The sequence below is a fragment of the Mytilus trossulus genome, chromosome 5, assembly GCF_036588685.1.
Source record: "Mytilus trossulus isolate FHL-02 chromosome 5, PNRI_Mtr1.1.1.hap1, whole genome shotgun sequence".
NCBI classification, from domain to species: domain Eukaryota; kingdom Metazoa; phylum Mollusca; class Bivalvia; order Mytilida; family Mytilidae; genus Mytilus; species Mytilus trossulus.
Window position 1 is genome coordinate 72,230,445 of NC_086377.1, and position 72,089 is coordinate 72,302,533.

General features: G+C 30.2%; 2 protein-coding genes across 2 annotated transcripts; both read left to right on the forward strand.

Annotated features, from left to right (window-relative positions):
* The first annotated feature begins 39,285 nt into the window (after window positions 1-39,285).
* LOC134719142 (uncharacterized) lies at window positions 39,286-41,336 on the forward strand. The gene is made up of 2 exons (XM_063582120.1): window positions 39,286-40,940; window positions 41,254-41,336. Exon 1 carries the CDS (start codon window positions 39,322-39,324, stop codon window positions 40,552-40,554), a length of 1,233 nt encoding a protein of 410 aa, XP_063438190.1. The 5' UTR covers window positions 39,286-39,321; the 3' UTR covers window positions 40,555-40,940; window positions 41,254-41,336.
* Window positions 41,337-55,878: 14,542 nt separating this feature from the next.
* Window positions 55,879-58,614, forward strand: LOC134718272 (uncharacterized). The gene is made up of 2 exons (XM_063580766.1): window positions 55,879-56,120; window positions 57,744-58,614. The coding sequence occupies exons 1-2, from the start codon at window positions 56,024-56,026 to the stop codon at window positions 58,424-58,426; spliced, it is 780 nt and encodes a 259-aa protein (XP_063436836.1). The 5' UTR covers window positions 55,879-56,023; the 3' UTR covers window positions 58,427-58,614.
* Window positions 58,615-72,089: the final 13,475 nt, after the last annotated feature.

Consider the following 72,089-nt stretch of genomic DNA (forward strand, 5'->3'; position numbering starts at 1 on the left):
GGTTATTTCAATTTTACTTCTAATACATTTGTCAATACATATTAGAGAATTACCTTGATCAAATGACCGATTTAAAGTATCATCGAATACAATTATCCCAAATAATGTCAAATTAACAGTAAAATGTTGAAAAATTACCAATAAAGGTCAAATCTAAAGAAATATCAAAAAGTAGAAAAATTTACTGAAAAAATAATACTGAGAAAATGGTGTAATTTTTTGAATAAAGCGTGGTTGTTTCAATTTTACTTCTAATACATTTGTCAATACATATACGAAAATTATCTTGATCACATGACCGATTTAAAGTAACATCGAATACAATTATTCAAAAAGATGTCAAATTAACAGTAAAATGTTGAAAAATTACCCATAAAGGTCAAATCTGAATGAATATCAAAAAGTAGAAAAAATTACTGAAAAAATGTTACTGAGAAATGGTGTAATTTTGAAATATAGAGGTGGTTGTTTCAATTTTACTTGTAATACATTTGTCAATTCATCAAAGAAAATTGTCATCAAATGACCGATTTAAGGTAACATCGTATACAATTATCACAAAAAATGTCCAATTTACAGTAAAATGTTGAAAAATTATCCATAAAGGTCAAATCTTAATGAATATCAAAAAGTCGATAAATTTACTGAAAAAATGATACTGAGAAAATGGTGTAATTTTTAATTAAAGCTGTAGTTATTCTTATAAATTTGTCAATAGATATTAGAAAATTATCTTGATCAAATGACCGATTTAAAGTAACATCGTATACAATTATCAAAAAAAATGTAAATTTTACAGTAAAATGTTAAAAAAATACCAATAAAGGTCAAATCTAAATGAATATCAAAAAGTAGAAAAATTTACTAAAACAAATGTTACTGAGAAAATGATGTAATTTTAAATTTTCGAGCTGGTTGTTTCAATTTTACTTGTAATACATTCGTCAATACATTACAGAAAATTGTCTTCAAATGACCGATTTGAGTTAACATCGCATACAATTATCCACAAAAATGTCAAATTTACAGTAAAATGTTAAAAAAAATATTCAAGATCACATCGGAATGAATATTTATAAAGTAGAACAATTTACTGAAAAATGTTACTGAGAAAACTTTGCAATTTTTAAATAAACCTGTGGTTGTTTCAATTTTTTTTTTTAAACATTTGTCAATAGATATTAGAAAAATTGTCTTGATCAAATGAACGATGTAAAGAAACACCGTATACAATTATCCCAAAAAATGTCAAATTAACAGTAAAATGTTGAAAAAATACCAATAAGGTAAAATCTAAATGAATACTAGTATAAAAAAGTAGAAGAATTTACTGAAAAAATATTACTGAGAAAATGGTGTAATTTTAAAATATAAAGCTGGTTGTTTCAATTTTACTTTTAATACATTTGTCAATACATATTAGAGAATTATCTTGATCAAATGACCGACTTAAAGTATCATCGAATACAATTATCCACAAAAATGTCAAATAAACAGTAAAATGTTGAAAAAATACCAATAAAGATCAAATCTAAATGCATATAAAACAGTAGAAGAATTTACTGAAAAAATATTACTGAGAAAATGGTGTAATTTTATAATATAAAGGTGGTTGTTTCATTTTTATTTGTAATACATTTGTCAATTCATCAAAGAAAATTGTCTTCAAATGATCGGTTTAACTTAACATCGTATACAATTATCCCAAAAAAAGTCAAATTAACAGTAAAATATTAAAAAATTACCAATAAAGGTCAAATCTAAATGAATATTGAAAAGTAGAAAAAAATACTGAGAAAAATAAAGCTGTGGTTATTTCAATTTTACTTCTAATACATTTGTTAATACATATTAGAGAATTATCTGGATCAAATGACCAATTTAAAGTAACCTCGTATACAATTATCCCAAATAATGTCAAATTAACAGTAAAATGTTGAAAAATTACCAATAAAGGTCAAATCTAAAGAAATATCAAAAAGTAGAAAAATTTACTGAAAAAATAATACTGAGAAAATGGTGTAATTTTTTTAATAAAGCTGTGGTTGTTTCAAGTTTACTTCTTATACATTTGTCAATACATATACGAAAATTATCTTGATCACATGACCGATTTAAAGTAACATCGAATACAATTATCCAAAAAGATGTCAAATTAACAGTAAAATGTTGAAAAATTACCAATAAAGGTCAAATCTGAATGAATATCAAAAAGTAAAAAAAAATACTGAAAAAATGTTACTGAGAAATGGTGTAATTTTAAAATATAGAGGTGGTTGTTTCAATTTTACTTGTAATAAATTTGTCAATTCATCAAAGACAATTGTCTTCAAATGACCGATTTAAGGTAACATCGTATACAATTATCACAAAAAATGTCAAATTTACACTAAAATGTTGAAAAATTATCCATAACGGTCAAATCTTAATGAATATCAAAAAGTCGATAAATTTACTGAAAAAATGGTGTAATTTTTAATTAAAGCTGTAGTTGTTTTAATACATTTGTCAATAGATATTAGAAAATTATCTGGATCAAATGACCAATTTAAAGTAACCTCGTATACAATTATCCAAAAAAATGTCAAATAAACAGTAAAATGTTGAAAAATTACCAATAAAGGTCAAATCTAAAGGAATATCAAAAAGTAGAAAAATTTACTGAAAAAATGTTACTGAGAAATGGTGTAATTTTGAAATATAGAGGTGGTTGTTTCAATTTTACTTGTAATACATTTGTCAATTCATCAAAGAAAATTGTCATCAAATGACCGATTTAAGGTAACATCGTATACAATTATCACAAAAAATGTCCAATTTACAGTAAAATGTTGAAAAATTATCCATAAAGGTCAAATCTTAATGAATATCAAAAAGTCGATAAATTTACTGAAAAAATGATACTGAGAAAATGGTGTAATTTTTAATTAAAGCTGTAGTTATTCTTATAAATTTGTCAATAGATATTAGAAAATTATCTTGATCAAATGACCGATTTAAAGTAACATCGTATACAATTATCAAAAAAAATGTAAATTTTACAGTAAAATGTTAAAAAAATACCAATAAAGGTCAAATCTAAATGAATATCAAAAAGTAGAAAAATTTACTAAAACAAATGTTACTGAGAAAATGATGTAATTTTAAATTTTCGAGCTGGTTGTTTCAATTTTACTTGTAATACATTCGTCAATACATTAAAGAAAATTGTCTTCAAATGACCGATTTGAGTTAACATCGCATACAATTATCCACAAAAATGTCAAATTTACAGTAAAATGTTAAAAAAAATATTCAAGATCACATCGGAATGAATATTTATAAAGTAGAACAATTTACTGAAAAATGTTACTGAGAAAACTTTGCAATTTTTAAATAAACCTGTGGTTGTTTCAATTTTGTTTTTTAAACATTTGTCAATAGATATTAGAAAAATTGTCTTGATCAAATGAACGATGTAAAGAAACACCGTATACAATTATCCCAAAAAATGTCAAATTAACAGTAAAATGTTGAAAAAATACCAATAAGGTAAAATCTAAATGAATACTAGTATAAAAAAGTAGAAGAATTTACTGAAAAAATATTACTGAGAAAATGGTGTAATTTTAAAATATAAAGCTGGTTGTTTCAATTTTACTTTTAATACATTTGTCAATACATATTAGAGAATTATCTTGATCAAATGACCGACTTAAAGTATCATCGAATACAATTATCCACAAAAATGTCAAATAAACAGTAAAATGTTGAAAAAATACCAATAAAGATCAAATCTAAATGCATATAAAACAGTAGAAGAATTTACTGAAAAAATATTACTGAGAAAATGGTGTAATTTTATAATATAAAGGTGGTTGTTTCATTTTTATTTGTAATACATTTGTCAATTCATCAAAGAAAATTGTCTTCAAATGATCGGTTTAACTTAACATCGTATACAATTATCCCAAAAAAAGTCAAATTAACAGTAAAATATTGAAAAATTACCAATAAAGGTCAAATCTAAATGAATATTGAAAAGTAGAAAAAAATACTGAGAAAAATAAAGCTGTGGTTATTTCAATTTTACTTCTAATACATTTGTTAATACATATTAGAGAATTATCTGGATCAAATGACCAATTTAAAGTAACCTCGTATACAATTATCCCAAATAATGTCAAATTAACAGTAAAATGTTGAAAAATTACCAATAAAGGTCAAATCTAAAGAAATATCAAAAAGTAGAAAAATTTACTGAAAAAATAATACTGAGAAAATGGTGTAATTTTTTTAATAAAGCTGTGGTTGTTTCAATTTTACTTCTAATACATTTGTCAATACATATACGAAAATTATCTTGATCACATGACCGATTTAAAGTAACATCGAATACAATTATCCAAAAAGATGTCAAATTAACAGTAAAATGTTGAAAAATTACCAATAAAGGTCAAATCTGAATGAATATCAAAAAGTAAAAAAAAATACTGAAAAAATGTTACTGAGAAATGGTGTAATTTTAAAATATAGAGGTGGTTGTTTCAATTTTACTTGTAATAAATTTGTCAATTCATCAAAGACAATTGTCTTCAAATGACCGATTTAAGGTAACATCGTATACAATTATCACAAAAAATGTCAAATTTACACTAAAATGTTGAAAAATTATCCATAACGGTCAAATCTTAATGAATATCAAAAAGTCGATAAATTTACTGAAAAAATGGTGTAATTTTTAATTAAAGCTGTAGTTGTTTTAATACATTTGTCAATAGATATTAGAAAATTATCTGGATCAAATGACCAATTTAAAGTAACCTCGTATACAATTATCCAAAAAAATGTCAAATAAACAGTAAAATGTTGAAAAATTACCAATAAAGGTCAAATCTAAAGGAATATCAAAAAGTAGAAAAATTTACTGAAAAAATAATACTGAGAAAATGGTGTAATTTTTTAAATAAAGCTGTGGTTGTTTCAATTTTACTTCTAATACATTTGTCAATACATATAAGAAAATTATCTTGATCAAATGACCGATTTAAAGTATCATCGAATACAATTATCCAAAAAGATGTCAAATTAACAGTAAAATGTTGAAAAATTACCAATAAAGGTCAAATCTGAATGAATATCAAAAAGTAGAAAAAATTACTGAAAAAATGTTACTGAGAAAATGGTGTAATTTTAAAATATAGAAGTGGTTGTTTCAATTTTACTTGTAATACATTTGTCAATTCATCAAAGAAAATTGTCTTCAAATGACCGATTTAAGGTAACATCGTATACAATTATCACAAAAAATGTCCAATTTACAGTAAAATGTTGAAAAATTATCAATAAAAGTCAAATCTTAATGAATATCAAAAAGTCGAAAAATGTACTGAAAAATTGATACTGAGAAAATGGTGTAATTTTTAAATAAAGCTGTAGTTGTTTTAATACATTTGTCAATACATATTAGAAAATTATCTGGATCAAATGACCAATTTAAAGTAAACTCGTATACAATTATCCAAAAAAATGTCAAATAAACAGTAAAATGTTGAAAAATTACCAATAAAGGTAAAATGTTAATGAATATCAAAAAGTAGAAAAATTACCGAAAAAATGTTACTGAAAAAATGGTGTAATTTTAAGATAAACAGGTGGTTGTTTCAATTTTACTTAAAATACATTTGTCAATACATATTAGAAACTTTTCTTGATCAAATGACCGTGTTAAAGTAACATCGTATACAATTATCAAAAAAAATGTCAATTTTACAGTAAAATGTTTAAAAATTACCAATAAAGGTCAAATCTAAATGAATATCAAAAAGTAGAAAAATTTACTAAAAAAAATGTTACTGAGAAAATGATGTAATTTTAAATTTTCGAGGTGGTTGTTTCAATTTTACTTGTAATACATTCGTCAATACATTAAAGAAAATTGTCTTCAAATGACCGATTTGAGTTAACATCGTATACAAATATCCCAAAAAATGTCAAATTTACAGTAAAATGTTAAAAAAAATATCATTCAAGATCACATGTGAATGAATATCTATAAAGTAGAAAAATTTACTGAAAAATGTTACTGAGAAAACTTTGCAATTTTTAAATAAACCTGTGGCTGTTTCAATTTTGTTTCTTAAACATTTGTCAATAGATATTAGAAAAATTGTCTTGATCAAATGACCAATGTAAAGAAACACCGTATACAATTATCCGAAAAAAAGTCAAATTAACAGTAAAATGTTGAAAAATTACCATTAAAGGTCAAATCTAACTCAATATCAAAAAGTAGAAAAATTAACTGAAAAAATAATACTAAGAGAATGGTGTATTTTTTAAATAAAGCTGTGGTTGCTTCAATTTTACATTTAATACATTTGTCAATACATATTATAGAATTATCTTGATCAAATGACCGATTTAAAGTATCATCGAATACAATTATCCCAAAAAATGTCAAATTAACAGTAGAATGTTTTAAAAATTACCAATAAAGGTCAAATCTGAATGAATATCAAAAAGTAGAAAAATTTACTGAAAAAAAATACTGAGCAAATGGTGTAATTTTTAAATAAAGCTGTGGTTGTTTCAATTTTACTTCTTTTACCTTTGTCAATACATTTTAGAAACTTGTCTTGATCAAATGACCGATTTAAAGTAACATCGTATACAATTATCCAAAAAAATGTCAAATTAACAGTAAAATGTTAAAAAAATACCAATAAAGGTAAAATCTAAATGAATATAAAAAAGTAGAAGAATTTACTGAAAAAATATTACTGAGAAAATGGTGTAATTTTAAAATATAAAGGTGGTTGTTTCAATTTTATTTGTAATACATTTGTCAATTCATCAAAGAAAATTGTCTTCAAATGACCGATTTAACTTAACATCGTATACAATTATCCAAAAAAAAGTCAAATTAACAGTAAAATATTGAAAAATTACCAATAACGGTCAAATCTAAATGAATATTAAAAAGTAGAAAAAAAATACTGAGAAAATGGTGTATTTTTAAAAAAAAGCTGTGGTTATTTCAATTTTACTTCTAATACATTTGTCAATACATATTAGAGAATTATCTTGATCAAATGACCGATTTACAGTATCATCGAATACAATTATCCCAAATAATGTCAAATTAACAGTAAAATGTTGAAAAATTACCAATAAAGGTCAAATCTAAAGAAATATCAAAAAGTAGAAAAATTTACTGAAAAAATAATACTGAGAAAATGGTGTAATTTTTTGAATAAAGCTGTGGTTGTTTCAATTTTACTTCTAATACATTTGTCAATACATATACGAAAATTATCTTGATCACATGACCGATTTAAAGTAACATCGAATACAATTGTCCAAAAAGATGTCAAATTAACAGTAAAATGTTGAAAAATTACCCATAAAGGTCAAATCTGAATGAATATCAAAAAGTAGAAAAAATTACTGAAAAAATGTTACTGAGAAATGGTGTAATTTTAAAATATAAAGGTGGTTGTTCCAATTTTATTTGTAATACATTTGTCAATTCATCAAAGAAAATTGTTTTCAAATGACCGATTTAACTTAACATCGTATACAATTATCCAAAAAAAAGTCAATTTTACAGTAAAATGTTGAAAAATTACCAATAAAGGTAAAATCTAAATGAATATCAAAAAGTAGAAAAATTAACTGAAAAAATAATACTAAGAAAATAGTGTATTTTTTAAATAAAGCTGTGGTTGTTTCAATTTTACTTCTAATACATTTGTCAATACATATTAGAGAATTATTTTGATCAAATGACCGATTTAAAGTATCATCGAATACAATTATCCAATTAAATGTCAAATTTACAGTAGAATGTTTTAAAAATTACCAATAAAGGTCAAATCTGAATGAATATCACAAAGTAGAAAAATTTACTGAAAAAAAATACTGAGCAAATGGTGTAATTTTTAAATAAAGCTGTGGTTGTTTCAATTTTACTTCTTTTACCTTTGTCAATACATTTTAGAAACTTGTCTTGATCAAATGACCGATTTAAAGTAACATCGTATACAATTATCCACAAAAATGTCAAATTAACAGTAAAATGTTGAAAAAATACCAATAAAGGTAAAATCTAAATGAATATAAAAAAGTAGAAGAATTTACTGAAAAAATATTACTGAGAAAATGGTGTAATTTTAAAATATAAAGGTGGTTGTTTCAATTTTATTTGTAATACATTTGTCAATTCATCAAAGAAAATTGTCTTCAAATGACCGATTTAACTTAACATCGTATACAATTATCCAAAAAAAAGTCAATTTTACAGTAACATGTTGAAAATTACCAATAAAGGTAAAATCTAAATGAATATCAAAAAGTAGAAAAATTAACTGAAAAAATAATACTAAGAAAATGGTGTATTTTTTAAATAAGCTGTGGTTGTTTCAATTTTACTTCTAATACATTTGTCAATACATATTAGAGAATTATCTTGATCAAATGACCGATTTAAAGTATCATCGAATACAATTATCCAATGAAATGTCAAATTTACAGTAGAATGTTTTAAAAATTACCAATAAAGGTCAAATCTGAATGAATATCAAAAAGTAGAAAAATTTACTGAAAAAAAATACTGAGCAAATGGTGTAATTTTTAAATAAAGCTGTGGTTGTTTCAATTTTACTTCTTTTACCTTTGTCAATACATTTTAGAAACTTGTCTTGATCAAATGACCGATTTAAAGTAACATCGTATACAATTATCCAAAAAAATGTCAAATTAACAGTAAAATGTTGAAAAAATACCAATAAAGGTAAAATCTAAATGAATATAAAAAAGTAGAAGAATTTACTGAAAAAATATTACTGAGAAAATGGTGTAATTTTAAAATATAAAGGTGGTTGTTTCAATTTTATTTGTAATACATTTGTCAATTCATCAAAGAAAATTGTCTTCAAATGACCGATTTAACTTAACATCGTATACAATTATCCAAAAAAAAGTCAAATTAACAGTAAAATATTGAAAAATTACCAATAACGGTCAAATCTAAATGAATATTAAAAAGTAGAAAAAAAATACTGAGAAAATGGTGTATTTTTAAAAAAAAGCTGTGGTTATTTCAATTTTACTTCTAATACATTTGTCAATACATATTAGAGAATTATCTTGATCAAATGACCGATTTACAGTATCATCGAATACAATTATCCCAAATAATGTCAAATTAACAGTAAAATGTTGAAAAATTACCAATAAAGGTCAAATCTAAAGAAATATCAAAAAGTAGAAAAATTTACTGAAAAAATAATACTGAGAAAATGGTGTAATTTTTTGAATAAAGCTGTGGTTGTTTCAATTTTACTTCAAATACATTTGTCAATACATATACGAAAATTATCTTGATCAAATGACCGATTTAAAGTAACATCGAATACAATTATCCAAAAAGATGTCAAATTAACAGTAAAATGTTGAAAAATTATCAAGAAAGGTCAAATCTGAATGAATATCAAAAAGTAAAAAAAATTACTGAAAAAATGTTACTGAGAAAATGGTGTAATTTTAAAATATAGAGGTGGTTGTTTCAATTTTACTTGTAATACATTTGTCAATTCATCAAAGAAAATTGTCTTCAAATGACCGATTTAAGGTAACATCGTATACAATTATCACAAAAAATGTCAAATTTACAGTAAAATGTTGAAAAATTGCCAATAAAGGTCAAAGCTGAATGAATATCCAAAAAGTAGCAAAATTAACTCAAAAATGTTACTGAAAAAACGTTGCAATTTTTAAATAAACCTGTGGCTGTTTCAATTTTGTTCCTTAAACATTTGTCAATAGATATTAGAAAATTGTCTTGATCAAATGACCAATTTAAAGTAACACCGTATACAATTATCCAAAAAAATGTCAAATTAACAGTACAATGTGGAAAAATACCAATAAAGGTCAAATGTTAATGAATATAAAAAAGTAGAAAAATTAACTGAAAAAATGTTACTGAAAAAAGGTGTAATTTTAAGATAAACAGGTGGTTGTTTCAATTTTACTTATAATACATTTGTCAATACATATTAGAAACTTGTCTTGCTCAAATGACCGATTTAAAGTAACATCGTATACAATTATCGAAAAAAATGTCAATTTTACAGTTAAATGTTAAAAAATTACCAAAAAAGGTCAAATCTGTATGAAGATCCAAAAAGTAGTAAAATTAACTAAAAAAAAGTTATTGAAAAAACGTTGCAATTTTTTAATAAACCTGTGGTTTCAATTTTACTTCTTATACATTTGTCAATAGATATTAGAAACTTGTCTTGATCTAATGACCGATTTAAAGTAACACCGTATACAATTATCCAAAAAAATGTCAAATTAACAGTACAATGTGGAAAAATACCAATAAAGGTCAAATCTGAATGAATATCAAAAAGTCGAAAAATTTACTGAAAAAAATGATACTGAGAAAATGGTGTAATTTTTAAATAAAGCTGTATTTGTTTCAATTTTACTTCTTATACATTTGTCAATACATATTAGAAAATTATTTGGATCAAATGACCGATTTAAAGTTACTTCGTATACAAATTATCAAAAAAAATGTCAAATTAACAGTAGAATGTTTTAAAAATTACCAATAAAGGTCAAATCTGAATGAATAACAAAAAGTAGAAAAATTTACTGAAAAAAAAATACTGAGGTAATGACGTAATTTTTAAATAAAGCTGTGGTTGTTTCAATTTTACTTTTGATAGATTTGTCAATACATATAAGAACTTGTCTTGATCAAATGCCCAATTTAAAGTAACATCGTATACTATTATCCAAAAAAATGTCAATTTTGCAGTAAAATGTTAAAAAATTACCAATAAAGGACAAAGCTGAATGAATATCCAAAAAGTAGAAAAATTAACTCAAAAAATGTTACTGAGAAAACGTTGGAATTTTTACATAAAGCTGTGGTTGTTTCAATTTTGTTTCTTAAACATTTGTCAATAGATATTAAAAAATTGTCTTGATCAAATGACCGATTTAAAGTAACACCTTATACAATTATCCCAAATAATGTCAAATAAACAGTAAAATGTTGAAAAATTACCAATAAAGGTCAAACCTAAAGGAATATCAAAAAGTAGAAAAATTTACTGAAAAAATAATACTGAGAAAATGGTGTAATTTTTTAAATAAAGCTGTGGTTGTTTCAATTTTACTTCTAATACATTTGTCAATACATATAAGAAACTCGTCTTGATCAAATGACCGATTTAAGGTAACATCATATACAATTATCCCAAAAAAAGTCAAATTAACAGTAAAATGTTGAAAAATTACCAATTAAGGTCAAATCTGAATGAATATCCAAAAAGTAGTAAAATTACTGAAAATTTTACTGAGAAAACGTTGAAATTTAAAAAAAAAACCTGTTGTTGTTTCAATTTTATTTCTAAAACATTTGACAATAAATATTAGAAAATTGTCTTGATCAAATGACCGATTTAAAGTAACACCGTATACAATTATCCCAAAAAAATGTCAAATCAACAGTAAAATGTTGAAAAATTACCAATAAAGGTCAAATCTGAATGAATATCAAAAAGTAGAAAAAATTACTGAAAAAATAGTACTGAGAAAATGGTGTTAATTTAAAATAAAGCTGTGCTTGTTTCAATTTTACTTCTAATACAGTTGTTAATACATATTAGAAAATTATCGTGATGAAATGACCGATTTAAAGTAACATAGTATACAATTATCCAAAATAATGTCAAATAACAGTAAATTGTTAAAAAATTACCAATAAAGGTCAAATATGAATGAATATCAAAAAGATGAAAAATTTACTGAAAAAATAATACTTAGAAAATGGTGTAATTTTAAAATAAACCTGTGGTTGTTTCATTTTTACTTCTGATATTTGTCAAAACATATTAGAAAATTATCTTGATTAAATGACCGATTTAAGGTAACATCGTTTACAATTATCCAAAATAATGTCAAATTTACAGTAGAATGTTTTAAAAATTACCAATAAAGGTCAAATCTGAATGAAAATCAAAAGGTAGAAAAAATTACTGAAAAAATAGCACTGAGAAAATGGTGCTATTTTTAAATAAAGCTGTGGTTGTTTCAATTTTACTTCTAATACATTTGTCAATACATATTAGAAAATTATCTTGATGAAATGACCGATTTAAAGTAACATAGTATACAATTATCCAAAATAATGTCAAATTTATAGTAAAATGTTGAAAAATTACCATTGAAGGTCAAATCTGAATGAAAATCAAAAGGTAGAAAAAATTACTGAAAAACAGTACTGAGAAAATGGTGTTATTTTTAAATAAAGCTGTGGTTGTTTCAATTTTACTTCTAATACATTTGTCAATACATATTAGAAAATTATCTTGATGAAATGACCGATTTAAAGTAACAATGTATACAATTATCCAAAAAAATGTCAAATTCACAGTAAATTGTTAAAAAATTACCAATAAAGGTCAAATATGAATGAATATCAAAAAGATGAAAAATTTACTGAAAAAATAATACTTAGAAAATGGTGTTAATTTAAAATAAAGCTGTGCTTGTTTCAATTTTACTTCTAATACATGTGTCAAAACATATTAGAAAATTTTCTTGATCAAATGACTGATTTAAGGTAACATCATATACAATTATCCAAAAAAAGGTCAAATCAACAGTAAAATGTTGAAAAATTACCAATAAAGGTCAAATCTGAATGAATATCAAAAAGTAGAAACAATTACTAAAAAAATAGTACTGAGAAAATGGTGTTAATTTAAAATAAAGCTGTGCTTGTTTCAATTTTACTTCTAATACAGTTGTTAATACATATTAAAAAATTATCGTGATGAAATGACCAATTTAAAGTAACATTGTATACAATTATCCAAAAAAATGTCAAATAACAGTAAATTGTTAAAAAATTACCAATAAAGGTCAAATATGAATGAATATCAAAAAGATAAAAAAATTTACTGAAAAAATAATGCTTAGAAAATGGTGTAATTTTAAAATAAACCTGTGGTTGTTACATTTTTACTTCTGATACATTTGTCAAAACATATTAAAAAATTATCTTGATTAAATGACCGATTTAAGGTAACATCGTTTACAATTATCCAAAATAATATCAAATTTACAGTAGAATGTTTTAAAAATTACCAATAAAGGTCAAATCTGAATGAAAATCAAAAGGTAGAAAAAATTACTGAAAAAATAGTACTGAGAAAATGGTGCTATTTTTAAATAAAGCTGTGGTTGTTTCAATTTTACTTCTAATACATTTGTCAATACATATTAGAAAATTATCTTGATGAAATGACCGATTTAAAGTAACATCGTATACAATTATCCAAAATAATGTCAAATTTATAGTAAAATGTTGAAAAATTACCATTAAAGGTCAAATCTGAATGAAAATCAAAAGGTAGAAAAAATTACTGAAAAACAGTACTGAGAAAATGGTGTTATTTTTAAATAAAGCTGTGGTTGTTTCAATTTTACTTCTAATACATTTGTCAATACATATTAGAAAATTATCTTGATGAAATGACCGATTTAAAGTAACAATGTATACAATTATCCATAAAAATGTCAAATTCACAGTAAATTGTTAAAAAATTACCAATAAAGGTCAAATATGAATGAATATCAAAAAGATGAAAAATTTACTGAAAAAATAATACTAAGAAAGCCGGTGTTAATTTAAAATAAAGCTGTGCTTGTTTCAATTTTACTTCTAATACATGTGTTAAAACATATTAGAAAATTATCTTGATCAAATGACTGATTTAAGGTAACATCATATACAATTATCAAATAAAAAGTCAAATCAATAGTAAAATGTTGAAAAATTACCAATAAAGGTCAAATCTGATTGAATATCAAAAAGTAGAAAAAATTACTGAAAAAATAGTACTGAGAAAAGGGTGTTAATTTAAAATAAAGCTGTGCTTGTTTCAATTTTACTTCTAATACAGTTGTTAACACATATTAAAAAATTATCTTGATGAAATGACCGATTTAAAGTAACATTGTATACAATTATTCAAAAAAATGTCAAATAACAGTAAATTGTTGAAAAATTACCAAGAAGGTCAAATCAGAATAAATTTCAAAAAGTAGATTTTTTTTTTGAAAAATAGAACTGAGAAAATGGTCTAAGTTATAAATAAAGCTATGGTTGTTTAAATTTTACTTCTAATACATTTGTCAATACATATAAGAAATTCATCTTGATTAAATGACCGATTTAAGGTAACATCGTTTACAATTATCCAAAATAATGTCAAATTTACAGTAGAATGTTTTAAAAATTACCAATAGAGGTCGAATCTGAATGAAAATCAAAAGGTAGAAAAAATTACTGAAAAAATAGTACTGAGAAAATGGTGTTAATTTAAAATAAAGCTGTGGTTGTTTCAATTTTACTTCTAATACAGCTGTTTATACATATTAGAAAATTATCTTGATGAAATCACCGATTTAAAGTAACATCGTATACAATTTTCCAAAAAAATGTCAAATTAATAGTAAAATGTTGAAAAAATTACCATTAAAGGTCAAATCTGAATGAATATCAAAAAGTAGAAAAATTTAATAAATATTAGAAAATTGTCATGATCAAATGACCAATTTAAAGTAACATCGTATACAAATATCCAAAAAAATGTCAAATTTACAGTAAAATGTTGAAAAATTACCAATAAAGGTCAAATCTGAATGAATATCCTAAAAGTAGTAAAATTTACTGAAAATTTTACTGAGAAAACGTTGCAATTTTAAAAAAAAACCTGTTGTTGTTTCAATTTTATTTCTAAAACATTTGACAATAAATATTAGAAAATTGTCTTGATTAAATGACCGATTTAAGGTAACATCGTTTACAATTATCCAAAATAATGTCAAATTTACAGTAGAATGTTTTAAAAATTACCAATAGAGGTCAAATCTGAATGAAAATCAAAAGGTAGAAAAAATTACTGAAAAAATAGTACTGAGAAAATGATGTTAATTTAAAATAAAGCTGTGGTTGTTTCAATTTTACTTCTAATACAGCTGTTTATACATATTAGAAAATTATCTTGATGAAATCACCGATTTAAAGTAACATCGTATACAATTTTCCAAAAAAATGTCAAATTAATAGTAAAATGTTGAAAAAATTACCATTAAAGGTCAAATCTGAATGAATATCAAAAAGTAGAAAAATTTAATAAATATTAGAAAATTGTCATGATCAAATGACCAATTTAAAGTAACATCGTATACAAATATCCAAAAAAATGTCAAATTTACAGTAAAATGTTGAAAAATTACCAAAAAAGGTCAAATCTGAATGAATATCCAAAAAGTAGTAAAATTTACTGAAAATTTTACTGAGAAAACGTTGCAATTTTAAAAAAAAACCTGTTGTTGTTTCAATTTTATTTCTAAAACATTTGACAATAAATATTAAAAAATTGTCTTGATCAAATGACCGATTTAAAGTAACACCGTATACAATTATCCCAAAAAAATGTCAAATCAACAGTAAAATGTTGAAAAATTACCAATAAAGGTCAAATCTGAATGAATATCAAAAAGTAGAAAAAATTACTGAAAAAATAGTACTGAGAAAATGGTGTTAATTTAAAATAAAGCTGTGCTTGTTTCAATTTTACTTCTAATACAGTTGTTAATACATATTAGAAAATTATCGTGATGAAATGACCGATTTAAAGTAACATTGTATACAATTATCCAAAAAAATGTCAAATAACAGTAAATTGTTAAAAAATTACCAATAAAGGTCAAATATGAATGAATTTCAAAAAGATGAAAAATTTACTGAAAAAATAATACTTAGAAAATGGTGTAATTTTAAAATAAACCTGTGGTTGTTTCATTTTTACTTCTGATATTTGTCAAAACATATTAGAAAATTATCTTGATTAAATGACCGATTTAAGGTAACATCGTTTACAATTATCCAAAATAATGTCAAATTTACAGTAGAATGTTTTAAAAATTACCAATAAAGGTCAAATCTGATTGAATATCAAAAAGTAGAAAAAATTACTGAAAAAATAGTACTGAGAAAAGGGTGTTAATTTAAAATAAAGCTGTGCTTGTTTCAATTTTACTTCTAATACAGTTTTTAACACATATTAAAAAATTATCTTGATGAAATGACCGATTTAAAGTAACATTGTATACAATTATTCAAAAAAATGTCAAATAACAGTAAATTGTTGAAATATTACCAAGAAGGTCAAATCAGAATGAATTTCAAAAAGTAGATTTTTTTTTTGAAAAATAGAACTGAGAAAATGGTCTAAGTTATAAATAAAGCTATGGTTGTTTCAATTTTACTTCTAATACATTTGTCAATACATATAAGAAATTCATCTTGATTAAATGACCGATTTAAGGTAACATCGTTTACAATTATCCAAAATAATGTCAAATTTACAGTAGAATGTTTTAAAAATTACCAATAGAGGTCAAATCTGAATGAAAATCAAAAGGTAGAAAAAATTACTGAAAAAATAGTACTGAGAAAATGGTGTTAATTTAAAATAAAGCTGTGGTTGTTTCAATTTTACTTCTAATACAGCTGTTTATACATATTAGAAAATTATCTTGATGAAATCACCGATTTAAAGTAACATCGTATACAATTTTCCAAAAAAATGTCAAATTAATAGTAAAATGTTGAAAAAATTACCCTTAAAGGTCAAATCTGAATGAATATCAAAAAGTAGAAAAATTTAATAAATATTAGAAAATTGTCATGATCAAATGACCAATTTAAAGTAACATCGTATACAAATATCCAAAAAAATGTCAAATTTACAGTAAAATGTTGAAAAATTACCAATAAAGGTCAAATCTGAATGAATATCCAAAAGTAGTAAAATTACTGAAAATTTTACTGAGAAAACGTTGCAATTTAAAAAAAAAACCTGTTGTTGTTTCAATTTTATTTCTAAAACATTTGACAATAAATATTAGAAAATTGTCTTGATCAAATGACCGATTTAAAGTAACACCGTATACAATTATCCCAAAAAAATGTCAAATCAACAGTAAAATGTTGAAAAATTACCAATAAAGGTCAAATCTGAATGAATATCAAAAAGTAGAAAAAATTACTGAAACAATAGTACTGAGAAAATGGTGTTAATTTAAAATAAAGCTGTGCTTGTTTCAATTTTACTTCTAATACAGTTGTTAATACATATTAGAAAATTATCGTGATGAAATGACCGATTTAAAGTAACATTGTATACAATTATCCAAAAAAATGTCAAATAACAGTAAATTGTTAAAAAATTACCAATAAAGGTCAAATATGAATGAATATCAAAAAGATGAAAAATTTACTGAAAAAAATAATACTTAGAAAATGGTGTAATTTTAAAATAAACCTGTGGTTGTTTCATTTTTACTTCTGATATTTGTCAAAACATATTAGAAAATTATCTTGATTAAATGACCGATTTAAGGTAACATCGTTTACAATTATCCAAAATAATGTCAAATTTACAGTAGAATGTTTTAAAAATTACCAATAAAGGTCAAATCTGAATGAAAATCAAAAGGTAGAAAAAATTACTGAAAAAATAGTACTGAGAAAATGGTGCTATTTTTAAATAAAGCTGTGGTTGTTTCAATTTTACTTCTAATACATTTGTCAATACATATTAGAAAATTATCTTGATGAAATGACCGATTTAAAGTAACAATGTATACAATTATCCAAAAAAATGTCAAATTCACAGTAAATTGTTAAAAAATTACCAATAAAGGTCAAATATGAATGAATATCAAAAAGATGAAAAATTTACTGAAAAAATAATACTTAGAAAATGGTGTTAATTTAAAATAAAGCTGTGCTTGTTTCAATTTTACTTCTAATACATGTGTCAAAACATATTAGAAAATTATCTTGATCAAATGACTGATTTAAGGTAACATCATATACAATTATCCAAAAAAAAGTCAAATCAACAGTAAAATGTTGAAAAATTACCAATAAAGGTCAAATCTGAATGAATATCAAAAAGTAGAAAAAATTACTGAAAAAATAGTACTGAGAAAATGGTGTTAATTTAAAATAAAGCTGTGCTTGTTTCAATTTTACTTCTAATACAGTTGTTAATACATATTAGAAAATTATCGTGATGAAATGACCAATTTAAAGTAACAGTGTATACAATTATCCAAAAAAATGTCAAATAACAGTAAATTGTTAAAAAATTACCAATAAAGGTCAAATATGAATGAATATCAAAAAGATGAAAAATTTACTGAAAAAATAATACTTAGAAAATGGTGTAATTTTAAAATAAACCTGTGGTTGTTTCATTTTTACTTCTGATACATTTGTCAAAACATATTAGAAAATTATCTTGATTAAATGACCGATTTAAGGTAACATCGTTTACAATTATCCAAAATAATGTCAAATTTACAGTAGAATGTTTTAAAAATTACCAATAAAGGTCAAATCTGAATGAAAATCAAAAGGTAGAAAAAATTACTGAAAAAATAGTACTGACAAAATGGTGCTATTTTTAGATAAAGCTGTGGTTGTTTCAATTTTACTTCTAATACATTTGTCAATACATATTAGAAAATTATCTTGATGAAATGACCGATTTAAAGTAATATCGTATACAATTATCCAAAAAAATGTCAAATTTACAGTAAAATGTTGAAAAATTACCATTAAAGGTCAAATCTGAATGAATATCAAAAAGTAGAAAAAATTACTGCGATAATAGTACTGAGAAAATGGTGCAATTTTTAAATAAACCTGTGGTTGTTTCAGTTTTACTTTTAATACATTTGTTAATACATAGTAGAAAATTGTATTTATCAAATGACCGATTATGGGTAACATCGTATAAAATTATCAAAAAAAAATGTCAAATTTACAATAGAATGTTTTAAAAATTACCAATAAAGGTCAAATCTGAATGAATATCAAAAAGTAGAAAAATTTAATAAATATTAGAAAATTGTCATGATCAAATGACCAATTTAAAATAACATCGTATACAATTAACCAAAAAAATGTCAAATTTACAGTAAAATGTTGAAAAATTACCAATAAAGGTCAAATCTGAATGAATATCCAAAAAGTAGTAAAATTTACTGAAAATTTTACTGAGAAAACGTTGCAATTTTAAAACCTGTTGTTTCAATTTAATTTCTAAAACATTTGTCAATAAATATTAGAAAATTGTCTTGATCAAATGACCGATTTAAAAAAAAAACACCGTTTACAATTATCCCATAAAATGTCATATTAAGAGCAGAATGTTGAAAAATTACCAATAAAGGTAAAGAATATTACCGATAAAACGTCACTGAGAAAATGGTGTAATTTTTAAATATAGCTGTGGGTGTTTCAATTTTACTTCTAATACATTTGTCAATACATATAAGAAACTCATCTTAATCAAATGACCGATTTAAGGTAACATCATATACAATTATCCCCAAAAAAGTCAAATTAACAGTAAAATGTTGAAAAATTACCAATTAAGGTCAAATCTGAATGAATATCAAAAAGTAGAAAAAATTACTGAAAAAATAGTACTGAGAAAATGGTGTTAATTTAAAATAAAGATGTGGTTGTTTCAATTTTACTTCTAATACAGCTGTTTATACATATTAGAAAATTATCTTGATGAAATCACCGATTTAAAGTAATACCGTATACAATTTTCCAAAAAAATGTCAAATTAATAGTAAAATGTTGAAAAAATTACCATTAAAGGTCAAATCTGAATGAATATCAAAAAGTAGAAAAATTTAATAAATATTAGAAAAATGTCATGATCAAATGACCAAATTAATTCAAAGTAACATCGTATACAAATATCCAAAAAAATGTCAAATTTACAGTAAAATGTTGAAAAATTACCAATAAAGGTGAAGTCTGAATGAATATTTAAAAAGTAGTAAAATTTACTGAAAATTTTTACTGAGAAAGCGTTGATATTTAAAAAAAAAACTGTGGTTGCTTAAATTTTATTTCTAAAACATTTGTCAATAAATATTAGAAAATTGTCTTGATCAAAAGACTGATTTGAAGTAAAATCGTTTACAATTATCCCCAAAAAAATGTCAAATTAAGAGCAAAATGTTAAAAAATTACCAATAAAGGTCAAATCTGAATGAATATAAAAAAGTAGAAAAAATTACTGAAAAAATGTTACTATGAAAATGGTGTAATTTTTAAATAAAGCTATGGTTGTTTCAAATTTACCTCTAATACATTTATCAATACATATTAGAAAAGTATCTTGATCAAATGACTGATTTAAGATGACATCATATACACTTATCCAAAATAATGTCAAATTTACAGTAGAATGTTTTAAAAATGACCAATAAAGGTCAAATCTGAATGAATAGCAAAAAGTAGAAAAAATAACTGAAAAAATAGTACTGAGAAAATGGTGCTATTTTGAAAAAAAGCTGTGGTTGTTTCAATTTTACTTCTAATACATTTGTCAATACATTTAAGAAAACTGTCTTCATCCAATGACCGATTTAAGGTAACATCGTATACAAATATCCCCCAAAAATGTCAAATTAACAGTAAAATGTTGAAAAATTACCAATAAAGGTCAAATCTGAATAAATAACCAAAAAGTAGTAAAATTTACTAAAATAATGTTACTGAGAAAACGTTGCAATTTTCAAATAAACCTTTGGTTGTTTCAATTTTATTTCTTAAACATTTGTCAATGCATATTAGAAAATTGTTTTGATCAAATGACCGATTTAAAGTAACATCGTATTCAATTATCAAGAAAATGTCAAATTAACAGTAAAATGTTAAAAAAAAAAATACCAATAAAGGTCAAATCTGAATAGATATCTAAAAAGTAATAAAATTTACTAAAATAATGTTACTGAGAAAACGTTGCAATTTTTAAATAAACCTTTTAGTTGTTTCAATTTTATTTCTAAAACATTTGTCAATGCTTCTTAGAAAATTGTCTTGATCAGATGACCGATTTAAAGTTACATCGTATTCAATTATCCAGAAAATGTCAAATTTACAGTAAAATGTTGAAAAATTACCAATAAAGGTCAAATCTGAATAAATATCAAAAAGTAGAAAAAATTTCTGAAAAAAAAATACTGAGAAAATGGTGTAATTTTGGAATAAAGAAGTGGTTGTTTCAATTTAACTTCAAATACATTTGTCAATACACATAAGAAAAGTGTCTTCATCCAATGACCGATTTAAGGTAACATCGTATACAAATAACCCCAAAAATGTCAAATAAACAGTAAAATGTTGAAAAATTACCGATAAAGGTCAAATCTGAATAAATATCCAAAAAGTAGTAAAAATACTAAAATAATGTAACTGAGAAAACGTTGCAATTTTTAAATAAACCTGTGGTTGTTTCAATTTTATTTTTAAAACATTTGTCAATGCATATGAGAAAATTGTCTTGATCAAATGACCGATTCAAAGTAACATCGTATTCAATTATTCAGAAAATGTCAAATTAACAGTAAAATGTTGAAAAATTGCCAATAAAGGTAAAATCTGAATGAATATCTAAAAAGTATAGGAAATTTACTGAAAAAATAATACTGGGAAAATGGTGCAATTTTTAAATAAAGCTGTGGTTGATTCAATTTTACTTCTAATACATTTGTCAATACATATTAGAAAATTGATCAGATGACCAATTTGAAGTAACATCGTATACAATTATCCAAAAAATGTCAAATAAACAGTAAAATGTTGAAAAATTACCAATAAAGGTCAAATCTGAATAAATATCCAAAAAGTAGTAAAAATACTAAAATAATGTAACTGAGAAAACGTTGCAATTTTTAAATAAACCTGTGGTTGTTTCAATTTTATTTCTAAAACATTTGTCAATACATATTAAAAAAATGTCTTGATCAAATGACCGATTTAAAGTAACATCGTATTCAATAATCAAGAAAATGTCAAATTAACAGTAAAACATTGAAAAATTATTAATAAAGGTCAAATCTGAATGAATATCAAAAAGTAGGAAAATTACTGAAAAAAATTTCTAAATAATGGTGTAACTTTTAAAATAAAGCTATGGTTGTTTCAATTTTGCTTCTAATACATTTGTCAATACATATAAGAAAACTGTCTTTGTCCAATGACCGATTTAAGGTAACATCGTAAACAAATATCCCAAAAACTCAAATTAACAGTAAAATGTTGAAAAATTACCAATAAAGGTCAAATCTGAATAAATATCAAAAAGTAGAAAAATCTTCTGAAAAAAAAAATACTGAGTCATGGTGTAATTTTGGAATAAAGTAGTGGTTGTTTCAATTTAACTTCTAATATATTTGTCAATACACATAAGAAAAGTGTCTTCATCCAATGACCGATTTAAGGAAACATCGTATACAAATATCCCAAAAAATGTCAAATTAACAGTAAAATGTTGAAAAATTACCAATAAAAGTCAAATTTGAATAAATATCTAAAAAGAAGTAAAATTTACTAAAATAATGTTACTGAGAAAACGTTGCAATTTTTAAATAAACCTTTGGTTGTTTCAATTTTATTTCTAAAACATTTGTGTCAATACATATTAGAAAATTGTCTTGATCAGATGACCGATTTAAAGTAACATCGTATTCAATTATTCAGAAAATGTCAAATTAACAGTAAAATGTTAAAAAAATACCAATAAAGGTCAAATCTGAATAAATATCTAAAAAATAGTAAAATAATGTTAATGAGAAAACGTTGCAATTTTCAAATAAACCTGTGGTTGTTTCAATACTATTTCTAAAACATTTGTCAATGCATATTAGAAAAATGTCTTGATCAAATGACCGATTTAAAGTAATATCGTATTCAATTATCCAGAAAATGTCAAATTTACAGTAAAATGTTGAAAAATTACCAATAAAGGTCAAATCTGAATAAATATCAAAAAGTAGAAAAAATTTCAGAAAAAATAATACTGAGAAAATGGTGTAATTTTTGAATAAAGAAGTGGTTGTTTCAATTTAACTTCTAATACATTTGTCAATACACATAAGAAACGTGTCTTCATCCAATGACCGATTTAAGGTAACATCGTATACAAATATCCCCAAAAATGTCAAATAAACAGTAAAATGTTGAAAAATATCCAAAAAGTAGTAAAAATACTAAAATAATGTAACTGAGAAAACGTTGCAATTTTTAAATAAACCTGTGGTTGTTTCAATTTTATTTTTAAAACATTTGTCAATGCATATGAGAAAATTGTCTTGATCAAATGACCGATTCAAAGTAACATCGTATTCAATTATTCAGAAAATGTCAAATTAACAGTAAAATGTTGAAAAATTGCCAATAAAGGTCAAATCTGAATGAATATCTAAAAAGTATAGGAAATTTACTGAAAAAATAATACTGGGAAAATGGTGCAATTTTTAAATAAAGCTGTGGTTGATTCAATTTTACTTCTAATACATTTGTCAATACATATTAGAAAATTGATCAGATGACCAATTTGAAGTAACATCGTATACAATTATCCAAAAAATGTCAAATAAACAGTAAAATGTTGAAAAATTACCAATAAAGGTCAAATCTGAATAAATATCCAAAAAGTAGTAAAAATACTAAAATAATGTAACTGAGAAAACGTTGCAATTTTTAAATAAACCTGTGGTTGTTTCAATTTTATTTCTAAAACATTTGTCAATACATATTAAAAAAATGTCTTGATCAAATGACCGATTTAAAGTAACATCGTATTCAATAATCAAGAAAATGTCAAATTAACAGTAAAACATTGAAAAATTATTAATAAAGGTCAAATCTGAATGAATATCAAAAAGTAGGAAAATTACTGAAAAAACGTTTCTAAATAATGGTGTAACTTTTAAAATAAAGCTATGGTTGTTTCAATTTTGCTTCTAATACATTTGTCAATACATATAAGAAAACTGTCTTTGTCCAATGACCGATTTAAGGTAACATCGTAAACAAATATCCCAAAAACTCAAATTAACAGTAAAATGTTGAAAAATTACCAATAAAGGTCAAATCTGAATAAATATCAAAAAGTAGAAAAATCTTCTGAAAAAAAAAATACTGAGTCATGGTGTAATTTTGGAATAAAGTAGTGGTTGTTTCAATTTAACTTCTAATATATTTGTCAATACACATAAGAAAAGTGTCTTCATCCAATGACCGATTTAAGGAAACATCGTATACAAATATCCCAAAAAATGTCAAATTAACAGTAAAATGTTGAAAAATTACCAATAAAAGTCAAATTTGAATAAATATCTAAAAAGTAGTAAAATTTACTAAAATAATGTTACTGAGAAAACGTTGCAATTTTTAAATAAACCTTTGGTTGTTTCAATTTTATTTCTAAAACATTTGTGTCAATACATATTAGAAAATTGTCTTGATCAGATGACCGATTTAAAGTAACATCGTATTCAATTATTCAGAAAATGTCAAATTAACAGTAAAATGTTAAAAAAATACCAATAAAGGTCAAATCTGAATAAATATCTAAAAAATAGTAAAATAATGTTAATGAGAAAACGTTGCAATTTTCAAATAAACCTGTGGTTGTTTCAATACTATTTCTAAAACATTTGTCAATGCATATTAGAAAAATGTCTTGATCAAATGACCGATTTAAAGTAATATCGTATTCAATTATCCAGAAAATGTCAAATTTACAGTAAAATGTTGAAAAATTACCAATAAAGGTCAAATCTGAATAAATATCAAAAAGTAGAAAAAATTTCAGAAAAAATAATACTGAGAAAATGGTGTAATTTTTGAATAAAGAAGTGGTTGTTTCAATTTAACTTCTAATACATTTGTCAATACACATAAGAAACGTGTCTTCATCCAATGACCGATTTAAGGTAACATCGTATACAAATATCCCCAAAAATGTCAAATAAACAGTAAAATGTTGAAAAATATCCAAAAAGTAGTAAAAATACTAAAATAATGTAACTGAGAAAACGTTGCAATTTTTAAATAAACCTGTGGTTGTTTCAATTTTATTTCTAAAACATTTGTCAATACATATTAAAAAATTGTCTTCATCAAATGACCGATTTAAAGTAACATCGTATTCAATTATCAAGAAAATGTCAAATTAACAGTAAAACATTGAAAAATTATTAATAAAGGTCAAATCTGAATGAATATAAAAAAGTAGGAAATTTACTGAAAAAACGTTTCAAAATGATGGTGTAATTTTTAAATAAATGTGGTTGTTTCAATTTTACTTCTAATACATTTGTCAATACATATAAGAAAACTGTCTTCATCCAATGACCGATTTAAGGTAACATCGTACATGTATACAAATATCCCAAAAAATGTCAAATAAACAGTAAAATATTGAAAAATCACCAAAAAAGGTCAAATCTGAATAAATATCCAAAAAGTAGTAAAATTTACTAAAATAATGTTACTGAGAAAACGTTGCAATAGTCAAATAAACGTTTGGTTGTTTCAATTTTATTTCTAAAACATTCATCAAATGACCGATTTAAAGTAACATCGTATTCAATTATCCAGAAAATGTCAAATTTACAGTAAAATGTTGAAAAATTACCAATAAAGGTCAAATCTGAATAAATATCAAAAAGTAGACAATTTTTCTGAAAATATAATACTGAGAAAATGGTGTAATTTTGATATAAAGAAGTGGTTGTTTCATTTTAACTTATAATACATTTGTCAATACACATAAGAAAAAGTGTCTTCATCCAATGACCGATTTAAGGTAACGTCGTATACAAATATCCCCAAAAATGTCAAATTAACAGTAAAATGTTGAAAAATTACCAATAAAGGTCAAATCTGAATGAATATCTAAAAAGTAGTAAAAATACTAAAATAATGTAACTGAGAAAACGTTGCAATTTTTAAATATACCTGTGGTTGTTTCAATTTTATTTCTAAAACATTTGTCAATACATATTAAAAAATTGTCTTTAGCAAATGACCGATTTAAAGTGACATCGATTCAATTATTCAGAAAATGTCAAATTAACAGTAAAATGTTGAAAAATTACCAAAACTGTCATACATGAAGTGGATAAACCCAAAACAATGTCACAAAGCAGAAGAAACAAAGCAGACAACACCATTCACACAAACTAGAAAGGCAGTACGTTGTCAAATTTGCAAGGTTCCGCAACAAAACATTTGGAGACACATGAAAAGATCACATGTGACAGAAATAGAGAAAAAAGTGAAAAAGGAGACGATAAAGTGGTTTCCAGTAAAGGCTATATAACATATGTATGCCCGGCACATAGAATTATAAAAGGATGTCCGCCAGTAAAATGTAGAAAACAAGTAGAAAGATTAAGGGATCATTTGGTAAGGACACATAAAATTCCTAATGGATCAAACAACTGTTAAAACTGATGAATAGAACCATTTAGAAAAAAAAACGTATGATACAGTCAGAAAGGAAGTAGAAGCCGTTATTGTCCTTAACTCTGATGACGATGATGTGAAAATTAAACAAGAACGAGAAGAGAAAAAGATGATTGATTGATTGATTGTTGGTTGCTTAACGTCCAGTGGAAGAGAAAAAGAAGAAAACAGAGAGTTGTATTTGCGTTTCTGAATCGCATGTTGTATATACAGCAACAGAAATTAAAGGAAGTGATGATATTATGTTTGCGCCAACTCAAAAAGTAGAAGTGAAAGAAGAAGCACAATCAGAAATGAAAGAAGACGAACCATCAGAAGTAATAGTTTTTTACCAGGACAAAAGTATTAAGGATTTTGTAGCCCATCTGCAAACAGATTTACATACCCTAACCATAGAACAAGAGTTCATTGTTTGGTTGCACGGGGTTCCCTATGTATCAACACTTGCTACAGCCCAACAACATATGTACCAAGCATTCAAAATATGGTCATACATCACACCAAGCAGAAACATGCATAAGCTGATTAATCTTCAAAGTATATCTGCATGGGTTAACATAGCACGGGACAATTTAGAGGCATCTAGTATAAACTCCTATTTTGGATCCTTGGTTAGGCTGACGACTTTCTTAAAATACACCGATAGGATTACAGTGGAAGAGCAAAGAATGGAAGGGTTTACAGTGTACCATGTAAGCACTTAATGGCAGTATTTAGAACAGGTATGCTCTACCATTAGCCTACATAGAAAGTCCATATATTTGTTTGGATGTGGAAAGTTTTCAATTGAACTCTGAAGCGGATCTTTCAACACCAGACGATAATACTGTCGAAGTCACCATTGGAAGTTAAGGGGACATTGGAGAAATTTCTGTTTATAGTTTGCCTATACTCACTAAGCTGCAGTTGATAAAAGAACGATAAAGAATATGAAACTTACTGGAAATAACAAAGGAAAGATGCTATGCAAGTGAAAATTTAAAACTATTGCAGAGAATTTTAGCTATTCTTACATCTATGGCAAGTGAGATAAGACAGGACTTGCCAAAGTGACACCAGGACTGAGTCAACCCATATTGAAACAAACGGTAGCAACGAGACGGATACAAGAAGTGCTGTGAGAAAATTGTCTTTGTCAAGGGAGAGGAAAATGCCTGGCTCTGGAAAACATAGTGTTGGGAGTACAGAAAAAGAGAAATTCACATATGAAAGAAGGAATAGATAAACTCGTTGTTAAACATTTATAACAGACCTTGAACATTTACATTTGTTCTGGAAAAAAATGCATAAAGATCTATTCACTTAAATTTAAATTATTGTTTGAACCCTTTTTCAAAACTGTTGGGACCATTGCCCTAAAAATCAATCCCAACCTTCCTTTAGTGTTACTGTATCATGTGGTAATTTTGTCAGAGAGCTATTCACAACAATTGTTAATCTCCGAAATCTAAATGCGTCTGACGACAATATGCTATCAATATCTGATGCATTTTTTTTTTGGGGGGGGGGATACATCTTAATAGTTAGATTGGGCATATCAAAGAATAAATAATTTTGGAAGAAATCAAACCCAATTTATATTTAGGACCATGTGGACAAGTTTAAATGTGGGCCAACAAAAAAAAATTGATACACGGTTTATTTTTTTGTTGAAACCATAGTTTAGTTTTGGATCCCAAAATGGATCAACTTGATAACTGCCCATAATCAAAATTAGGCATACATGTTCAAATTCCTACCAGCCCAGTAGTCAACATTTCGGTGTTGACATGAATATCAATAATATGGTCATTTTTATAAGTTTCTTGTTTACAAAATGTTGATTTTTCGTAAAACTACGTTTTCTTATCCCAGGCATAGATTTACTTAGTTTTTTTTGGCACAATTTTTTGAAATTCTGGATCCTCAATGCTCTTCAACTTTGTACTTGTTTGGCTTTATAAATATTTTGATATGAGCGTCACTGATGAGTTTAATGTAGACGAAACGCGCGTCTAGAGTACTGAATTATAATCCTGGTACCTTTGATACTAGAGTACATTTTTCGATTTTCACAGCAGTGAAAAAAAATTGAGTTCGCATATGTAATATACTGTGGTGATATAGTCAGCCTTGATTACCACTTTAGGACTTCGAAGTTCCAGCAGATGAACAGAATTGAACGTTCAATATCGTCACTGTTTTCTTAAATTCCTACCACATCTAGAGTACCTCACAGTCTTAGAGTCTTATGGAATGAGGCTGACAGAAGAAAAAATCAGCGACTGTACACGATGTTTTTTAAGGATTTAAATATGAGCGCAGTTGAGAACATCTATAAAATTTGTATATAATGTCATTACTATAGCATACATACCATATGTAAAATATTTTGCATGTTCTCACTTGCGCTAATATTTTAATCATTCAAAGTAGACACCCGTTTATGATTTATTCATAGTATCATTTATAATCGATTTCCTGCAAAAGCTTGAAAAATAAGTTTATTTCAACAAAATATAATACTTCAGTAACTGCTTGTGGTAATTTTTGCCCCTTACATTGTTATACATTTTTTTGGATACAAAGGGGCCAAATACTACACTTATCATACATTGTCCTTTTACTGTTTTGGTTATTATCTTGAATATTATTATAGATAGAGGTAAACAGTAAACAGCAATAATGTTCAGCAAAGTAAGATTTACAAATAAGTCAACTTGACCGAAATGGTCAGTTGACTCTTTTAAGAGTTATTGCCCTTTAGTCCATTTATAACCAATTTAACGTAAATCTTAATAATGTTTTACAAAAATCTTCTCCTCTGAAACTACTGGGCTTACATGTAATTAATCCAAACTTGGCAACAATCATCTTTGGGGTATCTAGTTTAAAAATGTGTCCGGTGAACCCGCCATATAACCAAGATGGCTGCTACATGTACGGCTAAAAAATAGAACATAGGGGTAAAATGCAGTTTTTGACTTGTAACTCAAAAACCAAAGCATTAAGAGCAAACCTGACAGCGGTAAAATTGTTTACCAAGTGAAGATCTATCTGCCCTGTAATTTTCAGATGAATCAGACAACCCGTTGTTGGGTTGCTGCCCCTGAATTGGTAGTTTTAAGGAAATTTTGCTGTTTTTGGTTATTATCTTGAATATTATTATAGATAGAGATAAACTGTAAACAACAATTATGTTCAGCAAAGTAAGATTTACAAATATGTCAACATTACCAAAATAGGTCAGTTGACCTTTTATGGAGTTCTTGCCTTTTTAGGTAAATTTTTAACAATTTTAGTAAATTTTTTAAGAAAATATTTTCGACTGTTATTACTGGGCCAGGTTCATTATAGATAAAGATACTTGTAGCAACAGCTAAAGCTATATTATGCCATAGGAGCAAAATTAATAGAAACAAATTAGCAAACACACAATCAAACCAAACCTTTAAACTACGTACTTTAAGGAAAATAGCTCTAATACAAAATATATTGGTTATGGTGTTGTTTGTCTTTATTGAACATTTAAACTATTAACATCCCCTTTTTAAACAAATTATGTAAGATGAGATAATTTAATTTCAAATTTTGTAACTAGTGATTATAAACTCATAAGATTGACAGTATCAAATGGAAGAGGTAACTTACTCATTTGCACTGATACTAGCAGTTGATCTTCTGATATTTGATGTCTTGCTGAAACAAATGTTGCACTTCCCTTCTATTAACAGAGTTTGTAATTTTCTTGAACAGGATTTAAAACCTAAAACTTTAGATAGTTTTAACTTCTGCTAAAGTACGAACAATAGTTGTTGGTACAGCAGCTGTACTTTCAAATTCAACAGGATCATTCATACTGTAAGTTCTGGTAATCTTGGATGACTTTGTGGTTGTAAAGTATGCTTCATTCATGAAATTTCTCACAGCTAAGTTTTCAAATGTATAAGTATCATTTAACTTTCATACTAATTAAAGCATAATAAAGTTAATAGATATTATGACATATGTAAAACACTCTGAAAAGGTTTCGTGAAATTCTGTTGTGTGGTTTGAGAGGAGTTGCAATGACAAACTTGCAGTAGTACATTTAAAGTAAATAAGTTCAAAAGGGCGTTACTCCTAGAAAAAAAAATTGAATCGCAATTTCCCGTCGATATGCACAACTACATAGTATGTCCTTATTATCTGAAAAGGTTTCGTGAAATTCTGTTGTATTGTTTGAGAGGAGTTGCGATGACAAACTGTTGCAGTAGTACATTAAAGTAAATAAGTTCAAAGGGGCGTAACTCCTAGAAAAAAAATTGAATCGCAATTTCCCGTCGATATGCACAACAACACAGTATGTCCTTATTTACTGAAAAGGTTTCGTGAAATTCTGTTGTGTGGTTCGAGAGAAGTTGCGATGACAAACTGTTGCAGTAGTACATTAAAGTAAATAAGTTCAAAGGGGCGTAACTCCTAGAAAAAAAAATGAATTGCAATTTCCCGTCGACGTGCCCAACTACATAGTATGTCCTTATTATCTGAAAAGGTTTCGTGAAATTCTGTAATGTGGTTTGAGAAGAGTTGCGATGACAAGAAACAGGACTGACGGACGGACGGGTCAAAAACATTATACTCTCCGCAACCCGTTGCGTGGGGTATAATAACTACTAATTGTGTCAAATTTGTAAGAACGGTCGTTATATTAATATAAGTTCTAACGGTTTTTAATGCGTGATTGATTGTCAGTCATTCACAATTTCTTAAATTCTACCACCAGCTTACTAAAGCGATTGGGATATAGTGGTCGGGACTTATCCGCGTCTGTTCGTCAATTTTGTTTTTGCTGCTGTTTCTAAACCGGTTGAAACAATTTAGAGAAACTTTAATTAAATATTATACGTAATTTGCAAACAATGTTTGAGATATTACTCCTCACTGGACATCGTGTTACATCTCTTGAGATAGTGATAGATTTTTTAATGTACTATTCAAGTTCATGAATGCTTCTAATAAGTGTCTTTTTGGAGTGGTTAAGGACACTTCGTGTTTCGAACAAGATGAACATATAAGTAAAAGACTAGAAAGATTACCGATAAATATTATGTGTAATAAATTGATCAGCAGACAAAATTTAAGGAATCATTTGAAATCCTACAATGCCGACATTAACAACCTAGAAAAACCACTGGTAGATAAGAGAAATGGGAATTTTCTAGTTAATAAAATCGTTTTAGAACCACACTACCCAGTATATGTACAGAATAAAACTTAGGTTCATTACATCGGGTAGTTTGTACTGAATAGACGTGTATTGACACTGAAGCAGTGGCAGTAGCATCGGGAAGACTTTAACTCACGTATCAACACGTAAAAGCCAACACAAGACCTGGAAGAAAATGTTAACCTTCTAGAAAGAAACCTCGGAAAGCTGAGCTTGCAATTTTAGATTTCCATTCATACATATATCGTACTATTTTGGCTCTGTTCGTTCTTGAAAAACAACGGCAGAAATATCGTTCAGAATTCGCAAATTGCATCTTTCAATGAACCAACAGATTACAGACAAATGGATACAGAATAAACTATCTCATATCCTCCAAAAGACGAAAACTTAAAATGCTTGGATGTTTTTATGTATTTCTACACAAGAAAATTCCCTACAATTTAGATATATGTATATCCTAGCACCCCCTCTCAAAATTTTAAAAATCATAGCTCTTTTGTTGGTTAACTTGTAAAAAATACTCTTGCATGACCCCTTAGATTTAACAAATGTTTGTCCTTTTGCATTTCATAAGAAAAAAAAACCACTGAGTGAACAGGAGAGCAAAGAATGAAAAGTTGAAAAGTTTTGTTTATGTTCGTGTATATGATTAAAAGTAAAGATCTTCAAAACATTTCGACATCAAAAGTGCACCACCCTTGTATTAGTCATAATATGTGGATGTGAAATAGTTTGATACCATTTTGTGCTATTGCAATCATGTTTTTGGTTGAATTGATGACTACCACCAGAGACTTACATGTATTGTTAAAACTATCGACACATAAGGAAGGCTATTTGTTAAGCCGAAATATTTGTCTACACGATATAATAACCTTCGTATTATATCATATGATATTAGTGCCGTCGTGAAAATTTTTAAACTTTAAATAACCATAAATAACCAAAATCTGCAAATTTCTTTCAAATTACTCAACTGTCCAATTTGTCTTAAAATTTTAGGGCAGATAGATCTTCACCTAATAGACAATTTAACAGAGCCAAAATCTAAATTTTACCTCTATGTTCTATTTATAGCCATGGCGGCCATCCTTGTTGTTTGGCCGGGTCACGCCACACAATTTGTAAACTAGATACCCCAATTGTGATTGTGGCCAAGTTTGGTTAAAGTTGGCCCAGTAGTATCTGAGGAGAAGATTTTTGTAATACAATTAACGGTACCAATTTTCTTGCACCAGATGCGCATTTCGACAATACATGTCTCTTCAGTGATGCTCGTGGCCAAACTATTTGAAATCCAAAGCGTATATAAAAGATGAAGAGCTCTAGTCCAAAAGTTCCAAAAAGTTTAGCCAAACCCGCGAAAGTAAAGTTTACGGACGACGGACGCCAAGTGATGTAATGATTGATTGTTGGTTGCTTAACGTCCAGTGGCAAATATTTCATGCATATTCAGGACGAGAACAAGTTCACAATAAATACAATAGGTAGGTTGATACGATAGAGGCCATCTGGGATAATGGTCGTGTAAATTTGGACTGCCACTGAAAAATGAGGGTATCTTGGATAGGGACAAAATTTTTGCCTTACAACAGGCCACCTACGGACCCCTCAAAAGAGTTGTTGCAGGGGTTCTTAACGTGCAAAGAGCGTGGCACTCTCTTTACACGAGACATCGGATTTAACGTCCCCCTTCTGACCGGACGTGACTGCGAACTTCATACATCCCGCACAGCCAAACGAACGCCCCACTTCGGCAAGCGTTTTACTGCCGGTCAGGAGAAGACCAAGTGACCATATTTCTATACCCCAGTCACCCTTGGGGATCCAAGTGATGCAAATAGCTCACAGGTCAGGTGAGCTAAAAAGGTTAAAACTATATATCTTGATTTTCATATTTCAGATTGTGAATATATTTTGTTACAATAACAAAATTACAAAGTAACCTTTTTCTTGACTTAGTTTAGGCCGTCGAGACCCTTCCTCCTTTAATAGCAGAAGATTCCTTCATGTTTTACAAACAACATTTGCAATCTGTTGTTTTAAGAACATTCTTAACTTGGAAGGTGAACAACACAACTAGTAGCAGTAACTTAAAATTTCATTGCGGCTAGAAGCATTACTCTTTCGCTCCAAACGCATATAATTAAGTGAAAGCCAATTTTCATATATGTTAAACTTAATACAACGTATGTTGAGATCACTGAGAAGCTAACTTGTAAATATATTAGCCTTGTGGCAACTTATGTTGGCTTATAACTCAAAAACCAAATCTGACATGAGGTGAATTTGTTTAACAGGTCAAGATCTATCTGCCCTGAAATTTTCAGATAAATCGGATAACTCAAAAACCAAAACATTTAGAGCAAATCTGACAGGGATGAATTGTTTATCAGGTCAAGATCTATCTGCCCTAAAATTTTCAGATGAATCTGACTACCCGTTGTTAGGTTGCTGCCACTGAATTGACCAAAATTGTCAGTTAACCCCTTAAGGCGTTATTGCCCTTTATAGTAAATTTTTAACAAATTTTCGTCCGTTTTTGTTACTTGTACAAAAATCTTCTTCTCTGAAACTACATGGCCAAATTAAACCAAACTTGGCCATAATTATCATTGTGGTATATAGTTTAAAAAATGTGTCCGATGACACCGCCTTCCAAACAAAATGGCCGACATGGCTAAAATTAGAACATAGTGGTAAAATGCAGTTTTTGATTTATATCTTTAAAACTAAGACATTTAGGGCAAATCTTTCAAGATTTAAATGTCAATCAGAATAAGATCTATCCCCTCGCAAATTTTCAGATGAATCAGACAACTCGTTGTTGGGTTGCTGCCCTAAAATTGGTAATTTTAAGGAAATTTTGCAGTTTTTGGTTATTATCTTAAATACTATTATAGATAGAGATAAACTGTAAACAGCAATTTTGTTCAGCAAAGTAAGATCTACAAATAAGTCAACATGATAGAAAATGTAAGAGTACCCCTTAAGGAGTTATTGCCCTTTATAGTAAATTTTGAACAACTTTTTGTCATTTTTGGAACTTGAAATCTTCTTTTCTAAAACTATGGGCCATATTAAGCTAAATGTGGCCACAATCATTACTATGGTATCTATTTAAAAAAAGTGTCTAATGATTGATTGATTGTTGGTTGCTTAACGTCCAGTGGCAAAAAAAATCTGTTTAAGGTAAGAGTCAATATGAAAAAAAGAAGGATGGCAGCCTACAGGACTGGAAAAATATTAGCAACCAGCTGTCAACTAAATGTTTAAATTACTGTAATTGTCATGATTGTGAAGAAAGCAGTCAGTTATACCAATGTATTGACTGTTGTCCATGGGAAGTAGTTTGTGGAAATTGTCTACAAAAGAGACACCAATTTCCTCATTTACACATTTTGAGGCATGGAGGTTAAGACATCTTTCAACCACAATATGGCTTTCTTTAAATTATTTCCTGTTTACAATTGGAATATCTCATTTGATACATATACATTTTTTCTACATCTGGTCATGTGTCTATTTTTCACATTGAATTAGTTAAGTTTATTAGCATCCATCATGGCATGAATACATGTCTATGAAATCTATTGATTGAAATTGATCATGTTTATATACAAGTATTTTGATGTGGTTTGATTGACAATTTACAACTTTCCAAATTTCTGAATTTCTGTCCACAATATGTCCTTCAGAACAGAGCTAAAATCAGCAAAGCATATAGCAATCAAGCTTCAAAGCATTACATAATAACATTTTGTACAGTATGACAAAATTTAAAAGAAAAAAACACACCGTGTTAAATGTGTATTGTCTATCCAAATATGAACATGATGAATGTGATTTACAGAATAAAAGATCAACCAATACCATTGAAATACTATGTCCTTCCTGCTGTAAATTAAAGTAATGAGTGTATATTAAAACATAGATATATCAATTTCACTTTTTTATTACAATGGGAAGTCACAATATTTCTTTGCAACCAATTTCATTTTTCTCTCACTTATTTATAGAAGGAAGCATATGTTGGAGCTGTGTTTGATACACCACCATGGACATTACGGTCTCATACACATTGCAGTACAAAGTATGTGAAAAGTAGTTGATTAAAAAGGTATGTATAAATGAAAAGATGATTAAGAAAAATGTTCCTTTTATAAAACAGTATATATATGATATCTGGTCAATTTGGATGTGCTTTGAAGGTCAGTTATTAAATGTACTAGAATTTGTAATTTTTTTTTTTTTTAAACCATTCATTTGAGAGAGAGAAATAATGCTTTAGGTGAGGTAAACCAGAGTCCTATACAAAAGAAGAAGAATGAGAAATCAGAAACAATTATGATCAACTTCCAATTCAAAGCAGAAAACCTCCTATGCTTAATTCCTAAATTTGATTTGATTTGTGAACCTTTTACTTATTTAATTAACAAAAAACTCTTTTTTGAAATTACAGCTTTAAAATTTATAAATAACTACACCTTTAACATATTTAAGTACATGCATTATATTATATATTTTAAAGTATAAAGGCAGTTAAAGAATTGAAGAAGTTTTAGTAGGAAACATCAAAGGAACCACTCACGTCATCTAAAGAGACATCTTCCCGAATGGAAAACCTGACAACACCAGATGTTATTCAAAGTAAAAGAAATCCAGGTATCTTATTGTCTTATCGTACAATGGAAGCATGGTATCACCAATATTGTTTGTTAAATTTATTGCACATTTTCCTATTTGCTATCGATCATGACATATTACTTCTATTAAAGAAATAAGAAGACAGCTGATATGATATACTCAATAATTTAACTATCCATCAGAATTCGAAACACACCATATAAATTATAACAAGTCACTGTACAGCCTTCAACGATAAGAACATCTTTATTGTAATCAAGTTTTAAAAGGCCACGTTTAAAAAAATGTAAACATTTGAAATGAGAAAACTTCAAAAATAATCACAATGTTTTCACAACCCTTTCTATTGAGAAATGTATACTAAATATTCCAATCATAATTGCAAAGTTTTATTCATTTTTATTTTATGTTATGCAGACACTTTTTGAGTGACAGATACATGAAAGGAATTGGCACGTCTATCAGTGAATAATGGACCATCACTTCGAAGCGACATCACAAACAGCTAGACTCCAACTCTTGTGGAGTTTTTGTATTAAAGGTATAATTAAGAGTTGTCGAATTTACCTATTTACCGAAATTGGTCCTAACTTCAAATATTTTATATCAATAAATATTTTAACCAGTATGATTGAACTGCCAGTCAAGACAGTGTGCAGCATTTCCTGAACGGAAGCATGGTCACATATTGTGGAAATATGGTACCATGTATTAAAGTTAAATGTAAAATCCCTTTTCATTTCTTTCCTTATTGTTCGGTAACATGTTCTGCATTATGATTTTACTAGCTTTAACTATGTTATTAAAGAATCAAAGTAGTATGAACAGCCAAAATATTGTCCATTCTAACATGACGTCCTTCACAACCTTTGGGTTCATACCCGAGGTAAAATATGAATTTATTGTTGGGGCTGTTCCGATTGTACCCCCATGTCATATTATTTTTTATGAAATGATTACGTCAGAATACAAGCATTTTACGGGAAAATACACGCTAGTGAAACCGAAAATAACCACAATAAGGAAACGTGAACAAACGATGCTTAAATGTGTTATAAGCCTTTTTTATATACATATAAGTCATACAAGTATTATTATCCTGGTACCTTTGATAACTATTATAAACTCATCTGAACCTATATAAATACTTTATTGTAAATAGTTTAAGTTTGATGTGTTCTTAAACGTCAATTTAATAGTGCGTTTAATTATGGGAACCGCAAATGTTGCCTGCACAAAGAGCGCATCGATCCAAAAGAATATCCCTATTTGTCCTGTCAGAATCGAAATAATTCTTTGGGGCTTGAATATATCGTGATGCTACGACGGGTTTTTCCTTTGTGTCAAAATTTTACTATTGCTCAGGATAAATAATTTCTTAATTAATCATCACTTTATGAAAAATGTAATTTTCAGTTTGCAGAGCTGATACTTAAAGGGGTAAAGGACTTACGCTTGAATTCCACAAAGAAACAACTGAAGACTTTGCGGATAGAGATAGGTTAATACCTAGTTGAATGTAGTGGTAAGGATCAGATAATTTAAGGTTGCCTGAAGTAGATTAACTCCTTTTATAAAACATTCATTTATCTTGAGAGATTAATTTCTTATTTTCAGTTTTTGAACTGTCCAAGGCTGTATATAAAAATAAATTTTATTCAATAAAATCAACAGTTGAAGTAGGTTTGTGACCTAGGTTTATCATTCTTTGATTAATGACATGTTTTGTGTGATTGCATTTAGTATCTGTATTATTTTACTGTACATAACATGCAAGAGGTGGCCATAACACAGGAAGAAGGCCTATCTCAATATGATGATAATGATGATATATATATATAGATGGTGCCTATGTAGAGGACATACTTGCCGATAAAAAAATGTCTTGTTTTTTTTTAACAAATAATTTACACTTGAAAATATTGCCGATTTTCCTTGTGAACAAAAATATCAAATCGCTAGCTTTATTCATTTGCAGGACAAATCATTTATCTACAAAATGCAACACTTTACAGTAAATGTTACCGCTCTTTTTATATTTATTCAGATGTTACCTATACCTTTCCTAAGCGAAAACTACCCTTTTATAATGTTTAATATTGTATTTTACCTTTTTCAGCACGTCTGAATTTTCGGTGGAAAAATTTGTTATACCCTCAGAGAATAAAATTCCAGAGTATTGGCTGGATGAAGGAATGTCCTGTGAAGTAAAGGGGTGTGAAACCCCTGTTATAAAAAGCATAGGCATGTACTGTAAACACTGGCTCCGCTTTCATACCAAGAACACATCAATCATTATATGCCGTTTCTGTCAACGGAAATAGACAGAAGATGTTGCATTTGAGGGACTTTCATAAGCTTAATATTAAAGCCCGAACAGAAGAAGTGATGAACACCATCCCTCAGCTGGTATATAATATGAATTATATTGACCCCGGCAAGATAATTAAACGAGTTTTAAGTAAACGTACAGGCAAGGGAAGCAGCTCAGAAGGAAAGACGCATTATTAGTGAGCAAATAAATAAGAAGGAATTATTTCCGAATCTACATGGAGCTGTAATCGTTCCAAGAGACCATGCACCACATATTTTCAAGATGCCGATTATGAAGGGAGGGCAGATATTGCAGTTAAAAAAGAAACCCGGATGGTGAAAGACATTTTGGACTTTTGGCAATTTATTTGGACTTTATAAAAAAAAAATATATATATATATATTTATAAGGAAAGCTGTTAATTAAATTTATTAAATTTCATGTTAAAATATTAGCAAGATTGTTGAAAATAAGATATATATGTTAAACACGAATAATGTATATTTTTCACATAAATTGATTCTTAGGGGGAGGAATGTAACAATTTCGCTATAAGATTAAGAATAATTATCTCCCTTGTGCTTATTTTGTTATTAATTTAATATTGTTAAGTATATTAAAGTTGTAATATATGATCTTTATAGATTATCACTTATTTATAAATAGCCATAAATTATCTTGGAAAAATTCTGAGATAACAATGGTGTCTTGCGAGTTGCAGGTCGTATCAGACATATGCTTACTAAGGGCGATAATACTGCAGACTTGCCACTAGACAAACATCCGTATATTATACCGAGAAACCACCATGTCACAATTCTTCTCATAAGACATTATCATGCGAAGGTTCAACATCAGGGCAGGACAATGACCGAAGGCGCAATACGTGCTGCTGGTTTATGGATATTAGGCGTTAAGCGAAAAGTCAATAGTGTCATCCATAATTGTGTACTTTGCAGGAAATTACGTGGCAAGTTCGGTTGGACTCAAATGGCAGACCTGCCAGCTGATAGGTTACAAGTTGATGCACCGTTCACTTATGTAGGTTTGGGTGTTTTCGGTCCATGGCAAGTTATTGTCCGTCGAACACGCGCAGCAAGTTCTTCAAACAAACGTTGGGGTCTATTATTGACATGCTTAGTATCTCGTGCAATACATGTGGAACTTATTGAGGAATTAAGTAGTGCCTCTTTTATTAACGCTTTGCGAAGATTTATTGCTTTGCGTGGACCAATTCAGGAATTGAGGTCAGACCGTGGTACTAATTTCATAGGTGCTGCGAAGGAGCTTAATATTGTATCAGAATTCTTTGAAGACACTCCGATGAAGCAGTTTTTATCAGACAATGAAATAGTTTGGATTTTCAACCCCCCTCATGCATCACATTTTGTTGGTGTGTGGGAGCGCATGATAGGCTCATGTAGACGTATTCTAGATTCATTGTTAATGCAAAATAAGTTCAAGGATTTAACACATGAAGTACTTTCAACATTAATGTGCGAAGTCAGTGCCATGGTCAATTCGAGGCCATTGGTTCCAGTTTCTAGTGATCCTGAAAGCCCGTCAGTTCTTTCGCCATCTCTTCTTTTAACGCAGAAGCCTGCGTCGTCAAGTGGATCTCTTGGACAAGTCGAATTCGGAACAAAGGATGCGATGCGAAGCCAGTGGAAACTTGTTCAGTATCTAGCCGACCAATTCTGGTCTCGTTGGCAAACAGAGTACATCGATAGCCTTCAGGCTCGTCCGAAATGGAAATCTGGAGGTGATAATTTCCTTGAAGGTGATGTCATTCTCATGCGGAAGACCGAGCTTCCTCGAAGTCAATGGCCACTTGGTGTTATTGACAAAGTATTTGAAAGTGATGATTCTAAAGTTAGAAAGGTCCAAGTGTCTATAGTCGTTGATGGACAAAGGAAGTCGTATGTGAGACCAATAAGCGAATTGGTTCGATTGATTGAAGCATCTTAAAACTCTTCAGTTCGACAATTGCAAGTGGTTTATATTATAGATACATTGTGAGATTTTTGAGAAATTTAGTATGATTTTTTATGTTCATTCATTGTCATTTTTTGAATGTATGTGTATTGTGAGTAACAATGTATCACACATCTTTTCTCTAGTTTTTCAAGTTTAACATGCTATAGAAGTAATAATTTTTTATCATGTGATTAAAGATAAATGAGTTAATTTTTGATAGCGATTTTCAGTTAGAAATATCGGAAGGGGAGTGTAATGTTACCGGAACGGATTTCCGATTTGTTTCCTTTATTAGTATTTCTGTAATGTCAGACGCATTTCCTGTCAAATTTGTTCTGCTTTCAACACTTATATTTGCTGGTTATAAGCGCCATAGAGTAAGTTCTTTACATTTATACGCTTTGAATTATTTCACACACAAGTCACGTTGTTCAAATCACTGTATGAAAAGTGCGAATCGTCAAATGAGTTGATCACATGGGTCATGTCAGATTTTTTAATTTTCACTGTATGGAACGTGTGAATCGTAAAAAGTTGTTTTTATTTTCAAGATTTTACTAGTATAAAGTCGGTGTTATTCATCCAATATTTTTATGTTTGGTATTGATTGTTTGTTATAAATGACTTATCATATGATTGATATATGTATGTTTGCTTGTCATTTACATTGTGTTATTTTCTTTTTTGTAGTCTTTTACCCTCAGTAGAAGGAGGAATAAACATATCCAAATTTATAGTGTTCTTTGATTTTGGGTCATGTAACATCACACTTTTGTTTTACATGTACCTGTAAAAGTGGCAGTTGATTTGAAGAAATTGCATCAGTGTGATCTATCTTGGTAAAAATCAGTATAATTATCACTATTAAACTGTATACATTTGTTGTTTTCAGTACAAGGTGAAATGAATTTATTGTATACACATGCTATTCAACAGATTCAATAGATTTTTATAGTTTTTAGCTCAGGTACTAATTTTGTTGGGCACTATACTATATATAAATATACCTTTGACAACCTTGCAGCCACATAAGCTGCAAAATCTGTCCGTGGGGACAGATCTGCCCACAATCACTACACACATCATGCAATTCAACTTTAGCACCACACAGTTGCAGCAGAAGTTCTGGTCCAACTTTACTGGCTTAAAACATGTTGAACAGCTGCAATATACAAATTTAAATCGACAGTTAGTATGAAAACTTAGATACGTGTAGCTGAAGCTTTAAAAGCTACAAAAGCCCAACATGATTCGACAAGTCAACTGAACAGTTTGGGAGTAGGGGGACATTATTTTTACCTACAGTTAGTAAAGCCTCAAGCTTCCCTTTTTTCATTTTTTTTGTTGGCAGCCATATATGTTTGCGGTTGCTAACTATAATTCTTAAAGGGGATCGCTAATGTACCATTTCCCTAAAGTTTGGCAGATACGTGCCCTTTATTCGGATTTTTTAATTGATTTTTTTTTAATTTACCCCTATTTTCTATTTATAGTAACGGTTGACAGGCGGGGCCATCAGGATACAATTTTGAAAGTTGATACTCCAAGGAAGATTTAGACCAGTTTTGGTTCAATTTGGCTAGTTTTACGAATCCGCAGACCCCAACTCTTGCCGAATTGGAAAAAAAAATAAAAAATTGGAAAACAACGATGCGAAAAAGCAGTGCTTTGCTGTAATAAAATATTAATTTGGTTTTTAGTTGTATTTTTCTTTTCTACTCTCCACAGTGCTTGAAAGAATAGGAATTTACGCTTGGCGATCGATGTTAGAAAGGACTTGAATGTTTTTGGCCATGGCTCGGTGGTTCTGTATAGTTGTTTTTGATTTCGATCTTGCGGTAATCAAGAACAAATTTGTAAAAGGGGAGTCGGATAGAGAAGATTTTTTAAATAGTTACTATTTTTCAAAGTATTTTTTTGTAAAATTACACCTAATTTACATAAATCAGTAAAACCAACAAGGCAGTTAACGTCATCAACCATAATTCTTAAAGGGGATCACAAATGTACCATTTCCCCAAAATTTGGTAGCTATTCGCTCTTTACAGTAATTTAAAGGATTTTTAAATGATTTTTTTATTGGTTTTGCGCCCACATTCTATTTACAGTAATGACAGCATGTTGGATGATGGTTCCCCACGGGTGACTGGGGTATAGAAATATGGTCACTTGGTCTTCTCCCGGCCGGTAGTAAAACGCTTGCCGAAGTGGGGCGTCCGTTTGGCTGTGCGGGATGTATCAAGTTTGCAGTCACGTCCGGTCAGAAGGGGGACGTTAAATCCGATGCCTCGTGTAAAGAGAGTGCCACGCTTTTGCACGTTAAGAACCCTTGCAACAACTCTTTTGAGGGGTCCGTAGGTGTCCTGTTGCAAGGCAAAATTTCTGTCCCTATCCAAGATCCCTCATTTTCCAGTTGCAGTCCAAATTTCCCCGACTATCATCCCAGATGGCCTCTGTCGTGTCAATCTACCTATTGTATTTATTGTGAACTTGTTCTCGTCCTGAATATGCATGAAATATTTGTCACTGGACGTTAAGCAACCAACAATCAATCAATGTTGGTTGATGGGCGGAGCCATCAGATATAATTTGGGAAGTAGGCACCCTAAATGATGATTCAGGCCAACTTTAGTTTATATTGGCCTGGTAGTTTCAGAGAAAATTTTAAAAGTTTATGACGGACAGACGGCGACAGACGCCAAGTGGTAATGGGCCAGAAACTTGTGAATGGTTAACGGATTTCTGTGAATTGTGATCTTTTTTATATGTGATGTTCTCTGAACTTAACATTGCCTTACATGTATTTGCCTAAATACTACCTTTAGCATACCTACTAAAACAACTATGTCTGCTCATTAGAAGAAGAAAAAAATACCTACCAAACTACATAATGCAATTTGGGTAGGGTCACGATATGGGAAACAAACATTTTATTAATCATGGCCATGTTTTCTGATATTTCTCCAAACAAGCACCAGATGTTAAACATATGCAGTGTCTCATTAGTCAGTATCGGTACATTGTAATTAAGAATCCCGATTTGCGGTGCTCTCTCAAAATATAGAACTTCAGTAAGCAAGCTCACATACCCCAAGTGTCCCCTCAAAATGCAATATACACGATATTGTTATGTAAAGTTCAATTTATTCCTTAGTGAACTATATGTAAGAAAACTCCCCAAAAATTCAAGATTTTCTCTCATGAACATTTACTTCATATCCATTCTTTTGTTACAATTCTGTGGAGTTTCAAATCATATCGAAGTAAAATGTAAGTCTCAAAAAACATTATAAATTTCCCTTTTCCCATAAAATAAATTGTGAAGTTTTGCTATGGGAAACCCCAAAATCAGCACCAATGCTGTGGAGTTTCAAATCATTCCAAAATAAACTATAAGAGAAATATAGATTCTTACATTGTTAGCAGTGGATTATCGTGTTTCTCCAATCGAGATAGTTAAATTATGAAATTTTAAGTCCGAGCCTTGGCGAGGACTTAAAATTTCATAATTTAACTATCGAGATTGGAGAAACACGATAATCCACTGCTAACAATGTAAGAATCTGTTTCTCTAATGACCAAAAAACCTATTTTAGTTTCATAAAAAAATAAATTCTCCCAACCATGCCTTAAACTACGTCATCCGGTGTTACGCGCCAGCATATTTATACGCACATAAGTCTTTTGTTTAATTTCAAGTATTATCTAAAAAAAACACCATCCAATTCAATTTGAATTCCAACATATTCATATTTAATCACAAAAAGAACATTAAAATAGTTTTTATCAATTGAACGTTGATAAGAAAAAAGAACTTTTTTCGCGTAGAATGAAACACAATATCACACTGTGTGATATTGTGTAATGAAGTTCACCGCTCACTGAAATAAACACGAGGAGAATGAATGAAGTTCAAAACGGCTGACCACAGTAGTTTATTCATCTTGTGAACTGTCACTCTCGATAACAAATCGGCGTTTCTTCTGAGGAGGCTGAACTGATGGTGATGTATTGTTAATATTGATATTAAATGTCCCTCCATAAATAGGTGCCCCAAAGATATAGTTCATTCCTGAACGCGGTGCATCGTGACTTTGGCTTTGCCCAACCACGAGTTGTGTCTCTGTTTGATGAACTGCTTGACGTCCCATCGTAACCGTCCTCGTTGTCTGCGAAGACTGTATTTGTTGCTCATTTTCATCCTGGTTACCTAAGATGCATTGACGTCCCATCGTAACCGTCCTCGTTGTCTGTGAAGACTGTATTTGTTGTTCATTTTCAGCCTCATGATCCTGGTTACCTAAGATGCATTGGGCTATCTGTTTATGTTTCTGAGGGTTCAGTTTTAAGTAAGTGGTGATACTCTGTATGTTTTTGTGTCCAGATATCTAAAAAATCAGTAAAAAAATCATAAACTTTCTAGTATGAACCATATGTGAATTTTTATGAAATAGTGTGGATCTGAGGAAGAAGTAAAGGTGGACTAGAATTTAGAATTGTGAAATATTAAATAAGGGTGTCTCATTGACAGATTGAGGGGTTCTGATCCTGGATCCAACTTACTGTTTTGTCAAATTCCTGTATCCGCTTACACTATGTATGTAACTTTGTAAGCAATTCTCATTTTTTGTAAATTCTTGTGTCCCCCCTAGTCCAAATAATTATGACGTCTCGTTAGGCTATTTTTTTATATTTTTTTTGGGACGCTGTACATTGATGTACGGCGTCCAAAAAATTATAAAAAAATAGCCTTTCAAGACGTCATAATTATTTGGACTAGTGTCCCCCTAGACTTCCTAACACAGTACAGTACAATAATTTGACTAACATGTGTCATGCTCTCAAAGAGTTAGCAATTCAGGGTTGCACTTAGACCCTAATGAGATCCACAAATAAAAAATAAATAATCCGACAATTTTAAAAAGGATTTCTTCAATTTTTGTGCTATTTTTACATTTCCTGACCGGTGTGAGAAAAAATATTTCTCCTCACTAGTGAAAAATCTGTTCTTGGCAAGTGATTGATTGAATTTCAATGGTTCAAAATTTGCCGTTATATAGCCTTTTTGTGCTAATGCGGCGTCAGCTGTGTGGCGTAAAGCAACTAACAATGAATCAATGAATTTAATCTTTGATAAAATTAGAGAAACAAATTCCACCGATATGTGTTTCCACTTTCAACAGTTAAATTTTTAATATTGAAAAGCTCAGCAAGCCTTGTGTTTTAAATTGTAAAATTTAACGTTAACTGTCTCGAGTGGAGAATTTCGTAACACTCTGTGAAATCTATATTTTCATATCTCCAGTTACAAAATTTTCTTATCAGATGATTGTTCAAAATTCAATCATGACAAAAATTGAGTTGATGAAAACTGTAATTAATGTAGTCAAGTGGTGTTGTAGTAATATTTTTATGATTAATAACCTGTTTGATATGATTATGTTCAATTCCCTCATCGTCAAGCTTCTGAAGCATAAACCTTCTAGCTGAATGGTTGGTTAGGCGCCTGTTTGTATTGTCATCTAGAGGTTGGTTCTCATCATTTTGAATGTGTTCTTTAATAATACCTACAAGTATATGTACAGTATTAATAATTAAAAGCAGTAATTAAAAGAACATGCTGGTTATACACATGTACAGTGTTTATATGGGGAAATTCAAATATGGTATCAAATTTTCTTGATTTCTTCTGAATTTCCTATTGTGACGTCATTAAAAAAGACAACCATGATGACGTCACTTATATGTATGCCTTCAAATTGATATTTTATTGTGTGTTTTTCTATGTTGTGATGTTATACTATTCATTTTTGTGTCAGTAAAAGGGAGAAGGTTTGGTACCATTAAAACATTTAATCCCTCTGCAAATGTTTGCACCTGTCCTAAGTCAGGAATCTGATGAACACAACAGTAGTTGTTGTTTGTTTATGCAATTTATACATGTTGCTTGTTTCACTTGTTTTTATAAAAGACCATTGGTTTTCCCGTTTGAATGAATTTACACTTTAAATTTGGGCTCTTTATAGCTTGTGTTATCCAAGGCTACATGTTGAAGGCTGTACCTTGACCTGTAATGGTTTACTTTTATAAATTGTAATTGGATTGAGAGTTGTTTCTCTAGTTTTCGTGCTATTTTCACCTTTCTCGACCGGTGTGAAAAAAATATTTCTCGTCTCTAGAGAGAAATTTGTTCTCAGCAAATGATTGGTTGAATTTCAATTATGACATCAAAATTTCTTGCATTCTTCTGAATTTTCTATTGTGACGTCATGAAAAAAGGTGATTGGGTTGAGAGTTGTTTCTCTAGTTGTCGTGTTATTTTCACCTTTCTCGACCGGTGTGAGAAAAATATTTCTCGTCTCTAGAGAGAAATTTGTTCTTGTTCTCAGCAAATGATTGGTTGAATTTCAATTATGACATCAATTTTTTTTGCTTTCTTCTGAATTTTCTATTGTGACATCAGGAAACTAGGTGAATTTAAAAATTTAACTGTTTGAGTGGAGAAATATTGTAATACAGTCTTGATGCAGTTGTGAAATCTATATCTCATTGGCACTCATACCATATCTTCCTATGCATGTACATTGTACCAATAAAGAGCACAACTTTCAGCAAATCTCTCAAAAGGAATATCTCGTGTATTATATTTCTCCAGTCTTGACAGTTAAATTTTAAATATATTCAAAATCTTGGCACGCCTTGCATTTTAAATTTTAAAATTTAACTGTCTCTCGTGGAGAAATATAACACGTAATATGTGTCTTTGTGGCATGTACAAATGTTTTATGCTTGCGTTAAAACTTACATGTAATCTTTTTTTTTAGGTTAAAGGATAGAGTTAATTTTGGATTTTTATCAACCTTAAATAAAATTTTAAGACGGCAGGGTTGAGGAATTTTCTGGATATATCGAGAATTTTTTATAAAAAAAGGGGGGAAACATATCAACCAAAGTATTGAGTATTTGACACAGATTATTCTACATGTACATGTATTTAAACTATCCTTGTTAGTACAATGGTCAGTACACTCATCTACAGATGAGGGATCTGGGTTCGATTCCTGGACTTGGAGTTTACATGTAGAGTCAAAATGTGTCTATTTACTCTTGCTTAAATTTGAATAAAAATGTACAAGTAACTTAATTTGACCATTGTTGAAATTTTAATTATCAACATGTTGTTCACAGTTCTACCTTCATATTGGTAAATACTCAATGATGACTTTCATTTTTTTTTTAATTTCAAAACTAAACTTATTTATAAAAGAAACAGATTAAACAGTTATCTGTCACTGTTGACAAATAGGTTTCTCAAATCTTTCTCCAATCAATGAATTTGGGAAAACCTGCACATTTCTTGAGTGGTGTGAGTAAACTATTTTTCACCACTAGTAAAATATCTGTTCTAAATCAAAATTGATTATGACGTCATCATGTTTTGTTTTTTTCAGAATTTTCATATTGTGACGTGGGGGAAAAAAGGCGACCTTGCCTGATGACATTGCATATATTAAAGGAACACAAGTTTCTAAAAATCTTTGAAAAAGAATGATACAAATCATTAAACAAACTAATTTCGACACTATAAGTTATAACTCGTGTATTACAATATTTCTCCACTCTCGACAGTTAAATTTAATTATTTAAAAAGCTCGGCAAGCCTCGCTCTTTAAATAATAAAATTTAACTGTCTCGAGTGGAGAAATATTGTAATACACTTGTTGCAGTGTATGAATCAATATATACATTAATAACAAGTAAATGTACCCGTTTACAATATTTTATTACCTGTATTTAAAGCCATTTTCTTCATGAATTTTCCTAATTTATTGATACCAATTCTTTGTGCCTTAAACCAAAGGGCTGACTTGTCAGGGTTGTTGTTCTCCTGAATGTAGAAGGGATCTTCAGGCTTACTATATTTTGTAGGTCTTTTTGACTTGTAAAGCTTGTATGCAGCTACAGGACATTTTGTTTGATCAGTTGTGGCCCAGGCCCTTTGAGGAATTTCTCTTGTGTTTTTCAGATTTGCTCCAGTTCTTGTTTTAGTATTTCTCTCGTTCATTTGCAAGTATTCCTGACTTTTAGAGTCTTTACATAGTTGGACATCCCCCTATGTCATCTGATAATGTTCAGTTACACCACGTAGGCCAAAATATATTGTGTTAAAAATCCAGAGAGTGTGCAATAGAGTTGTAGGATTGGACAAGCCCAGCTGCCCAGTTTTAAACATTGCTTCAATGTCATCATCAGTGAGTGTTTCAGCTCTTTTATCACCATTTCCTTTACCCATTTTTTTTAACGCTATCTGTTTTGCCGTAAGAACATCTCTGGTTTTAGCAAATTCTACACTTTTACTTAATTCATAGCCATAATCATTGCTCCTCAGTATTCTATCAAATGAACACATCATTCCACGTAGTGAGGATGTCTCATACTCTTCTCCATCAGTTTTTCTCACAGAGAAAAAGTACTGACATAAAAGACTGTTTAATTCTTCAGGTGGAATTTTATAAATTTCTCTTTTTTCATTTTTCTGTTGTAGGAACTGTGTAAGTGTGCGCATATCACTTATATTTTTTCTGGCAGTGCCTTGATTTTCCTGATCTTTAACAAATTGTTCTACAGTTGATTCATCAACTGGAACAAACTGTCTTGGTTTTGATGCTTTTGAACTAGGCTTTTGTGTAGGTGCTTGAGGTGGTGCTGACACATTTACATGAGCTTCATTTGGCGTTTTATCAACTTCATTCAACTCTGGCTCAAACAGATACAGGAGTTCATCAGGAACATGTGGTGGGGAGTCATGTTCTAATGGGTGTGTGACTGTTCTGTCAGGCTCAGAAATAATGTCAAACCTGTATCTGGCCTCAGTTACAAGTTTACCACCTTCTAGCTGAATTTCCCACAACGGAAACCCAAAGTTGTCTGTTTTACCTTTTATAACTCCCATTTGCCCCCCTACAAGTCTGACTTTTTGTCCCCGTGTCAAGTTTTTGTTGAGCGACATTTCTTTCTTATAATGAAAATTGCAGACGACGAGTTCTCGATAGTTTGTTTACACGTATTAAGATGTTTATCGAAGAAGGCCGAGAATTCTTGTTAACCTTGAAAAAGTAGTTCCGACAGGTCACGAACTTTGATTATCCAATCAATTGCTGAGAACAAATTTCTCTCTAGAGACGAGAAATATTTTTCTCACACCGGTTGAGAAGTGTGAAAATAGCTCGAAAATTAGAGAAACGGTGTTCACAAACTTTCCAATATGAAGAAATGGCTAAGTCCATGTTTTGCTATGGGAAACCCCAATGGTAAATTTGGGCGGAAGATGTGCGACACGTTGAAGTTTCCTCACTGATTGCAATAATTAACACATTTGATTTCCTTCTCTGTTTGTGCCCGAAAATTGTATAATGTCCGTGAAAGCATTTTCATTTGATCTTAGATTCTGAAAAAGATACTTTCGGGCACTGTGATTTGTTAAACGCTAGTTTTCATCTAACCCTCCTTCAATCTTCAGGGTTTTAACTATTGAACCCATTTGTTTCTTTCCCAATTTCGGGCGAAAAACCATATTTTGGATCGTGTATCTGCGAAATATGGTCACTTCGGTCTTCTCCAAACCATCATTAACAAAAAACGCTTGTCGAATGGGGCGTCCGTTTTGGTCTGAGGGATATATCAAGTTCGCAGCCACGTCAGGTTAGAATAGGGACATTTAATCCGATACCTTGTGTAAAGAGGGTGCACGCTCTTTGCAGTTAAGAACCAAATGACAAATTAGGTAGTGCTGTTGACCAACAAAAGAAAAGCAGCAGTCTAGGCAAGGATTTCCATGATGGTGTCTTCTCTTGGTGTTACCCATAGGTCAGCAAAGGAGTGTAAAGATAAGTGGGGCAACACCAAGAAAGAGGCAAAGAAGATCTTCTCAGTATTAACAGAGAACATAGAAAGACGGCTGGTGGAACACAAGCTAAACCAGTGAGTCTGGCAGTTAACAGGACAATAGACCTCTGCTTCCTTCAAGGACATTATTGGTATGTAAGGTATGTAATATTTTGTCTTATCAATTTAAAATGTTGACCTTGCTCTCACAATCAATGACAATGTAAACATTACAAGTTCCGCATGTTATGAAAAAAATTATAACTTCTTGAAATGTAATTCAATCGTATTTGTGTTTACCATGTCAATATGCGAATAAAGACAAGATTTTAACCCTATAATTTCTTATGAATCTACATCACTGTCCCATGCTGATATGAATGAAGATCATACCATAAAAATATTCGTCCCTATATCCTGTATTGCTCGAATTTTACAACTTTCCAAAAAAACATCATACTAACTTTGTTCTTATTAAGACTTCCTTGTAGGAAGTTTTTCAGGAAATCATCATGTATTATGTATTATGATGGTTATCAAAAACTAGAAACTAAAAATTTTGCGCATGAATTGGCTTACGACATTAAACTTAAAGCTATTTTGTCTTTGTTTTAGCTGGCGCAATTGAGGCTAGATTGTCAGAGAAGATTCTGAAATGGCCTGAATAGGGTCCCAGGATTTATTTGATTACTTTTTTTTAACCATGTAAAAAGTTTCCGCTTAAAAGGAAATAAATCTAAGGTTAGTGGTAGATTATATGATTTATTTCGAAGGCAATGTCGTTCTCAGTGACAACGGGTGTGAATTTAATTCGAGATTAACTGCTTTCTTACAGGAACAGTATGGATATAAATAAATTCGTACAACTCCTGACCATCTAACGGAAGATGTGAGAGATACAATCAACCATGAAAGTCAATGATGAAAGAAACTGTTGAGGAAAAAGCGAGTGAATGGGAAAAGTTTGTACCAAAATGTGCCTTTGCCTACAATACCTCTAAGCATGCTAGTATCAAGTATTCACCATTTTGTATTAATGGATTTATTGTTGTTTTCTTTACGTTCAGTGGCAAATATTTCATGCATATTCAGGACGAGAATAAGTACACAATAAATACAATAGGTAGGTTGTTACAATAAGACAACCTGGGAATATGGTCGGGGAAATTTAGACTGGGAAAATGAAGTTTTTTTGGATAGAGACGGAAATTTTGCCTTGCAACAGGCCACCTACGGACCCCTCAAAGAGTTGTTGCAAGGGTCTTAACGTATCAGGAGCGCGACACTCACTTTACACGAGGAATGGAACGAGCAAAGATAGTAAGACAGGCGATGGATTCCATGGTAGCGGGCTGTGAAAGAAGACTAAATGAGTCTACTATATTAATGATGGCAAAGGCTATGGCTATCAAATATCCTGTATTGAGAGACAGTAGAGATGGGCCTGTGAAAGACAATTATGTAGTGATGTATGTCTGAAACAACTGAATGGAAGGTAGACATTTAGTAGAAATTAATTACAGGTAATATAAAATTAAGGAGTTTTCATGTATAACGGTATTTTGAGAATAAAAATCAACGCAGCTCCTCAGAGAATTCCTTTTTTTTTATTTTACAGATCTGGAACCATGACATCCAAGAAGGATATCAGTGAGGTTACAGGTTAATGTTTAAGTGTATGAATGGTCTAGCACCTGACTATCTATCTATTAAATTTACTGCTTGTGCTGATCTTTATAATCATTGTCTGAGATCGACAACATCAGGACTTCTTCATGTAACAAGACCTAATTCCGATTTTTTAAAAAGAACTTTTAAATATTCTGGTCTTATTACCTGGAATAATTTACCAAATAATATTAAAGAAATAGATAATTTAGATACATTTAAGACCAATTGTTCACACTATTCTCTAAGTGAACAGAATAAAGATGCACGAAACTAATGCATATTTTTTCTTCTACTGAATTCATATATGTGCTTATTATATCAAACCTGCTATATTTAACTGTATTATGTATTTTATTTTGTATGTATTTTTGTCCGTTTTCTATTTGTATTAATAGTTTGTGAAGGCCTCATGGAAGATTAACATGTAATTGTTAAATGTGTTACCTTCGTTAAATAAAGAATTTTATTATTATTAAAGTATTGGTTAGCTAATCTTGCTTTGTTTTAACATATCACATGCCGCTTTTTTCTTATTCTGCTTCACTGTCAGAATGAGACGGAAATATTATAATAGAACGCAGATGACTATTAAACAAGAAAAGGAACAATTTAACAGAACACAGACACATCTACTATCTACGAATACATTAATTGATTTGAGTGTCTGACGTCAGAAAATTTTATACGTCAATCAAATTTGTCGTTCAATGTACATACAAACAATTTTAAAATTTACATAGGCAATGTTAGCATACAGGGTTAGAAAATCAATAGAATGTAAGAATAAACTTCAGAAATTGACCGATATTAAAATCAGTCCAAAAGTTATATATAGAATTTATAAGAATCCAAAAACAGTTGATTCCGCTACGTCATTGAATGATTTTGACATTTGTGGTTCAACGTACATAGAACTTCATAAAAGAAATATATCATAATGACATATAATAGAACAATATCAAACTGACGGGATTTTTTAAAGTACACGTTATAAGAACATAAGTAATACAAAAAGTCGCATATTCAAAACAAACCTCTAAAAAATGAAAGCCAATACAAACACGTTGAGGAGATGTATAAGTACCGAGCCACGTCAAACGGATATCGCATAAATCCATTCAACAGTAAAAGTAATATTAATAATAGAACAGAGACAAATAAAAGAACAACAAAACACGTGGTTAAGATTATAAACAACATCAGTGCGCAGAATCTATACATCAAGACCATCGTGTATTATTTGAGAAGTCGATACTTGATATTTATAAACAATTTGCAAAAGTAAAGTAACAAAACATACAACAGATAACTGTTATAACTTATGACTTATAGCCTGTCTTGAGATGGAGCTATTAAATGTCTAAAACTTTATTTAATCACAAATTCACTTTACGAACATATCCTCAAATCAATAGTAACTACCTATTTTCTGTAATAAACGGACTTTATTAAAATTTAGCACCGGAAAAGTATACCTATGTATCTTGAGACGGTCCCTCACATTTAACTATCAATAATTACATACCTTAAAGGTCAAGGTCACTTGATTGTTTTTACACAAAAACGTGTTCATCCTAAGTTGACTAATGCAGTCTGGAGTGTTTGAGGGTGGCTTGATACAAGCCGGCTCAATGCAGCAACTCCCAGATGTAGCAAAACCCGTGAAAACAAGAAGTTTATTACGTAAGTGAGTAGATATGTAGTGTTCTGGGGTTCTATAACTATATATGAAAGCCTAATGTTCTATAAATGTTCTTTATTTCCATACATTACATACTTCCCATGGGAAGGTAGAAAGCGGAAATTAATAAAACGTTCCTATTAAAATATGTCTTAGTATAATAAACAAAAATACACAAATTAGGTAAGTATCAGGTAATTACACATGCACTAACAGTATATGAAAACACACACCTAAATCAATCAATCAGTCAAAAGCTCACACATCGAAATCCTAGTTAAACACTTGCAAAGTGTCCTATAAAACCTGTGCCTCTAAATATTTTCATGCTTATATATGCATGCCTAAACCATGACTACAAACTAGCATATAAGCATTCCTAAGGTGTAAATATACATAACCAACAATTCCTAGTGTGTAAGTTTGCCTATCACTACATGTAAGAAAAGATAATGGTTGGTAATAGTTATCAAAAGTACCAGGATTATAATTTTATACGCCAGACGCGCGTTTCGTCTACATAAGACTCATCAGTGACGCTCAGATCAAAATAGTTAAAAAGCCAAACAAATACAAAGTTGAAGAGCATTGAGGACCCAAAATTCCAAAAAGTTGTGCCAAATACGGCTAAGGTAATCTACTCCTTGGGAAAGAAAATCTTTAGTTTTTCGAAAAAATCAAAGTTTTGTATACAGAAAATTTATAACTAGAGGCTCCAAAGAGCCTGTGTCGCTCACCTTGGTCTGTGTGAATATTAAACAAAGGAAGCAGATGGATTCATGACAAAATTGTGTTTTGGTGATGGTGATGTGTTTGTAAATCTTACTTTACTAGTCTTGCTGCTTACATTTATCTCTATCTATAATGATTGATTGATTGTTAGCTATCTATAATGAACTTGGCCCAGTAGTTTCAGTGGAAAATGTTAATAAAAATTTACAAATTTTATGAAAATTGTTAAAAATTGACTGTAAAGGATAATAACTCCTTAGGGGATCAATTGACAATTTCGGTCATGTTGACTTATTTAAAATCTTACTTTGCTGAACATAATTGCTGTTTACAGTTTATCTCTATCTATGATAAAATTTAAGATAATAACCAAAAACAGCAAAATTTCCTTAAAATTACCGATTCAGGGGCAGCAACCCAACAATGGGTTGTCAGATTCATCTGAAAATTATAGAGCAGATAGATCTTGATCTGATTAATAATTTTACCCCGTGTTGGATTTGCTCTAAATGCTTTGGTTTTTGAGTTATAAGCCAAAAACCTATGTTCTATTTTTAGCTGTGGCGGCCATCTTGATTTGATAGTCGGGTCATCGGACACATTTTTAAAACAAGATACCCAAAAGATGATGATTGCCAAGTCTGGATTAATTTGGCCCAGTAGTTTCAGAGGAGAAGATTTTTGTAAAAGATAACTAAGATTTACGAAAAATGGTTAAAAATTGACTATAAAGGGCAATAACTCCTAAACGGGTCAACTGACCATTTCGGTCATGTTGACTTATTTGTAAATCCTACTTTACTAAACATTTTTGCTGTTTACAGTTTATCTCTATCTATAATAATATTCAAGATAATAACCAAAAACTGCAAAATTTCCACAAAATTACCAATTCAGGGGCAGCAACCCAACAACGGATTGACCGATTCATCTGAAAATTTCAGGGCAGATAGATCTTGACCTGATAAACATTTTTACCCCATGTCAGATTTCCTCTAAATGCTTTGGTTTTTGAGTTATAAGCCAAAAACTGCATTTTACCCCTATGTTCTATTTTTTGCCGTGGCGGCCATCTTGGTTGGATGACCGGGTCACGCCACACATTTTTAAACTAGATACACCAATGATGATTGTGGCCAAGTTTGGTTCAATTTGGCCCAGTAGTATCAGAGAAGATTTTTGTAAAAGTTAACAACGACGACGGACGACGGACGATGGACGCAAAGTGATGGGAAAAGCTCACTTGGCCCTTCGGGCCAGGTGAGCTAAAAATGACCATATAATTGATATTCATGTCAACATCGAAGTGCTGACTACTGGGCTGGTGATACCCTCGGGTAACCTAGGGCGTATTTGTTTGGTCTGCAGGATCGCTACTGGATCGCTCCGCGATAGTTGGTTTGGGAACAGCTGGTCTACTGGAGAGCTACCGCTTCTCCATTTCGAGACCCAGGTAGCAAGTGGAGAGACCACGTGACAACTTCATTCACCATGGCCGAAACGGAAAGCGTGCATTTGCAGTGTGAATCTTGCAAATCTCTTTACAGCAATATGGACGAATTTTTACGCCATTCTTGTATCAGTGCAGGTAAATGATTCGATAACAATATGCACAAATGTGTAATGCATCATATTCAAGCATTTTCCCATATTCTTTAAATGTATATTTTACTCAAGCATTGACTTTCAATCGTCCCCTTTATAAGTTTCGGCCCTTATATGAATTTCAGCTGATCTCGTTGATGGCACGTATATATATATAACATATTAAAAATGGTAGACAGGTTGATTTAATGGTACACAATCGTTTCTTTTTATCTTATTAAACAAAAGAAATGTGTGCAATATCCAACAAAGTTTAATAATTGGTTCAAAAGCCAAATTTACCTCTTGGCATGCCACCCTCCCCCCCAAAAAGTAAAGAAGTTCAGTTCAGTTTCTTGTATATTCCTCCATTAATTGTGGAGCACTACCCAAAGGGTATAGTTTTAGCAACTATGTACACCTTAAAACATAAGGAAACAAATAATTGTATACAGATGACTGAATTTGGTTATAATAATCACTAAATGATAAATATCATAATTAATTCATAGGAATGTCATCATAAAGTTTAAAAAAATATATAATAATTCATATGTGCTGAGTTGTAAGAAAATTTTAAGAACCAAATGGTATTAAAACAATGGGCTTTTAAAAAAAAATAATTTGATTCTAAATTTTCTTGGAAAATAGTTTGTTTCAAAAGGGTGAAAGGAAGTGGGAAAAGTGGTTTCTTTTTCTTTTTAAAAAAAGGGGTAAAAATACAACGTTGAACTTAGGAAAAAACAATATTGTTCCTGTATGTTATTAAAAAATATAGTTTGTATTTTTACGAATGTCGAAAAACATTTGTTTATCCTGAGAAAAAAACCATGCTTCCCACCCAAAAGATGTATGGTCCATGTCTTAAACAAAATGAATGGAAATAAATTGAACAACTACTACAGTAAAGACATTATATTTATACATTTCATTAGATTTCGTAATTTTTGATTGGCTGAAAACAATCGTGAGGCACTCCCATATCACATTTTATTTCCATATAAAATACAGCAGCTATGACTGCACGTGCTATCCCTGACAATGTCAAAACAATGCATTTACATGTATTAAAAAAAAACAAAAAAAACCAGAAAGCTTGATATAACTCTTAATTTCATGGTTGTAGCATAAAAATGTAATTATAAGAATTGAATGCTTCTTTTTATAATTTTATAAGGGTGTAAAAGTGTTGATCATGCGCACATTTTTAATATAAAGCGCTTCCACACTTTATACAAAATGTGCTTCGGTCAACGCTTGTACTGACTCCCAATAAAATTAAAAAAAGAAGCATTCAATTCTTAAATAAATATCTTTACCTTGAGGCTAAAATGACTGTGTCTAAACTTCATATATGCGGGGACCAAAAAAAGTGCACAGCAAAATCCAGTTAAGTTTTTAATTTTCTGAAACATTAAATACATTTGAATTTTATATATCTACATGTAGGTCATGCCATGCCTTTAAACTTTTCCAGCTGCACAGGTTTGTCTGTGCTCACAGTAAATTTTGAGGTGTAAACAGCCATTTTAGCTTAAAGTAAAGAAGCTACATGTACATGCAATATCTAATCCCATTTTTCCAATGGTGACCTTTATTTACATGTTTAAATAATTTTTAATTGTAGGCCTAAACTCCCAACAGTCTACATGTACAGAGACTGGTGATTCCCGTGATGATTCAGCCTCATCATCATGCTCAACATCCAACTCACCGTCTTTTTGGAGCGATTCAGCAACGAAGATTCTTATCAATGAGGTGAAACAAAGAGAAGTTCTTACAAACAAAGGGAAGCAAACTAAAAAGAGAATGTGGGAGGATATTTCAAAAGTATTGGCTGGAAATGGTTTCCGGTTTACATGGGAGCAGGTGCAAGGGAGGATGAAGACTCTTACTACCAACCTGAAGAAAATCAATGACCACAATTCAAAATCAGGTAATGACAGAAAAACATGTCCATATATGGAAGAAATGAGTGAATTGTTTCAAGGAAATCCCGTTATAAAACCCAAATCAACCTTGGGCACATCTATTTCAAACAAGAGAAAGCAATGCAGTGAGGATTCTTTGGAAAGTAGTACCGGTATATCAGATGATGAAGATGATAAGAATAAAAAGAGTACTGAAAAAGCTGGCACATGTACGTCAATCAAAAAAAAAAAATCTGCAGCTACTGAGATTGTTGAATTTCTCAAAGATTACACAGGAAATCAGAAAGAGGAGAGGGCTTCAAATATGAAAGAAAGAAAAGTAATGCATAATGAAAAAATGGACTTGTTAAGAGAATTCATTAATGCTGTTAAAAAATAAGTCGACATGTAGGTGATCAGGGTTGTTGCATGTGTAAATAAGTGGGTTAACATTGTTTTTTTTATGTACATCATTTAGAAGATAAAGCAACAAAACAACATCATGCTTAACAGTTAGTTTTTTTACAATACAGAAATAATGTTTGAGTGAAGTGTATACATTGTGTATCCATACATTTTTATACATGTAGTATTTAATTACAAACTGTTCAGAGATTTTTATTCTCTTTTGTAGGATTTATGGATTTAACAGAAGAATTAATTAAAGGGGTCTTAAAATTTATTAGTGCCACTGAATTGTTAATGACTGTTTCTAAAGTCAATAAAAAATTGCATGACATCATTCAGAGAAATTGTGGAGTGTTTGTTGAAGTGTCATTTAATGAAGATTGTTTTGTCATTGATAAGCAAACTCTAAAATTATCAACAATGTCAGTGGAAAAACTACATACATTTGAAGTAGGGAGTCAAATTTTTGATATGACAAAACTAGAATTTAATCAAATCATATCAAGACTTGCAGGAGGTTACCATTTGAAAAGGCTCAATTTATGTGAAAGCCCATTGTTCGATTTTTCATTTTTGCAAAACTTGGTAACCTTGACATCTTTGGACATTTCAAACACCCAAATTATTGATGATGAGTTGAAATATTTAAAAAATCTCTCAAATTTGACAGAACTTTATTTATCATTTACAGCTTTGTCTGTAAACTCAATTGTAAGCATTTTGGGTTATATGCCTTTAAAAAATTTGAATGCTTGTCAAGTGAAATTCAGTTTTGTGAAGTTTCGCGAGTGTTTTGTGAAATGCCCTACATTGCAATACATTCATACTTCTTTTATTTCAAAAGAAGATGAGTCAAATGCTAAATCTTTTATTTACATGATACAAAATTTCAAGGATGTCAAATTAGCTGTCTTCTGAGATTAGATTTGTGTTGGTTTATAGTTGTTTTTAAAGTATATAGACAAGACTTTTAAATGTGCTCTGTTTCATTTAAGAGATCAATGTTATAGTAATAACAAGATTAGTTCTTTTTGTTTATCAAAGTTTGAAAGCGGAGTATGAACTTAAACCTAATAGAGACAATAGTATACTTTACAAGGAATTGTACTAGATGTTTTATGTTGTGCACAAGACAATTTAAAAAAAAAGTGTATATTCTAATTTTGCAAGACAGCAATGTATTTGTATCTATTTTAACATGTTTAGAGTACTTGGTTTACAGTATTTTTGTTTTAAATTTGTGATACTTTTTTACAACAGTCAGTTGTTATCGATTGTTACCTTTTTAATTTGTTATTGATTAAAGATTTATATATCAAAGTCTTGTTTTTGTTATACTACATGAGGCCTTGTTGCGAATGAGACATATCACTGGTTTTGTACCTGAGGCTATACATGAGCAACATGATGGGTGCCACATGTGGAGCAGGATACTACTGAAAAAGTCCTGTTTTTGAAGGAGGTCTTGTTGCTCTGACAGTCTTGAGCTTTCTTTGTTGTGTTTTGTGGACTGTTGTTTGTCTTTCGTCATTTTTCATTTTATTTTGCCATGGCTTTGTCAGTTTTTCATCGACTTTGAATGTCCCTTAGGTATCCCCCCTCTCTTTTTTCAGTGTTTTGAAGTAAAATTGGTCAATGAACCTTATGTTACTTAAAATGCAACATTCAAGAAGATTTCAGAAAAAAGGTAATAACTTCATGTTAATTAAAAGATAGATTTAGATTGTGCAATCAATAACTTTTCTCAAGTTGTCAGTAAAACCATAGTTGGTGCAATCTTATTTGCACACCAGATATATTTATTGGGAAACTAATGAATATCAGGCATACCAGAAATTTGTTTATATTTATCTAAATTCCAGCCTGACCTTGATGCAGGGTATGACGTATTTGTACATTGTTCACGTTTTCCAGTACAATCTGGATTTTCTTGATTTTTGAATAGAAGTTAAAAGAAATATGAAGTATAAATCAATGAGACAGCTACCTAACGTCAAAAATAAAATATGCAAACAACCAATCAGCAAGCCTCACATGTATCGAATTGGCAGGAAATTAGGATGTTGCACAAGATTGAGTGATTGCTGCCAAAAAAATCCAGGAAAAAATTTACATGCATATTCAGGAAGATAATTTGGGGAAATAAATATACCCTTCTTTGTAGTAGACATGTTTTTTTTAATACTAGCTCCTAAGGGAACAAGTAACCACACTACCAGGAGACAACCTAGGTAGCTACACCTTTCTGTTTAAGTTACCTTTATAAGGTTAGTTTAAGGAACATCAAGGATAAATCCAAGTAGAATATATCTGAAAATATTGTCAATCTTTAAAAGGTAAAATGCAGGTAACCAGGATCATGAGGCTGAAAATGAACAACAAATACAGTCTTCACAGACAACGAGGACGGTTACGATGGGACGTCAAGCAGTTCATCAAACAGAGACACAACTCGTGGTTGGGCAAAGCCAAAGTCACGATGCACCGCGTTCAGGAATGAACTATATCTTTGGGGAACCTATTTATGGAGGGACATTTAATATCAATATTAACAATACATCACCATCAGTTCAGCCTCCTCAGAAGAAACGCCGATTTGTTATCGAGAGTGACAGTTCACAAGATGAATAAACTACTGTGGTCAGCCGTTTTGAACTTCATTCATTCTCCTCGTGTTTATTTCAGTGAGCGGTGAACTTCATTCTACGCGAAAAAAGTTCTTTTTTCTTATCAACGTTCAATTGATAAAAACTATTTTAATGTTCTTTTTGTGATTAAATATGAATATGTTGGAATTCAAATTGAATTGGATTGTGTTTTTTTTAGATTATACTTGAAATTAAACAAAAGACTTATGTGCGTATAAATATGCTGGCGCGTAACACCGGATGACGTAGTTTAAGGCATGGTTGGGAGAATTTATTTTTTTATGAAACTAAAATAGGTTTTTTGGTCATTAGAGAAACAGATTCTTAAATTGTTAGCAGTGGATTATCGTGTTTCTCCAATCTCGATAGTTAAATTATGAAATTTTAAGTCCGAGCCTTGCGGACTTAAAATTTCATAATTTAACTATTGAGATTGGAGAAACACGATAATCCACTGCTAACAATGTAAGAATATATATGTCTCTACTAAATAATGTTTCACCGTCACAACAATCATACGTTTGTGTTTGATGGAAAACTTACAGAAAGGTCTGTAGTGCTGCACCAAACATAACTGTACTTTCTGAGTCATAGTCATTGTCACTATCATCGTCTGATAAAAGAAACTCTGTAAAAACTGTTTCCATTTTTTTAATACGAAAATTATTTGTTTATCAAATGCATACACAATAGTCCAGAAGCGATCTGTTTGCGTTTGTTTGCTTCAAACTTCTGGAGGTAACACGTGATTCTACAGAAGCACTCCATTTCTATTTGTTTGCTTCCCAAACCTGGAGGTCTTCTGGATGTCGTCAGAAGAGAGCAAACAAATACACCCCTAGACAGAGAATTTTACTTTTGTGTCTGTAATAAAATAAATGATGTCAATACAAATTTATACGGACTGGCTAAATTCACAAATGAAGAAGAAGCTATCTGTGTCTTGAAGACGACTCGTCAATCTTTCATTGTAGGTTGCTTAAAGTCGAGAACTTGATGATAAATATTCCGTATCAATTTCAAAAATATTACAAGAAGTATAGATTTTACGTACTGACGTGGGTTATCATCTTAATAATGTGTTTTAGTGTTCTTTTATTTGTCTTTATTAATATAGACAAATCTATTTTATTCAATAATGCAACCTTTTCTGTAAAGTCTTATTTTTTATGATATACATTTGACGTGAACCTGTACTTATGTATCCCGTCATTCTTTGAATCACACGATTATTTTATTTATAATTATTACTTTTACTGTTTAGTCTGTTTTTTGTTATATAACTACTTTACGTGACTCTGCATTTATGTTGTCCGCAATACCATGAACGACAAAATTATTTTTAGGTCTACATGTGCGGATTTCAATCGCGCAATTTTTCACCAGGACCGGAAAACCTTCTATCCTTTACGGATAGACTTTACATAGATAAATTAAGTCGTATAAGAAAAGCAAAATGGTTATGTTAAATTTGATGAATGCCTGTATGTGCTTCTTCGTTTCATTTGTTGTATTTAAAGTGATATTAAGATGATAACAAAATTATTACTGCTGTATCCATGGTTTTGACAATTTTATTCGTTGAGTATGTTTATCTTGTTCATGCATCGTTGACAATGTAATGGAATTTAAGGCGACTGTTATAGAAGTGAGAGGTTTAGCTAGCTATAAAACCAGGTTCAATCCACCATTTCTACATTACAAAATGTCTGTATCAAGTCAGGAATATAACCGTTGTTATCCATTTGTTTGATGTGTTTGGAGTTCAGTATTTTTTTAACTTTTTTTTTTACTGCTTTTTAATCTTTTTTTCTTTTCACTCATTGAGTCCATTAAGTTCAAGAGTTTGTAACTGGTGCATCCCAAATCTCTTTCTCTTTTGTCTTCCTGGTGTGTCCCGATTTTGATTTTTCTTAATGATTTAACTGACGTTTTCAAAATCATGTCATGCTCTTGAAAGGTGTCTTGTATGATATGGGACAGAACGCCGCAGGACAGGTATTACCCCGGTATCCATTAGATACACTTGACGGAATAAACTTGTGTCATTGTACCAAAAGTGTCAACTATTTTTCTACGCTACACAGGTATTGGAAAATATATTTGTCGTTTATAGTGTGAAGATGTATCAGCCAATATGTTCCGTCGGTTACTTTGTTCCAGTGGAATTGAAACTTTTCAACTAGTTAATTCGTTCAGATGGAAATTTTCAACTAGTTGTTTTATTCCAAGTGCAGCTGAAAAGTCCCAGGACAAAGTAGCTAGTTGATTAGTTATGGCTGAACATAACTAGTAAAGTGTTATTTGGCCTGTCTCGCTGAGCTCTATGGTTACCCGAGGGGTTGATATAAGCTATGCTTAGTGTAAGAGTGCCCTTACCTTCCTACAAGGTGTCAGTCCCAGCTAACCTCGTCTAGCCCCAGATATCAGGCGCATTGCCTTGCTCGTTCCGTGGTCAGAGAGAGATGTCATCGAGGAAGAGGCTGGAAGTACCCAACTGTTACGTCATGTAATCTGTCCCTTCGGATCCCTCGGTGATGTACCAGTACCCTTGTGATAGGTTGGGGAAACCCCCTAGAACTCAGGGGCAATTACACTACACCAGGTATAATTTAAGTTGCATTTCATAGCTCACTTAAAACCAAATAAGTAGCATAATTTGGTGTATGTATGTTCGTGTTTCTAGTGTTTGAAATTTCATCTTGTACATGAATTATGTCAGTTCTCTTTATCTTAAAATAAAGGTCAACAAATTCTTCGTCAGAAGTTGGTTTAGTCTCACTGATGAGCCCCAGCATTTGGTCTCTGTACATCCGAAAAGGAGATAGTGAGGCATATTGCTGGGAAAAAAAACCCACAGGACTTGTTTTTATAATTCTGTAAAATTGTGGGAAACTAATAGTTCCATGACTCCACAAAGAAGAAGTAGATGGATCAATATATATTAGCTTTTCAAAAACCTTTTCTGACTTCGGTGAGATATGAGAGATCATCATTCAAATTGACATTTTCAGTGGCGGGTCCAGAAGGGGCGTACGTCTTTTAACGTTACGCCCCCCTTTTGCTTCGACTTTTTTCTTTGAAAAGTTTTAAATATTTTCCCCGGGCGTTTTCATTACCATTGACAACTATTATTGAAATTTATCTTATCTGAATATAAACACATGGAATTTAGAAGAAATTAATAATATATTCAGACATGCTAAAATGTGTTACAGGAAGTATTGTTTATATACGACCGCAAATTTTGAAAAAATTTTCGTCGTATATTGCTATCACGTTGGCGTCGTCGTCGTCGTCGTCGGCGTCCGAATACTTTTAGTTTTCGCACTCTAACTTTAGTAAAAATGAATAGAAATCTATGAAATTTTAACACAAGGTATATGACCATATAAGGAAGCTTGGTATTGATTTTGGGAGTTTTGGTCCCAACATTTTAGGAATTAGGGGCCAAAAAGGGCCCAAATAAGCATTTTCTTGGTTTTCGCACTATAACTTTAGTTTAAGTTAATAGAAATCTATGAAATTTTGACACAAGGTTTATGACCACAAAAGAAAGGTTAGGAATGATTTTGGGAGTTTTGGTTTCAACAGTTTAGGAATAAGGGGCCAAAAAAGGGCCCAAATAAGCAGTATTCTTGGTTTTCGCTCAATAACTTTGGTTTAAGTAAATAGAAATCAATGAAATTTAAACACAATGTTTATGACCACAAAAGGAAGGTTGGTATTGATTTTGGTAGTTTAGGTCCCAACAGTTTAGGAATTAGGGGCCAAAAAGGGACCCAAATAAGCATTTTTCTTGGTTTTCGCACCATAACGTTAGTATAAGTAAATAGAAATCTATGAAATTTAAACACAAGGTTTATGACCATAAAAGGAAAGTTGGTATTGATTTTGGGAGTTTTGGTCCCAACAGTTTAGGAAAAAGGGGCCCAAAGGGTCCAAAATTAAACTTTGTTTGATTTCATCAAAATTGAATAATTGGGGTTCTTTGATATGCGGAATCTAACTGTGTATGTAGATTCTTAACTTTTAGTCATGTTTTCAAATTGGTCTACATTAAGGTCCAAAGGGTCCAAAATTAAACTTAGTTTGATTTTGACAAAAAATGAATCGGTTGGGTTCTTTGATATGTTGAATCTAAAAATGTACTTAGATTCTTGATTATTGGCCCAGTTTTCAAGTTGGTCCAAATCTGGGTCCAAAATTAAACTTTATTTGATTTCATCAAACATTGAATAAATGGGGTTCGTTGATATGCCAAATCTAACTGTGTATGTAGATTCTTCATTTTTGGTCCCGTTTTCAAATTGGCCTACATTAAGGTCCAAAGGGTCCATAATTAAACTAAGTTTGATTTTTACAAAAATTAAATTATTGGGCCTCTTTGATATGCTGAATCTAAACATGTACTTAGATTTTTGATTATGGGCCCAGTTTTCAAGTTGGTCCAAATCAGGATCTAAAATTATTATATTAAGTATTGTGCAATAGCAAGTCTTTTCAATTGCACAGTATTGTGCAATGGCAAGAAATATCTAATTTCACAATATTGTGAAATAGCAATTATTTTTTTTAATTAGAGTTATCTTTCTTTGTCCAGAATAGTAAGCAAGAAATATCTTATTGCAAGAATTTTTTTTAATTGCAGTTATCTTTCTTTGTCCAGAATCAACTTAAATCTTTGTTATATACAATATACAATGTATATTCACTTTTTACTACCAACTGATAAATTTAAATGATCTTTACCATTCAGTGATAACAAGCAGTTTTTTTACATCTTAATATTTTATGATGTATTTAAATGAGTAGTTATTGTTGCAAACTCGATTAGAATATTTTAATTGAGATTAGTTTTGGAATAAGGAAAAGGGGGATGTGATTAAAAAATTGGTTTCAATTTTTCTCATTTGAAATTTCATAAATAAAAAGAAAATTTCTTCAAACATTTTTTTGAGAGGATTAATATTCAACAGCATAGTGAATTGCTCTAAGAGAAAACAAAAATTTTAAGTTCATTAGAACACATTCATTCTGTGTCAGAAACCTATGCTGTGTCAACTATTTAATCACAATCCAAATTTAGAGCTGAATCCAGCTTGAATGTTGTGTCCATACTTGCCCCAACCGTTCAGGGTTCAACCTCTGCGGTCGTATAAAGCTACGCCCTGCGGAGCATCTGGTTTAGTATAGGACAGAAAGTCACAGGAAAAAATATGATATCTGTATTAGAAAGTACATTTCTCTTGTATATTCAAACATTTGATCAACAATTATTTGTGACTTTTAGTCCTACCAAAATTTGTGACTTTTTGTCCTGCGACTTAATTCTGTCCGTTCACCTTTTTGTTAAACCTAATTTTTGATACAAACAGCTATAATGTTTATGTTTTTTTTATTTAACAAATGATTGGAGTTACCATGTCATCAATAAAAGTTCATAACTAGAAAGAAAGTGTCCAAGACTTCAATGCGATTCTAATATACGACCCAAACGTTATTTTATAAGTGTGGTCATACATGTATAACATTTAATAACAGTTTTAACTTACTTCCATATTTTCAGTATTTCCAAGTTCTTCATCAGCATGATCATGATCAGTTACATTGTTCTTTAAAAAAGAGAATCATAAAACACAAATTATAATCGACAATTCAAATGCACACTATTTTGCATTGTACATTTTAAAAAAGAAAAAGTAGGTCTACATTTTCAATTTATTTTTAACTAAATGGAGAATGATGGCCGTGGACACAGATGATGCTCCAGCTGTTTGCATATACATATCAATGACATTTCTGGTCATAACTAACAAAAGTAAGTGACGCAACCCAAATTTGAACCTGACCTTGATTTTTATTTGTAGTAGTAAGCATAATTTTGTACGTGTAGGTGTTTAATAGCATCTTGAATGATTGGTTGATGCAAATTAAAGTTAGAGAACGGAAACAACAGGTTTGTCAATTTTCTCCATTAAGTAATGTTTTTTAAAAACATATTAAGTGTTTTGTTCATATTTTTGTATATTAATTCGGGCTTTAGTTTCTTGTTTGAATTGTGATTTCAGGGGGCCTGTTATGGCTGACTAATGAGTATAGATATTGCTCATTATTGGAGGCCTTACAGAGACCTATAGCTGTTAATTTCTGTGTCATCTGGTCTCTTGTAGAATCGCATTGGCAATCATACCTAATCTTTTGTATAATAAATAAACACTTCTTCTTCAACATCTAACACATGTTCTGGTACCACATATACACTTTTGAACTTCACTTCATGCTTAAGTGATCTCAAGCCCAGGTTTTCTTCTACTGCATCAAGTCTGACGCACTATTTGCTAGTATGAAGGAGAAGTCAGTGAGTCCTAACGCTGGGTATAAGTCTCTTACTGTTTGTTTTAACTTGACCATGCTCTCATTCCTTCCAATTACTATTTTTCTTCTCCCTATAAAAATAGTTTGAAAATATCTAACAATATAGAAAAACCGTTTTAATGTTCTATACCCAGTATGCATAATATTTAACATATTATCCCAAATGTCAAAGGCCTCTTATTCAAATCTATATCAGGAACGACCTAAAAGCCATATCATGCCTCTCTAGTAATTCTCTTCTGTTTAGTGGTTGTAACGTAATGTTGATTATCTTATCTGCAGTTAGATGGTTTTGTCCCACAAATTTCACAATAACTTCTCTGATGCACTTCTATTAACTTCTATTAAAAGCAAGGGATCGCAGTCCGTACCTTTCTATAACCAAGAAATTAAAAAGAGGGGAGTAACAATCAGTTGAAAGCTTCCTTTCACCATGTGATGATACCAAGTTGAAAAGTTATTTTTGCACATTTACTAAGTTATTAGCTGACATCAAATGTGTTATCAATTTGTTTTCTGCATCTTTCCCATGTTGCATGAAGGATGATAACACAAGTGCATCTAATAGCCATTCATTATAGATCCGTGGTGTTGAATCGATGTACTGGGTGTACCATCACAAAAAAGTTATCCTCATTCACATGTGGAGCTAAACTTGAATAAATTTGGTTCAATATTCTATACCAGTGTTCAACAATGTTTTTAAAATCCTCTTCTGTCAGCCTCATTCCATGTATCTCTAAGACTGTGAGGTACTCTAGTTTTGGAAGGAATTTAAGAAAACATAGTGACGATATTGAAAGTTGAGATAAGATCTGTTAATCTGCTGGATCTACTTAGTTTTACAGTTGTAATCAAGGCTGACTATATCACCACAGTATGTTACCTATGCGAACTCAAATTCTTTTAACTGCTGTGATAATCAAAACATGTACTCTAGATCTTTTTCCTCTACATAAATTGGACTAAAGAAGTTGAGAATCCTCCATAGACTGGGTGTATATTGAATGATATTATAAAGCCGTATGCACGTCCTATTAACGTAGCATAGGAGGTCTTCTAATTCAATATAGGAAAAACTTTGTATTAAAGGCAGATCAGGAAGATCAGTCTGCTGAAATTTTGCATTTTATCAGGACCTCTCGAAGAGTTGTTTCTTGGAGTGCAACTCTTTACACGAGCATTTGTGGCTTTACTAATACTTTGACGACCTACGCGTAACAAGCAGATACAAGTGTAAATGGTTTCCAGATGGATTGAAATCATTGACTGTTTTGAAGAACGTGAACAGCTAATTTCTCAACGTATACCGTTCATGAAACTTGTGCAACTACCAAAATGAAATTAGAGAGGTATTGTGTAGACGAAACGCGCGTCTGGCGTACTTAATTACAATCCTGGTACCTTTGATAACTATTGGCCCATGTGTGACAGACACTCAAAAGACCGTTAATATACTTCCCCGTTCTGATGATGAAACACACCTGGTGAGTTGTAAACTGATAAGAAAGCAATCATACGTAAGTTACAGCCAGTATTGATTTGTCCGTACTAAAAAGATATGCAAGGCCCTTGACTATTTAAATGAGAGAGCAACCCATATTACAAGGATACGTCTCTAAATCAAACGTGGCATGATGGATTTCCTCCAGATTCTGAAAAGTTAACAGTGGCAGAGGAAGATCATAAAGCTAACTCTGAAATTTTACATCCTAACGCAACAAAGTGATGAGGATCAAAATGATGAAGATTAGAATCTTAATGACAGAGGCTTTAAATTTGACACATGCTTGCAAACTGATCAGTATTTTCATGTATATTTTGATGAAGGAAGTACAAGAAGGATGCAAGAGGAAGGCAATGAGGCTATGGCATTTCCTGCACAGTTTCCACTAGGATATTTTGGGTCGTATGATAGCCAAAGACGAGTACACCTCACAAGAGCTCATCTCTTTTATTTGTTTTTTTCTATCGATTTATAAATTTTGAACAGCGGTATACCACTGTTACCACTAGCATCAGGCTTCAAATGAATCGTTTGTTCGATTAGTTTTGTATATCCCAAGTTAGGATTGTCATCGGTAACAAACAAGTCTATATTTTTATAAAGAAGCGATGCAAGTTCAGTTTATTGACTTTCTGAAAGGTGATCAGACAAGGTGAATTGACCCTTTACCTTCTCTATTTGTTCATTACTACTACAACTTTCACTGCAACCATTCAAATCAGGTGTAACACAACTATTTACAATATCAATATTCTGTACAACTGGGCAACTTTGGTCAATAGGCACATAACTGTAATCGGAATTAAGCGATAAAAACTCCGCTATAGTTCTGTCTTTCTGAATAACAACACTCAATGCTGTTGCGTTTAAAACTTTCACAGGGACCTTGTGATTATAAGAAACTGTGACAAGAGATTTAGCTACCATTAAACCTTTTTCGAGTATGAACTTATGATTCGAACAAACACCATTCAATCCAGGCAGAACATAAGTAGGAATATGTCCCTATACAATATATTCGGAATTGGGAGGAATTGTAAGTTTCTTGTGTGTTTGCACTTTGACTGACTTGAAGTTTGCTGAAAAATTGCTAAAATCAAGAATAATATTGTTACTATGCAAATAGTTAGTTCCTAAAATAAGCGGGTGTGAGGTAAACGGCAAAATGTAAACTTCAATTGCATGTTGTTCATTGTTACATATTAACAAAATCGTTGCTAAACCGAACGATTTAACTTTTGTATTATTAGCAAGTCGTATTTCAGACGGAAATTGTTCAAACGTTAATTTTGATTTGTGCGAACGAGTATTATATAATGTTTGAGAAATAACATTGATGGAGCTACCCGTATCCACCAATGCTGCTACATTCATATAATCAAATGAAACTTGCAAATGTACAAAAGAAGTTCCATTGCATTCATTCATACTGGCACTAGCTAACTGTTGACCCGACGACCTCGCCTGTCCCCCGGGTTTGATCCCTTTCCCCGACTGAAATTGTTGTAGAGTTTTGCAGAATTGTGCAGTATGTCCTTGGTGGGAACATAACTGCCAGGTGGCTGATTTGTTGGGGGGTCCAGTTTCAGTCCAATTGCTATCCCGATGGATATAACCTTGTCCCCGGCAACCGTAGCATTCGCGGGAATCTTGTCGAGGCGGATAGTTTGAAGCCTGGCAATAATTTTGTCTTTGGTTGTCATTGCTCTTTACCGTGATATTGATATTGATGTTAGTGTTTTTATCTGATCTTTCAAGTCATCGATTTCTGTTTTAGAATCAGTAACGGCCTTAGTCTCGCTTTTGATAGCTTGTGTTGATATCGCTTCAGTGCGATATCCGCACGCCTCTGCCATTTTGGAAGATGTCAAAGTTGCCTGCAGGGTAGTTGGGTTTCCTGCGCGAACGAAAAGCGCCATTTTATCCGGCAGACCATTGATAAATTTAGATAGAATCTCATGTTCTGGTTTCGATAAAATTTGGGCTTTCTCTACCAAGTTACAATAAAAATCTTCAATTGCCTGACCAGAACTTAGTCGGATGTTTTGAAAAATCTCATTTGTCATTAACATTGTGGAACTTTCACCTGTAAAGTCCATGTAATGTCTTTTAAACAAAGCTGAAAGTAAAGTCCAATCAGATTTTGTAGTATTGCTTATATTTATAAACCATGTAAGCGCTGGGCCTTTGAGATGCAGGTGAAATGCTGCAGTTTTTCTTTTGGAAACCAGTAAATCATTAAGAGTTGAGTAGGACTCAAATTCAGCCATAAATTTAGCGACATGAAAAGTTGCCTGATAATAGTACAGAAATATTTTATAACAATATTAGTGATTATTATAGAGCTAGACCACTTGATTTGAACCATTTGTGCCTTTATGAGATTGCCATGTGGTATGTAAAATGTGAAAAACCAAAAAGTAATGCACCTATAGCTAGACAGAGTAATCGTCGTCAAGTTAGAATACAATTGCTTGAACCTTTGAATATTTACATGCGAAAAAGGGTAAAAAGTTTAATAATAAGATTACCAAAATTTCAAATTTCTTCTGAAGATTATTTGTACAGTTTATTAATGGCATTTTTTCCACACCGATTTGAGGAACAATTAATGAAAGAAAATGATAATTCAACTTTTGAGAATGCAAGAGATGCATTTATTTATAAGAAAGAAAATATGAGTTTAGACTTTTTAAATTGTTGCACTTTAATAAATGAGATTGAAAATGCAATTAGATTCATAAGATTGTCAAGACTATAACTAAATATGTCCATGAATCCTGCAAGTACTGAGACAGAAGAGGTTGTAGTAGATGAAATTGCAAATATGTCTGTTTCTTTAACTAATGTCGATGTAAACTTTGAAAATTCTCAACTTCATTTAGATATGAACATGATGAATATTAATTCTTGTAACAATGAAAGTAGTGAAAAATTTCTTCATGAATTACAAGTAGGAAGTATGTCATTTGAACAGATGCAAAATGAAATAGAAAAATTAACTCTATGTCAAAAAAGGTAATGAAATATATTACAAATTTCTTTAAAAGTAACAAGTTAATAGAGCCTTTAAAAATTTTCATCACAGGTGGGGGTGGTGTTGGAAAAAGCCATTTAACTCG

Excerpts from the sequence above, each read along its gene's own strand:
- LOC134718272 (XM_063580766.1), top strand. The coding sequence starts at position 56,024 with ATGGCCGAAACGGAAAGCGTGCATTTGCAGTGTGAATCTTGCAAATCT. Across the intron at positions 56,121-57,743 it reads CCATTCTTGTATCAGTGCAG|GCCTAAACTCCCAACAGTCT; the intron begins GTAAATGATTCG and ends TTTTAATTGTAG.
- LOC134719142 (XM_063582120.1), top strand. The coding sequence starts at position 39,322 with ATGCTTACTAAGGGCGATAATACTGCAGACTTGCCACTAGACAAACAT.